The 72089-nt window shown below is 41.6% G+C and overlaps 2 pseudogenes; one reads left to right on the top strand and one right to left on the bottom strand.

The window, feature by feature from the left end:
• Positions 1–14335: 14335 nt before the first annotated feature.
• Positions 14336–57372, top strand: LOC105740361 (annotated as a pseudogene).
• On the bottom strand, positions 46279–46385 carry LOC115837172 (annotated as a pseudogene).
• Positions 57373–72089: the final 14717 nt, after the last annotated feature.

Raw genomic sequence — 72089 nt, 5'->3', positions numbered from 1 at the left:
TGGCAGTGTTCCAGTTTCACCTTCCTGGGTTTTCTGTGGTAACAGTGTGGTTGGGAATATTCAACTAATCAGTGATTGGTACATAGGTCAAGAAACCAGTGAACAAGAAAAATATCTTTGTGTGTGAAGCAACTAAGGTTTGCTGTGATGTTTGCTACCAAAGTAGGACTGAGAGACACACTATCTCATAGGGTGAGGTAGAGTCAATGGATTAACACAAATAGTGAGCTTTAACAGTACCTACCACATGACAATGACTTAATTAATTGTAACTATTAGAATTATATCAGCTAACTGGGGCTCAGTCCTAATTTCTTATGGTGAGCCTGGCCTTTTTCATCATTACTGGATGGAGCCCAGAGAGAATAAAAACCATTTGCTCAGAGAAATTGTTGCTCAGAAAAATCCCCATTCCCAAACTAGGACATGGGTCCTGATCTGCAGTCTATGACTTGTTGATTGTGCCTGTACAATAGTCCATGGAAAGGGCTCATGGAAAGGGCTCTGAACAAAGGGCTGGGAGGCCCAAATTGTGTCACCTGAAGAGGTGCCCCTTAAACTGTCTGAGTTTTAGGGTCCTGAGCCAAGGTGTGCAGGGATTGAAGTAGGTGAGTTCTGAGGCCCAGGTGTGCCCAGACTATGGTTTCTAAACTGTTCCATGAGTTTCATGCAACAGATTCAGATTCTCACATCAATAGACAGCAGCACTGCTTTCATCAGTTTTCTACATTGTAGATATTTCTAAGGTTTGGTTTGATTAAGGTGAAACCATGGTGTTCAATGTTTGATAGAAGTGTGGTGTGATGGGAAGAGCATGTGAAAGCCTGAAAAACACAGATACAGATCCTGGCTGTGCTGCTTTTCAGCTATGCCTGCTCAGCTAAGACTTGTAATCACCCTGAGCTCCAAGTTATTCATCTCTAAAACCCAGTAAGTAAATTTATTTAGCAATCTATTTGAGACACTAAGTGTGACGCTGTTTTACGTAGAGTGCCCATAGAAGTCTTTCATGGAAGCATAAGATGCTATTTCAGCAAGACCCAAAGGAAGTGCAAAAATGAATAAAACTATTATTTTGGAGACATCCATTCCAGGAATGGGAAACCACAATTAGCAAGACCTTGAAATGGATGCCTATTTGGTGTCTTAAAGAAATAGCAAGGAGCTCTGTGTGACCAGGGCAGCATGGAGAGCGCACAGAGGGAAGATAGAGGAGGCGATGGGTATAAAGTGTTGACAGATCATGCACGGACAATGAATGGGGATGATTATACACAGGCATCTCAGCGTTCCAAGAATTCAATAACACAGTAAGCATTGAATACCTAGCAAGGCCCCTGTCTTCCAGAGAAGAATAGAATTAGAACAAGGGCACTGAGTGAGCAAGACTCAGGTTTGAATTGATTGCTGTTATTGGTCAAAAGGCTGCATGACTCAGTGACTATAAGCTTCGGCTTGACTTACAGGAGAGAGACACTATCAAATGCTGAACAACTTCAAACTTCAGGGCTGTAGGGGCGCCATAATCACAAGGGAAGGAGGCTCAATGTTGGCATATATAAGGTGACACAGAGACTGCTGTATTGTGGCAAGGAGCATGAATGTGGCTTGCTGCCCAAGGTGAGTTAATGATGGTATAAAAGAAGTGACTCAAAGACTGTTGCACTTTACACTTTATACTGCGTCAGGAACTTGCACATGCACTTGCTGCCCATGAGTTAGGTAAGAGGAGCCTTATGGAAATTATCTGTAGTTTGTAGCTGGAATAAATCCTTTTATATCCATTGCAATGGTTGTAGCCATGAGAATCCATGAATCATTTAGAATACATCCTCAGAACATGGAAGAAGGCCATAAAACGTGAGCTTGCTTTTCCTTTCCCAATCATAACACATAGAATGATGTCCATTGCACTGGCCTGCTGATTATGAATTCTTCTGGTCATAACACTCTGATTTTCCTTTGGGAAACCATCTCTTCCTGGCTCTTGGACCATGAGGTTTAGCTGGTGATGGTTCTAGTCAACTGGCATATACCATCTCTCTAGCCACTGTGATTGGTTCACATCACTTGGCCTATGATGGTCCAGTGATTATCAGTCCCAAGGCTATTGTCAGAATAACCGAGCTTCCAGCTGCCATCTTCCTATGAAGGGAGATCCTGCCTGAGAGGAAAACCCTCACTAAGGAGGCATGGGCGAAAGATGAAGAGAATTCCTGGTCGATCTTTGACTCCTTAGATTCATCCATACTTAAAGCTGTATCTGGCATGTTCACTTACAAGAGCTTATGAATTACTATTTTTTGATTAGGACAATAAATGGATTTTTTTTCTCTTGTGATCAAAAGAATCCTGATTTGTAATGGTTTCAGGACATTAGAAACAAGATATTTTTTTAAAAACAGTTTTATTGAGATATAATTTGCCCAAGGTCAATTTCATCTTTCTTAGGTATACATTTCAATCAGCTTTACAAATGTTTACAGCTTTGTAACCACTACTTCCTAGAACATAGACAATATTCCCATCATATCTCCCAAATCTCCCTATGATCTTTTGATGGAAATCCCTGTTCCCTAACTCCAGACACAGGCAAATGTGATTTGCTTTCTGACATTACAGTTTTGCCTTTTTCTAACATTTCACATGTAAGAAATAAATGGAATCTTTATGTTTGTACTCTTTTGCATCTGACTTCTTTTACTTAATAATGTTTTGACATCCATCCACGTTGTTGTATCAGTAAATCCATTCTTTATTATTCTGTTCTATTGGAACATGTTATTATGCTATTCTCTGTTTCTTGCTAAAATGGGCTGTTAATTGTTATCTTGTTTCTTTCTATGTAATGTGTCTTAATATTTATTTTTTTTTTGGCTGAGTTCAGCATTTTCTCTTTCTCTTTGGTGCTTTGCAGATTGGCTATGATGTACCTTGACATGGTTTGCTTGTGTTTAAACTACTTGAAGTTCATTACAGTTCTTAGACCTGTAAGTTAACATTTTTCTCCAAATTTAGTGAGTTTTGACTGTTATTTCTGTATTTCATTTTCCTTTCCTTGTCTCTTTCTCTCTTCTGGTCTTCACTTGGCCTCGGATGAATTACATGGATGTTGGGCCATTTGGTATTGTCTCAAAGATCCAAGAAGTCTTGCTAATTGATCTTTAATATTTTTCTATTTATTCTTAAGATTTAATTATTTTTCTTAAGGTGTATTCAACTTTACTACTACACATTTTTGACATCTCAATATGTTGGCGAGTCAACATAGTAAATTTTTCATTTTTGTTATTTTTGTTTTTTAACTCTAAAATTTATATTTTTGTAGTATACATTTCTCTGTTACAATTGCTTTCTTTCATAAATACCATATTTTCCTTTATTTCTTTGAACATGTTTTTTCTTTAATTATTTGTAAATATTTACAAAAGCTTCTGTAAATCCATGTCTGCTAACTTCATCATCTGGGATCAGGCAGGATCTTTTTCTATTCACTTCTACTTTCTGAATTATGGCCCACACTTTTCTGTCTTTTAAAATATCCCCTACTTTTTGATTGAAAAAAAGAACTTCATAGACAACAAAATGTAGCAACTGTAGAATATGTTTTGTTTGTCTGTAGATTGTTAAATTTTAAATTTACTTTTGTTTTAGTTGACAGTTAACCTCCCTAGACTCAAACGATGAAATCTACCTCAATTTTTTGCTATGTTTTCTCCCTGGATTTTTACCGGTCTTCCCTATACCTCTGTATTTTATCATTTAAGCAATGCCTGGAGCAGAATTTGTATTATGATTTGATGCCCCCTCCCTTTATGTGATTTCCTGTTTTTCTTTTGTTCCCCCTAGATTTCAGTTTCTCTGAAAGTCTCAATTTCTGTTCTCTAGATGGCATCATTAATTAAGACATAAAGTACTGATGACTGGTTACAATTATTATCATTGAAGATCTCCTTTAAACTTCCCATTAGGCAACAACAATAATTAGCCCCAAGGAATTTTCAAAAATAAAGCATTTAATACCAACTACATATGTAAATATCACATCATCAAACCGATTTTTGACAACTGTTGTTATATATTGTTTATCACTGTAGAGATAAAGTATGCTTGTTGTGATAACCATAAAGTATATTGGAACAGCTGCCAAGCATGTTTAAGTTTAATCTCTGTTATTAATTAAGACTAATGCTTCTCAATGACTCTGCATCCCCAAAGGCTCAGAAAATCACTCTTCCTTTCACAACCTGCTATGTGAGTTGAGAAGCTTTTCATGAATGTGCTCATTCATCTTATCACTGGAAAGAAGTAGTTGCATTTGTTCCTGTTTTATTATGGAGAGAAAGTAGAAAAACATGCAAGTAGTCCCCATTTCAAAAGTGAATTTCTGCTCTCGCTGTCCATAAGAATTAAGCACAAAGACGTTTAAAATCTTTTAGATATAGTTAATTGCTCTATTATCTTCATCTAAAGACCCATGGGAAACACAAATATGAATGAATGTCTTAAGCACTTCCATGGGAGACAGCTTTTATTTTTTTCACTTCATATTTGACAGGCCTTGTGAAGTTGACTACTTATCTTCTATGTTTTCATTTGCTTCCTCAAAAATTGAGGTTCTGCTAAAATGAATGATCATAACCATCCAGTACATCTTTTCAAATAGAACTGACTCATTGATAACAGATTTAGAACATTCAGAATAACAAAGATAAAATTAACACCACACATAGTGTTGCAAGGTATGACGGGACATTTCGAATACAGATGTTCTTGAACTTTCTAGAAAAAGTAATTCTGCCAATTCTGTTTGTTGCCTGTCACCTCCAACTCCACCCATCCCTCTTTGCTTTGCGGTCTTGGAGCTGGACCCTGTAAATATTTCTGTTTTGTTGATGCAACATTGGACTTTTCCAATGGGGGGTGCTAGAGAGACAGTGAAAGGGACAGCTGAGGAAGGGCTCTTCTTCCTGATTACAGTGTCTTCTTTCTGTTCCTGTGGCATAGCTCCCAGCAGCCTGCAGAGGCCTGGTGGTGTTCATTGTTCAGTGAGTTTCACTGGCCCACCAGTGGGTAACTCGGCTCATTAGCTGGGAACCAGCTCTGGCCCAAGACACTCAGCACACTTCCCAACCAGGCAATGGGGTACAGCCACACCAGCTCAATGAGGTCTGAATTTCAGCTTGGGAGAAAGTACGCTTTATGTTTTTTACTTCTTGGGTATGTTCCTTTAGCCCTACAGGTAGTAGCTGCTCCTTTCATTTATTATTCCTGTACAAAGAGCCTTCAAAAATTAATGGAAAGTGAATATTTATTGAAAAATTATGCATGGATTTCAAACCATTTTTTGCATCAAAATAGATTCATACTGACTTTTTATAGCACATCTGAGCAGGATTTAGTTTAAGGCAGCAAGAAAAAGAAGACATCAGTTTGAGAAAAAGCCTCTGTGAGTGCAACATGAATTCTGCAAACATTGAAGCAAAAATATCAAATTTATGGTAAAACTTGGGTATAAGAATGGTGAGATAATTGATGCTAAAAAATGTTTATAGGAATAATGCCTAAAGGAAATTAGCAGTTTACAAATGGTTAAATCATTTTAAGAATGAACAAAACAATATTGAAAATAAAGCCCACAATGGCAGACCATCCACATCAATTTGCAGGAAAAAAGTTCTTTTTGTTTGTGCCCTAATTGAAAAGGACTGATGATTAACAGCACAAACAACAGCCAACACCACAGACATCTCAAGTGGTTCAGCTTACACAATTCTCGCTGATGATTAAAGTTGAGCAAAGTTTCCAATCAGTGGATGCCAAACTTTGCCTAGATCACCCACAGACAACAGCAAAACTTTCATTCACTGGAAATTTTAAACAAGTGGGAACAAGATCCTGAAGAACTGCATTGAAGAATTGTGACAGGAGATGAAACATGGCTTTACTGGCGCTATCCTGAAGACAAAGCACGATCAAACCAATGGCCACCAAAAGGTGGAAGAGGTCCAGTCACAGCAAGTGGACTGATCAAGAGCAAAGGTCACGGCAATAGTTTTTTGAGATGCTGAAGGCATTTTGCTTGTTGACTTTCAGGAAGGCCAAAGAATGACATCTGCTTATTATGAGAGTGTTTTAAGAAAGGTTGCCAAAGCTTTGGCAGAAAAACACCCAAGTAAGCTTCAATAGAGACTCCTTCTCCGCCATCACAATACAAAGCTCCTACTCATTCCTCTCATCAAACAAGGGCAATTTTGCAGCTGAGCGTGGTGGCTCACATCTGGAATCCCAGCATTTTGGGAAACCTAGGTGGGAGGATTGCTTAAGCCCATGAAGTTTGAGACCAGCCTGAGCATCATCGAGAGATCCTGTCTCTATAAAATAATAATAATAATAATTCCTTAACTGGGTATGGTGGCGTGCATCTATAGTCCTAGCTACTTCAGAGGCTAAGGTGACAGGATTGCTTGAGCCCAGGAGTGTGAGGCTGCAATGAGCTATGATTGTGCCACTGCACTCCAAACTGGGCGACAGAGGGAGACCCTGTCTCAAAAAAAGAAAAAAATAATAATCAAAACAAAAAAAATAAGGAAAAATGGCAATCTTGCCAGTGTTTCCAGGGGAAATCATTAGGCATCTACCTTACAGTCCTGATTTGGTTTCTTCTGACTTGTTGTTTTCTAAAATTAAAAATAAATCTATATTTAAAGGAACCTATTTACCTGTTTTTCTCCAGTTCATAATGTGAAAAGACTGCATTGACATGCTAACATTTCCAGGACCCTCAGTTCTACAGGGATGGACTAAATGTCTGGCATCACCACTCACAAAAGTGTCTTCAACTTGGCGGAGTTCATGCTCAGAAATACAGTTTATATTTTTTACTTTTATCTGTTTTGTTTTTCCACAAACTTTTTGAAGTCCCCTTATATTCTGAAGAGTTTTCATCCCTTCTAATAGATAATTTTTATATTAAAAGCTTAATGTTCAAACTAGTGATGTAGTGTCTGTATCCTGACTGGAGCCCGATTGTACGAACACGTATGAACACATTCCGCAAATACATGCATTTTCCCGCTATGCATTCTTATTTATCTGTTGTATTTAAACACATTTCCCAAGGCCATTTGTAAGTTACATTTCTGATGAATCGAAGAATGATCTTTTTAAAGCTAGACTTAAGTAATGTAAATACTGGAAAAACATTCCATGATTCTGACTGATGGTTTTCATACTTCAGTGGGATTCAGAAACACCTGGGAACGTCATTTAAAATGTGGACTCCAGGGCTTCCCTCCCAGACTGATCTGGGGCAGTGGGAGTGAACAGAAGCCAGCATTTAAAAAAAGTATTTCAAGTGACTATGACATAAGTTGTCACTGGACCTCAGGCTGATGTTACTGTGAAGTCAAGTGACAACTTATGTCAGAATCACTTGAAATACTCATGACAAGTCATTCAGGTTCTTGGTATTTTGAATAAACAATTGCACAAAATGCACAAACAAAGCAATAAAAGAATGAAGCACTGAAAGCAGAGATTTACTGGAAAGTACAAAGGCAGAGATTTACGCTCTGGAGCGGGAGCAGGCTCAGGAGTCCTGGTTACAGAATTTTCTGGGGTTTAAATACCCTCTGGAAGTTTCCCACTGGTTAATTGGTTACACCCTATGTAAATAAAGGAGTGGCCGGGGACCAGTCTGATTGGTCGCAGTAGGTGACCAATCAGAGGCTGAAGTGAAGTTACAAAGTTACACCCCTATGCAAATGAAGACTAGCCTGTGACCAGTATGATTGGTTGTGGGAGGGGCCCAATCAGAGGTACTTTCCATTTCTCATCTGCAACACAGAAAGGGGGGTCGGGTTGCAAAGGGAGTAGCCTCTGATCCTTTTGTTACTGGGGCATAGAAAGGTGGGGTTTTCCTTTTGATTCAGTTCTAGGAAGTCAGCATAAATTGGCCTTAGGTTCCCTGCCTCCAAATCCTATTCTGCTTCACTGAGATATAATTAAAATCTGGATTATTAAATGACCTTCCTGCATAAATGTTTGTATTTCCACGTAATCCTTACGGTCGCCCTGTTAGGTGTCTTAGGCTCGTTTCACTGCTCTGTTGCTCAGAACAGTATCTCCTAGGCAGATGGGGTTGAGACAGAAACCTATCCCAGGATTTTTAATTCCAGATCCAATTTCTTTTTCCCACTAAACAACACTGCTTTGCTATCGTATGCCAAAACCACCTCTCTCTTCCATACAAATGACACAAATGAACTCTGTCAGGGAAACAATTCTAGTTTTGTTTTTTCCTGATTGTGAAAGTGACTAATGTTTTTGTTAAATGAGGAAAATTACAAAGAATAAAATTTTAAAATATCTATTTTCCCACTGCCTTGAGATAATCACAATTAACTTTTGACGAATTTATTTCTAGTTTCTTCTCTGCATCTATCTTTTTCTCAACAAGATGAAAGCATATTTACTATGGTTACCATTCTTAGCATGTTGCCTTTTTAAAGTATACAGCTATATTGGTATATTATCATATAATAAAATACTCAAGTTCAGTGGTTTAAAAGAGCAGTCATTTTTTTTTTTAATGAATCTTTCCTACAGATGATCCAGGTGAGTTCATCCTGGGGACTCAGCTGGGGTGGCTCATGCCACATGTCTCACATCCTTCTCTTGGGACCGCAGTTCAGCCTGTGTGTCTCTCTCAGGATGATGACAGAAGCACACGGGGGCCAACAGAAATACATGAGACTCCTACAGCTAAGTTTCAGGACAGGCGTGCTGTCTCCTCTACCTACCTGTCATGGGCCAAAGCAAGTCACTTTGGAAATTTTAAGTTTCCAAGCAAATCAACAGGGTTGAGCCAAAAGTCAGAGGGGCGGAAAGTATATCCGGCCCTGAGGAGACCAGGGCTCATTGGTGTATGCTGAGATGGAAGAACTGAGGCCATTTCAGTCTGTTGTAACAATATATTGCAAGCTTTTCTCTCGTGTTACTATACTTTTCTAAATATGATTTTAAAGACATATGATATCTCACCATTCAGCTGAAACATGCATCATTTGGCTAATCCTTCTATTGTTGGGTATTTAGAATATTTCTTTTTTTATATCATTAACAATGCTGCAGTGAATATTGTTTTAAATATTTTTGTTCATGTCTCCAGTTATTTCCTTAGGGTGATTTATTAATATGAATTACTGGATCACTTTGCATAAGCAATGTTAAGACAGTTGCTAAATATTGACAAAGTTTTCTGGAGCAAGATTGTGTTAATTGACTTTGAAATAAATAGTATAGGAAATGTTCCTTTCACTATACCCTCTCTGACATAGGATATTACTTTATAAAAAATAAGTCTTTACCAGCTCAATAGTTAAACATGGTATTCCATTTTAATGTTCATTAGTTTAATTCTGAAGATCCGAGTGTGCTTAGCCATATATATAAAAATCACCTGCGCTGTGGCTCTTGCCTGTAATCCCAGCAGTTTGGGAGGCCAAGGGGAGTGGATCACCTGAGGTCGGGAGTTCGAGACCAGCCTGACCAACATGGAGAAACCTGGTCTCTACTAAAAATACAAAAAATTAGCCAGGCGTGGTGGCGCATGCCTGTAATCTCAGCTACTCAGGAGGCTGAGGCAGGAGAGTCGCTTGAATCTGGGAGGTGGAGGTTGCGGTGAGCTGAGATCATACCATTGCACTCCAGCCTGGGCAACAAGAAAGAAACTCCATCTTAAAAAAAAAAAAAAAAAAGAATTACCTGGAGCTTCAGTATCCAGTCTGCATAGTTAACAATATTGTTCACTCATTTGTTCATTCATTCAACACCTATCAATGGGGCACCTCATCTATTCTAGGAACTGGGGATATAGAAAAGAAAAAAATAAACAGAAATCCCTGGCTCTGTATAGAAAGAAAGTAGACCCAATCTATAAATAAAAGATATAGACTGTTAGACAAGTTGCTAAGGAGTAAAATAAAGCAGAGAAGCATGAAATAATATTTTGATATGTACAGATTCATTTTTCAGGAAAGTTGTCCTGAGAAAGTCAACTAAAAATGTAAGGAAATGGTTAAAGAAGCCCTGCCAACACCTGGAGAAAGAGCAGTCCAGTAGACAGTGTGGCATGTGCCAAGGTCCTGAGGCAGGAATGTGTCTGGTGTGCTAAAGGAACAGCAGGGAGAACAGTGAGACCAAGGGGAGAAGGAGGAGATAAGTCTGAGAGTAGGAGAGACAGGGAGAGACTGTGTTGAACATGGGAGACCACATTATAGACTCCACTTCTATAAACGCTTTGACTGTGTATGTGACATGGCTTGAGAAGAAGAGGCTGATAGACATTTTAGCAGGATTACTTTGCTGTCAAGCAAAGGCCAACAAGTAATAAGGGCAAAAGCTAGGGCTACTTGGGAGTGCACTGCAGTGATTGAGGCAAAGATGACAAGGGCTTGGGTCAGGGAGGAAGCTCTGGAGGTAGAGGTGGTGAGAAGTGTTCAGATTCTTAATTCATGAAGGTAGAGATGAGATTTGTTGATGGATATCATCTTAGGTGTAAGAGAATGAGAAATCAAGATTTTTTTTTTCTTTTAGAAATAGAAAATATAGAGCTGCAATTAATGGAGACCAGAAATTTTACAGAATTGATTCGGGGAGGGTTGGAGGGACATTCATCTTTGGCAGAAGCCAGAAAACTAAAGCCCATGGACCAAGTCTTGTCCACCATGTTTCTGTAAATAAAGTTTTATTGGACTGATACGCTGTGGCTCTGCATTCCTGCTGAAATCTCATCTCAAATTGTAATCCCCACGTGTTGAGGGAAGGAGGTGACTGGATCACGGGGGTGGCTTCCCCCATGGTGTTCTCATGAGAGTGAGTGAGTTCTCATGAGATCTGATGGTTTTGTAAGTGTTTGACAGTTCCTCCTTCACTCACTCCTCTCCTCTTGCAGCCTTGTGAAAAAGGTGCCTGCTTCCCCTTTCCCCTCTGCCTTGATTGTAAGCTTCCTGAGGCCTCCGCAGTCAGGTAGAACTGTGAGTGTATTTTTTTTTTTTTTTGAGACGGAGTCTTGCTCTGTCACCCAGGCTGGAGTGCAGTGGCGCGATCTCGGCTCACTGCAAGCTCCACCTCCCAGGTTCACACCGTTCTCCTGCCTCAGCCTCCCGAGTAGCCGGGACTACAGGGGCAAGCCGCCACGCCCAGCTAATTTTTTGTATTTTTAGTAGAGACGGGTTTCACCGTGTTAGCCAGGATGGTCTCAATCTCCTGACCTTGTGATCCGCCGGCCTCGGCCTCCCAAAGTGCTGGGATTACAGGCGTGAGCCACCGTGCCCGGCCAGAACTGTGAGTCTATTAAACCTCTTTCCTTTATAATGACTCTGTCTCAGGTAATATTCTTTATAGCAGTGTGAAAACGGACTAATACATGGACCACAGCCATGTCTCTTTTTTTATGAATTGTCTATGGCTGCTTTCAGCTACAACAGAATTTAGTATTTGCAACAGAGTTTCTATGGCTTGTCAAGATATTTACTAAATAGAATAGGCACTATTGGTTCCTTTTAAACTCCTGACCTACAGTACTGACATAATTATTCAATGAACTGAGTTATTTAAAATTTAAAAATGGGGTCATTTATGAAATTAAAAAGTATCCTATGTGTAAAAATGTGGAAATAATGTTGGATGTTGCATTGTGGAAGCATTTTTTTTCAGGAAAAAATTGGATTTTGAAAATCATATTCAAACCTGCGTGTCTATATATGACTTTTTAAATGAATGGCCACAGTTCAGTTTGTGACTGTAGGTCTGTGGTTTCAAACAAAAGAAGAGCTATCTCTGTCAAGAAGGACAAATGGTTCCTTTGCCTCTCCATGGGCCTCCAGGTTCCTCTGTAAGAAGTAAACTTCCAATTTTCTCTTCAGTTCCTTGCAGTAATAGAGCCTGTCACTTTGTATTATATATTAATACCAAAGATCATTTAAAACTTCATCTGATAAAATAACCTGTGTAATTTTCTCCTCAGGTAAAAATGAGAAAAAAAAATGACCACTATATTAGATAATGGCCCCGTATTATTTGTAACTGACTCTAATCTCCTGGTGAAAATGCAGATGAAGAAAGTCAACTGCTTGTGTTTTTCTCCTGGACTAATGCAGAGTATTCGGTCCCTAGAGGCTCACGGGTCACCATGAATGACTGCACATTTTCTCAGGAAAGACGAACAGCAGGGTGCCCTATGGTCTGAGCTTTGGGGAGGGCAGGGGTGGAGCTGCCTTAGCCTCGCTCTGTGTCTAATCACGTCATGGGGGCAGCGTAGTTTGGAGCTATGATCTAGACAAAGCAGAGTTTTGATCCCAGAAAGTCATTGTATGATGCAGTCCCATCCAGGGAAAACCAAAAGTCGCCTTGCAAAAGCCACCTCATCACACTCCCTGGACCCTCCCCATGCCTTCCCTCACCAGAAGGGGCTCCCTCCCTTTGCTCAGCTCACTTTTCCTAGAATGTCACTGTTGTATTTCCCTAAAAGATTTGTGACATCTGCTTTTTGGATGGTGGGTTAACCTCATGATGTGGATGAACTTCTAGCTCAGTAGCTACTTTGTGTGATTTTACTTGAAATCCATTTTACAGTTTTAGAATGTAAAATGTCTCAGTAGATAAAGCCACATGGGGATGGCCTGGGGAATCATGAGCACATTCCTCCAGTAGAGATCAGTGGAGGGGCACAGGGCCATCCAGCCTGGCTGCAGTAGGATCAGGTTCTGTCCTGACTGAGTGGCCGCCCAGCCTAAGCATGTCTGAACACACTCAGGACTGCTGAGTAAGGTTGTGCAGGTTGTGCACTGCCCATGGACATGTTTAAGGCAATGTAATTCACATCCTAGACATTGCAGATGTATGAATTTAGTAGGACAGCTGTACAAAAGATGGCAAGAAAGTGTCTTGTTCTACCCAAATTGATATATAAGGACAATTTTGTCAGGGATGGAAAAGACACTATTTTCTAATTTGCATAGGCCCTTTAGGGACTATCTCTATGTCATTAGGGTACAGGATCTGAAAAGCCAAAGCTTCCGAGTCCCTAAAGAGCCAGAGCTCCCAAGTCCCTAAAGAGTATACAGCTTTTCTGCACTCAATACCCTTTAGGGAATGTACTATTTCCTGCAGTGGCCCAGAGCAGTCATTCATTCAACAACATTTAATGAATGTTAAATGAGCATCTAGTAGACGCCAGTCCGAGGGCTGGACTGCAGGATGGAATGGAGAGCAAAAGGAACAAAGAGTCCTGTCCCTATGATCTAACAGAAGGCTGACATGAAGCAACCAAGAACACACTTGACGATGTGAGTGCAATTCTGGCTACTGTAGTAGTGCGGTCACTACCAGGCCAGTCTGGGGTGGTATGAGAGCAGAGAGTGGGTGTAAGGGCAGGTCTGCTGGGGCTCGGGGGAAGCTCTGAACATTGAGAGGAACACTGCACCAGAGGTTGGATAGTTCAGGTCTGGTGGGGTCTTAGAAGGAAAGCTGTGAAGGCTGAGGGTCTCCCAGGGTTGAGAAGAATCATCCCAGAAGATACTACGAGTTTACACAGTGAACAAGCCCAGTGTTAAATAAAACTGAAGCATGTAGAGAGAAAACTTTAATTATCTTTCAACCTTTATGATTGGTAAAGAACAGAGACTCCTTTGGATTGTACTGTGTATTTAATAATTCTAACATTTTCCAGTATCTCTTTTTAACAGACATATAGTAGCCCTTTGACCCAACAGTGAAAGTGAGAGACCCATCACTTTCGTAAAATTAAGGCAATGGAGCTGGTTGCACCCCCATTTCTGGCCACCTCCACCAACACACACAAAGCAGGAAGGAATGACAAGATTTACTACATAACAAAGTTTTCTGAGGAGATCAGGGCAGGCTTACAAGCAGCTGCATAAATGTTTTGGGAGCACAGAGGCAGATGGCCAGCTTGGGTTATATGCTGGTTAGGATAGGCCTTCCTTGTGTTGCCAGGACATACGTGGTTCAAACTTCATGCCAGCACCACGAGAAGCAGTGCACAGACATTTTTGCTTTCGGGTTCTGATGTGGGGCAAGGCAGGGAAAGGAAAGAGTGAGGACTGACAGCTTGATAAAAGATTCAGGCTCTTTTGACATTAGTAGTAGTTTAGTGAAAACAAGGATACTTTGGCGGGCCCACTTAACCACCCAGAAAATGATATCTGCTCTTCTGTGAATATTTGGGCTTTCTAAATCCTGACAGTTCATTAAGGTCTGGGACCAAAGAATATAGGCTGGTCACTGTTGTGGTTTCTCAGGACCAAAAATGGCCCAGAGCCTGGAACTGCCCATTTATGAGGAAGCCACCAGCAGTTCTGGCTTTGAAATTCATTTCCCTAAGCACAGGGAACAAGGGATAGCTGGATTAGAGAATGATGCCCTCATCAACAGTGTCAGACGATGCACATGAAAGACCCGTGCAGGCCCTCCCCAGTTGTGGATGAGGGCACTCGTTCTGGGTCCTAAACAGCACTGTAGAACAGTGGATGATGGTGCTTACCCAGGGCAGTTTGGAATACGCAGTTGCTAGCTGCAAGGCAAGAGGGTCCTGAGAAGCTTGGGACTATCTCTGCATCATTAGGGCACAGGATGCGAAAAGCCAAAGCTCCCGAGTGCCCCTCTCATGCAAAGGTCCTTAGGAAGCTTGTGGGTTACCTGCTAAGATGGAGCTCAGTTTAGAGAGTACTGCTAACTTCTCAAGTACAAGCCAGGGCTGCCTACTGCTGCAGAGACATGGTGGGTGAACAGGAACCATTTAACGTAAGTGGGTCCCTATATATTTTACCAAGACTAAGACCTCTTCCTCTGAGGAAGAGGCAAAGTAGTATTATTACTTATAATAACTATTACCACTTGTTGAACATGTACTCGAGGCCAGGAACTGTGTTAAGCAGTTCATTAGTTCATGAATTCAAACTTTCAACCCATCTTTGCTATGGATCTACTACATGCCACACACTTAAGTACTGGGCATACAGTGGTGAACGGGAGGAGGGAGGAAGGGAGCTGGCCCTGGCCACACAAAGCTGACATTCTAGTGGAGGAGACAGACAATCATGCAGAAAAATCGATGTGATTTAAGTCTGGCAATGAGATGGGGACAGACGTCATGAAGAAAAGATAGGAAGTAGGGGAGTAGAGAGATGGCTGGGTGTGAGTGGGCTGAAGGACTCTAGAGAGAGGATCTGGGAAGACCTGTCAGAGGAAGTGGTGTTGGTGCTGAAACCTGCACAAAAGAGGGATGAGGCACGCCGAGATCTGAGGGTAGAGGGTGCCAGGCAGAGGGAACTGCAAATGTAAAGGCTCAGAAGGACAAGGATAGTGTGTGTGAGTTTACGTAGACTCTGGTATTCCATCCTGACATTACTGTAAGAATATACACCCTATTTTCAAATAATAAAATGGCATCTCACACAAGGTCACCTGGTTAGTGGTAGGCCCAGAATTCTAGGTCAAGAATGATCCTAAAGTTTGTTCCCTTTGCTACAGTGCTGTAGCGCAGGTGCAGTGTTGGGAAACAGTACGTCTTACTTTTTATTAAGAGAAATAATAATAATAATAATAGTAATAATAATAATAATTCCCCAACAGAAATATTTACCTAGAATAGAGAAGATGCAGGTTCTTGCCCTGGGAAGATTTTGTAATCTTGAACTGGCTAGACACCCTCCTGGCCTCAACTTCCTCCTCTGTGTGATGGGGATGCTGGGACCTTCCCTGCTGACCTCCCGGGGATGCTGTGACCCTCTTGACATGAAGGTGGTGTGAACGGCATGGTGGCTGTGGAACCTGAGTCTCCATTACTTTCAGGGTAGGGAGGAGAGTGGCAGGTGTCGTTAGGAGAGGAAATTGCTGGAGTCAATTATGTAGACTGGGGCTCCCGCTATGCCACACACAGGAAGGCTGGCTTCGTCTCCTGTGAAGACGCACGTCCTGAATGATGGCTCCACATTAAATGAGGCGGTGGCTGAATTCAGCCCGTCCTTGTTCCTGAGTCCACCTGCAAATTAGATGAGACAGGAACCTGTAGGCGGCTCCACGTGTGAGAAAGAACCCAGTGGAAACGACTGGGAGCCCATGGCTCTAAGTTTGAACCTGGCACTGTCAGCCTCTCTGGGCTCCCGCTTCTTGATGCGAGGAAGTCACTCCCAAGTCAGAGGCCGCTTCCAGCGTCAGACCTGGGGCTTGCCGAGGACCTGGGGTCAGGGAGGCTGTGCTCTCCCAGCTACAGGAAGCCCCATCTGACTGGTCCAGCTGTGGTCATGTGCCAGACCATGAACCAATCACTGGGGCCCAAGGAATGCCAGGTGCTGATTGGCTGCTGGCTTGGGTCCCCGAATGCATCTCAGGAGCTGTGGGTGGGGTCAGCTCCAGCTGGAAGTGGTCAGAGCGGGCTCAGGGGTCAAGTTCCCTGGACAGAAGAGAGAGAAGATTTAGGGCCAGTGTTTATCTGACCTTAGGTGTCTGAGCATAGCCAGTGTTCGTCTTCCTTGAAATTTTTAATAAGTCACTCTTTCCTCTCTTTGGGATTATGACCATTCAAAAATAATTTCCAAAATTTATCAAAACAAATAAATGTTGAAATTACATCAGCTCTGGACATCAGTGAGAACGCTGAACGTTACCATCTAAATCATTGAGTTCAGTAACTCTCTAACCTTCAGTCATGCTTCTTCTGCCTCCTGATATCAAAAGCAACTCCTTAAATTGAAGTATCAAGTAAGAGGATGGGTTTTTCCCCCTACTGGTAATAGTATTAGCTCAAGTCAAATGTCTGCACTGCTCAATGGGTGCCCCCTTTGCACAGGAAGTTACCTGAGAAGAAATCACTCAGCTGCATTTGGGTTCCTGCTCCCATGTTGGCATAAATATTCTCATTTTCATTCTGTCCCAGCAACTGGCAGAGTCACCATCCATCCCAACATTGTGGATGGCCTGGCAGGGTGTTATAAATCAGCTATCTTGGACCATCAATCCCTTTCCACCCTACTTTTTAGCCAATGGCACATCCTGGAGAAGTGCCTTTGACAGCATTGGATCAGAGAGAAGTACTTGTTGGAACAGCAAAGTTAACACTCTCATTTCTCATGAAAATGGGCTAATATTTTCTGGACTAACTTTTCAAAGGCACAAATGAAAGCTGATATGGTTTGGCTGTGTCGCCACCCACATCTCATCTTGAATTCCCACGTGTTGTGGGAGAGATCCAGTGGGAGGCAATTGTCTCTTGGCCGCAAGTTTTTACTGTGCTGTTCTCCTGATAGTGAATAAGTCTCATGAGATCTGATGGTTCTAAAAAGAGGAGTTCCCCTGCACAAGCTCTTTTTGCCTGTTGCCATCCATGTAAGATGTGACTTGCTCCTCCTTGCCTTCTGCCATGATTGTGAGGCCTCCCCAGCTGTGTAAACCTGTGAGTCCAATTAAACTTCTTTCTTTTGTAAATTACCCAGTCTCCATTATGTCTTTATTAGCAGTGTGAAATGGACTAATGCAAAACTTTGAGTCCTCCTAAGGTTTATAGACTAATAAGTATTATGACTCAGGAAAGGAAATGAGAGTTGTATTAATTTTCACTGCCCTAAAAATCCTCTATGCTCATCCTCTTCATCCCTTCCTTCTTGAAACCCCTGGCAACCACTGATCTCTTTACTGTCTCCATAGTTTTGCCTTTTCCAGAACATCTTATATTTGGAAATGTATGTTATGTAGCTTTTCCAGGCTAGCTTCTTTCACTTAGTAATATGCAGCATTTTGTCCATACTTGGAGACATGGCTTGATAGTTCATTTCCTTTTAGTGCTCATTATCATTGTCTGGATATACCAGTTTATTTGTCCCTTCACCTACCAAAGGACACCTTGATTGCTTCCAAGTTTGGGCAATTATGAATTAAGCTGCCATAAACATCCCTGTAGGTTTTTCTGTGATGTACATTTTCAGCTCCTTTGGGTAAATGCCAAGAGGCACAACTGCTGGCTTATACGATAGGAAAATGTTTAGCTTTGTAAGAAACCACAAAACTCTCTTCCAAAGTGGCTGTACCGTTTTCATTCCCACTAGCAATAAATGAGAGTTCCTATTTCCCCACATACTCACCAGTATTTGGTGTTGCCAGTGTTTTGGATTTTTGCTATTCTAATAGGTGTGAAGTGGTATCTAATTGTTGCTTTCGCTTTCATTTCCCTGATGACATGTGATGTGGAACATCTTTTCATGTGCTTATTTGACATATGTATACCCTCTCTGGTGAGGTGTCGGTTAAGATATTGGGCCCATTTTCTAATTGGGTTGTTTTCTTATCCTTGAGTTTTAATAGTTCTTTGTATAATTTGTACAATAATATTTTTTCATACAGGCATTTTGCAAATATTCTCTCCCAGTCTGTGGCTTATTATTTTATTCCCTTAACAGTGTCTTTCACAGAACAGATTTTTTAAAAAAATTTAATAAAGTCTATTTTATTAACTTTTTCTTTCTTGGATCATTCCTTTGGTGTTATATCTAAAAAGTCATAGGCAAACCCAACATTATGTTGATTTTCTTCTGTGTTACCTTCTAGGAACTTTATACTTTTGGATTTTATATTTAGGTCTGTGATTCATCTTGAGTTAATTTTAAAAAGGGTGTAAAGTCTGTGTCTGGATTCATTTTTTGCATGTGGATGCTCAGTTGTTCGAGCAACTTTTATTGAAAAGACTATCATTTTAATGGTATTTCATTTGCTTGTTTGTCATAGATCAGTTGACTATATTGATGTGTATCCATTTCTTGGGTCTCTGATCTGTTCTATTGATCTATTTGTCTACTATTTTGCCAATACCACACTATCTTGATTACTGTAGCTTTATACTAATTCTTGAGGTCAAGTACTGCCAGTTCCCCAACTTTATTCTTTTCCTTCAATATTGTGTTAACTATTTTGGGTCTTTTGCCTCTCCATATAAACTTTAGCACCAATTTGTGGATATCCTCAAAATAACTTGCTGGAATTTTGATTGGGATTACATTAAATCTACAAATCAAGTTGAGAAGAACTGACATCCTGACAATATTGAATCTTTCTGTACATGAACATGAAATATCTCTCCACTGATGTAGTTCTTTTTTTCATCAAAATTTTGCAGTTTTCCTCATAAAGATCTCATACATATCTTGTTAGATTTGTACCCAAGTATTACATTTTTGGGGGTGCTAATGCAGATAGCATTATGTTTCTAATTTCACATTCCACTTGTTCACTGCTGGTTTGTAGGAAACTTACTGAAACTTGTATATTAACCTTATATCCTGCAACGTTATTATAATTGCTTATTAGTTCCAGTATCCTTTTTTGTTCACTTTTGGTTGACTCTTTCAGATTTTCTACATAGATAATTGTGTCATCTGTAAATAAAGTTTAACTTCTTCCTTCCCAATCCGATTTCCTTTATTTCATTTTCTTTTCATACTGCGCTACCTAGAAATTCCAGTATGAAACTGAAAAGCAGTGGTGAGGGTGTGCATCCTTGCCTTGTTCCTGATCTTAGGGGGAAAGCTTCTGGTTTCTCACCATTAAGTACAATGTTAGCTATAGGTTTTATGTAAATATTCTTTATTGAGTTGAGGAAGTCCCCCTCTATTCCTAGTATAACAACAGTATTTTTGCGTTTGTTTGCAAATTATGAACGAGAGTTGAATTTTTTCATATGGCTTTTCTGCATCTGTTGCTATAAGGATGTGATATTTTTTCTTTTTTAACCTATTGTAATGTATTACATTAATTGATTTTTAATGTTGAGCTAGACATGCACACCTAGGATTAATTCCTGTTGGCTGTGATGTATAATTCTTTTTATACGTTGTGGATTTGGTTAACATTTTGTTGAGGACTTTTGCATCTATGTTTATGAGACAGATTAGTCCCCGAGTCTGTGGCCAACAGAAAATCTCAGTGGATATGACAGTGTAGCAAATCCCTAAGGTGCTCCTTGTTTGGGGGGATGCTCTCTCCTGTGTCCTGTCATTATGAAGAGGAGCCTCAGTGATGGGCCGGAGCTACTTCAGCCTCAGCTGAACAATCACAGAACACACCCATCAACAGGCTTTGACTGCACCTGCATTCCTTTCATGAAGCCAAAGGCTATTCACTTTTTTCAGAGCACTGAGTTCTCTGACTTGTAAGATGTCAAGACCTTTCTCTCCATTTCTTTGTTCTTGCTTGCTTGCTACCTTTGACTTTCCACCTGCAATTTTCAGCCTGGCTGCCTCCATGTCGCTGCCTCCATAGCTCTCTGCCTTTCTCCGTTTGCTTCTCACTGTCTCTATCCTTATGCTTTTCCTCAGTTTATTTCCCAGCTGTTCTCTCTCTATATTTCTCTCTCTCTCTCCGTCTATTTCTGAATAATTTAAGCTTATATGGTCTCTTTATATGGATATCTGCTTTCTCTCTCTCACCCTTTCTCCCTCCCTGTTGTGGGAAGTCAGGGACCCCAAATAGAGGGACTGGCTAGAGCCGTGGCAGAGGAACAAGAAGATTTCATGGACATTTATCACTTCCCAAATAATACTCTTATAATTTCTTATGCCTGTCTTAACTTTAATTTCTTAATCTTATTATCTGCATAAGCTGAAGATGTACATCACCTCAGGACCGCTATAATTGTGTTAACTGTACAAATTGATTGTAAAACATTTGTGTTTGAACAATATGAAATCAGTGCACCTTGAAAAAGAACAGAATAACAGCGATTTTTAGGGAGCAAGGGAAGGCAACCATAAGGTCTGACCACCTGCAGGGTTGGGCAAAAAGAGCCATTTTTTTCTTCTGGCAGTGAGTCTATAAATGGATGTGCAAGTAGGGAAGATATTGCTAAATTCTTTTCCTAGCTAGGAATATTAATATTAATACTCTGGGAAAGGAATGCACTCCTGGAGGGAGGTCTATAAACGGCCCCTGGGTGCATCTGTCTTATGCAGTTGAGATAAGGACTGAGATACACCCTGGTCTCCTGTAGTACCCTCAGCCTTATTAGGATTGGGAAACTCCATCCTGGTAATTTTTTGGTCAGACCAGTTCTCTGCTCTCGAACCCTGTTTTCTGTTAAGATGTTTATCAAGACAATATGTGCACCGCTGTACATAGACCCTTATCAGGAGTCTGCCTTTGCCCTTTGTCCTATTTCCTCAGAAGCATGTGATCTTGACCTTTATTCTGCTTTTTGCCCTTTGAAGCATGTGATCTTTGTGACCTACTCCCAGTTTGTACACCCTCTCCTCTTTTGAAATCCTTAATAAAAACCTGCTGGTTTTGAGGCTCGGATGGGCATCATGGTCCTACCAATATGCAATGTCACCCCTGGCGGCCCAGCTGTAAAATTCCTCTCTTTATACTCTTTCTCTTTATTTCTCAGCTGGCTGATGCTTATGGAAAATAGAAAGAATCTACGTTGAAATATTGGGAGTGGGTTCCCCGATACCTCCCTCATTCTTCATCTGTTTTTCTGCTTTGGTTTTCCTTCCATGTTGCTCTGGTTTTCCTTCCATCTTGCTCTGCTCTGCCTCTCTCTGTCTCCATCTATCCATCCATCCATCCATCTATCCATCCATGGGGCCTGACCAAAGGATTGGGAAGCAGCCAGAGCCTGCAGCTAAGACTCTCACTGCTCACTGCAGTCACCAAGGCACCAGCCAATTCACAGCAAAACCCCACAAAAAAGTTTATTCATGTTTAAATAAGGCATTAACGTGGACTTGAGTTTCAACAGTTCTACGCTTTTCCTCTGGAGTATTTTTCTCAATGTGGCTATCTAATCAGTTTTAGGTTTTAATTGAACAGCGGTCATTTGCTTGCTGGTTCTGTGGCAACTTGAAGCTTTATTAAATTTTAATTTAGCCAAGATGTATATAAGTAGACTTATTTAAGATAACAAAATAACAGTTGTAGTTAAGCAGAGCTTTGCTGAAGTGGTCATTGTAAGGCACAAGGAAGGAGTTAGAGAAAATGCTTCTATAATTGTGATTTACTGTCAGGGCTTGGACATGTAAATCAACAGGGTCACCAGAATCAGGAGAAGGAAAGGGCACAAGAATGCAGAGAACACAGGCCAAAATGTAATCTCTTATGTTCATCCCCCAACCCCCAACACACATACACACAATCTTCACTGAAACAGAGGGCAGGCTGATTTCAAAACCAGGCGTTCTCGTTCCCAGAGCCCATACATGTGGCCTGTTTACTGTTCTGTTTTTCACACACCAGATATCATCCTGGGTTTTCAGCACAGAGCTGTCTCATGCCCTTATGGAGTGTAGAGTCTATTGTGTCTAAATGGTAAATATCATAAACATAAAAGTTATTATATAATTACAATTTTGGTAACAACCATGCAGGGAAATACCTTGAAACCTAGTAATAGGAGTGTCTTAACTCACACCAAGAGCAGACAGACATGTCGTTTTCCTGAGCAGTGGACATACATGCAGAGATTTGAAGGATGAAAGCACAGCCAGGGGTGTTTAGGTGGAGGGCTCTGCATGTGAAAGCTCAGAAGACAGAATTTAGATTGTGCTATTGGAAGAACTAAGAAGACTGCAGTGATGGACAGAGAGAAGGGAGCAAGACAGAGCTAGAGAGGTGGGCTGAGGATGGATCACTCCATGTCAGCAGGTTTGGATTTTACCTTATGAGAAGCTGAATGTTTTTAACTTGTTTTCAGCTAAAATAAATAATCTGAATTATATATCTATATATATATATAGATATATATATATGTATGTATGTATATATGTAAATATTTAAAAGAACGTCTTGGTTGTAAGGGGACACAGAGAAATCAGTTGTCCACGTGAGAGATTATGGCTTAATGTGGGAGTTGGTAGAGTGGATGAAGGATGTAGATAGATTTGAGATAAATTATCATGATAAAAACTACAGAACCCCCAAGAGACCATCAGAGGAAGAAAGAAACTAACCACTTTGTGTGTAGAAGTACCTGGGTTTGGAGGGAGATCTCTGGGGGTTCCGGAGGTGTCAAGGAGATGGGGTGTGGCGGTCAGCTTGGGTGTGCCGAGGTTTGTAATGTTCGACTCGTGCTCTTCTGTTGTTTCTGCTGTTGTCTTTCCTAATTTAAAATCACAATGAAGTCTATGTTCACTATGTTAATAAGTCCAGAATATAGGTAGTCACTTCCCAAATGATTGTTGAGCCAAGATTTGAAAATACTGAAAGGAACTCGTGTGCTATGTGTGAGTCTGTGAGATGGAGGGTAGAGGGAGGTGGAGTAAGGGAGAGGCATTGAGGTGAGGGAGAGGGAGAATGACCCTGCACCTGGGTACTGAGAAGACATTCCAACCAACCATCAGGTTTGATTATCTCAGTCTGGGATGGAATGCCATCCGATTGTTTGGAACCTTCCATTTTGTGTGTGCTTCATGGCTTCATCCATTCGGACAACTGTCTAAATTAAGGAATGAGAATGAAGACAGTAGGGAGCTTGGTAGACACCCCTCTCCCCCTCGCCCCAGTGGTGGACACCCCTCTCCCCCTCGCCCCATTTGCTGATCTGAGCCCTCTCCTCTCCTGTTTAGGACACTGAGGTTTTGAACACCACCATTCTTACTAGAAAGCCTGTTTCGGTTCCTGTCAAAGTCGTGAGGGTCCAGGAGGATGGTTCTGTGGTCGATGTGTCTGAGTCTGTGGAATGCAAGTCTGCTGATGAAGACGTCATTAAGGTAAGGGGGGATTTATCTACAGATGTCCTAAGTGTTCAGAGCTTTTTGTCACCCCTTCTTTTTTCTCCAAGGTGTCATTCTGACTGAGTATCACATGCTCTAAAGGGCTGGAGGCCAGAATGACCTCATGAAGGAGGAAAAGACTGAATACAGAGTCTCCCTGGAATCAGCAGGCAGCTGCAGCAAGCGATGCTGCTTCCCTCTCCCTTGAAAGGGGAATCCCTGACCCTTAATCTCCAGCAAAAAGAATTCCCTCCCTCCCTTCTACATTCCTTCCTTCCCTCACTCACCATATGCATGAAACTCAATGACTATTAAAAAACATTCATCCATGTGACAACTAACCTAATATAATATTATCCACTGGTAATCCTTATATTAGGTTAATCACAGTTGAGGAAATTGAGTCATGGGACATTTCTGCTGTTTTTTTAATTATTATTATTCCAATTAGCTGGATTTATGGTCCTAAATTCAGCCAGAAATCAGCCCATTTTTGTTTTCTTCTTCTTTGCAGGTGTCTGAACAACCCAAATTCATGTTCCCACCTATTTTCTTTTTTTTTCTAACAGAGACCTCATGGAGAAAGGATTTAAAATTTTAGAATCATCTTTTCTCCTTTAAGTTGCTAAGAGAACCTCCAGGTTCAATCTATTCATTCATTTTAGACAAATACAATAATGCTGAGCTAAGTCCTTCATGCCATTCCACTGGATCCTGTTTAGAGGTTCACTGAAACTTGGTTTCAGTCTTAAGAACTTCATGGTAGGCAGAAAAGCCTTTAGGGTATTCTCCCATGGTAGAGCAGATCTGAGAGCAGTTGATTTGTTCATGTTTTAGATCACAGCTTGGTGAAGGCTTCCAGGGAGGCTGTGCCTTAAGCCAGATATGGTTTCCATAAAGAAACAATGCTGTTTCTGTGAAGTATAATTTTTAAAATAATAATGATAATAATCCTGAGGAAACCCAAATTTTATACAGTCTGTTTCCTGGGCTTGGGAAGTTAATTCTTCCTGAGACAGAAGGTGAAATAGCTTAACAACTTTATGCAGCCCTGTGCTGCAGCTCCTGGCAGTTCTGGGGCTCCTGGCAGGTTTAATTAAACAAATCAAGGGCCTTAAATATTTGGAGTTTAAAAAGGTCTGAGCCAAGTCACAGGCAATCATCTGCTCAGGAGCAAAATAAAATTGATGACTCATTTTTCTCAGTTGCCTCTGACAATATTCATTATTTAGCATTGCCATAGCGTTATTACCAAAGGAGCCAAGAATTGTGGTGTTTAGAGAAAGACTGTATCTACAGGCTGATGCTACTATGGACCAAACAAATGACTTGCCTCTGCAGGTCCCCTCCAGAGAGTCTGGTGTGGAGCCCCACATGGTAGAGAACTCAATCTCTTGCCCTCGAGATTCCACCCTAAAGGAGGCAAATCCAAGCTCTTGGAGAGTTGGATTCCATTATGCACTGTACTTAATTGTCTCCATTCTACAGAAACATACTGAATGCCCTCTCCCCAACCTGACAGATACGTCACTTTGGAGAACAGGAGTTATGTGCTGCATGGTCACTGTTGTAGCTACGTGAATATGGGAATTTCTTGGCAGAAACTGAAGCTTGATCTCCAGGAGAACATACTGAGTTTGCAAATCACCAAACTTGGAGGCTGCTTCATCACCATTCTAGGTCCAGGTTCTGTTCAAATCCTGGCCTGTATAAATTGAGGGGACTTAATTAATCAGATGTATTGCAGTTTTCCAAGTTGTACTGCCCATATTAATGATGCATGTTGCCAGGACTCTTTGAGGAATGGACTCATCCTCAAAGCTGTGCTTTCCTTAGTGTTGACCTTGTGATATGCCAGGTCATTGAGGACAGTGTGAACCCTCAGTAGCACCTTTTGGAGCACTCCCCAGTCTGTGGAATTTTCACTCTCATGTCAGTTCAGGAAATGCTGAACAATCCCCAAGGAAGATACTCCACGGATAGCAAGGACCTTATGGAGCTTCTGCAAGAAAAGTGTGGACTGAGGAAATTCTGTGGATTGGGATACAGCAAAGGGAGAAAGTGTGAATTTGGAAAAATGAAAACTGTGGTGATATGAAGAGAATATCAGCATTTGTGAACTCAAAAGTATCTGAGACAGATCTCAATCAATTTAGAAAGTTTATTTTGCCAAAGTTAAGGATGCGCCCAGTGCCTGATGTTGGCGAGGTACAGCTTGCTTTTATGCTTTTTAGGGAGGCATAATACATCAATCCATACCTAGAAGATGTACATTGGTTGGATCTGGAAAGGCAGGACAATGGCAACTCGAAGTCAAGGGAGGGGGGCCAAGTTATAGGTAGACTTTAAAATGTTCTAATTGGCAATTGGTTGAAAGAGTTAAGTTACTATCTAAAGACCTGAAATCAACAGAAAGGAATGTCTGGTTACTATGATAGAGGAGTCAAAGATTTGTCATGAAGATGAAGCCTGCAGGTAGCAAGCTTCAGAAAGAATAGATTGTAAATGTTTCTTATCAGACTTAAGGTTTGTGTTGATGTTAATGCTGTTCAGCTTTTCCTGGATTCCAAAAGGGAGGAGGGTATCACGATGCATGTCTGACCTGCTTCCCTTCATGGCCTGAACCAACTTTGGGATGCCCTTGGCTGAGGAGAGGGGTCCATTCAGATGATTTCCGGGCCTTAGGATTTTATTTTTGGCTTGCACTTTTTTTTTTTTGAGAAGGAGTCTTGCTCTGTCACCATGCTGGAGTGCAGTGGTGCGATCTGGGCTCACTGCAACCTCTGCCTCCTGGGTTCAAGTGATTCTCCTGCCTCAGCCTCCTGAGTAGCTGGGACCACAGCCACGTGTCACCACGTGTATTTTTAATAGAGAGGGGGTTTCACCATGTTGGCCATATTCTTTCTGAAGCTTGCTACCTGCAGGCATCATCTGTATGATAAATCTTTGGACCCTCTACTCCTTATCATAGTAACCCCGGCATTCCTTTCTGTTGATTTCAGGTTTTCAGCATTAACACCTCCATCTCTTGAACTAGTGATCTGCCCACCTCGGACTCCCAAAGTGCTGGGATTATAGGCGTGAGCCACCGCACTGGGCCTTGGCTTGCAGTTTTGATCTCAGGATTGGTACGACTTTGGAGAAGACAGAGGATGCAATTGTTAAAGAGTCCAGAATCTGGGAGAATAAAATAATTTTCAGAGACTGGAACCTCAACCTAGTCTGGCAAGTGGAAGAAGGATAAAAAGTCCTACTTTTAGTTTAAGAAAGTTTTCATTAATTTTAAAATATGCAGCATAAGAGCAGCATCTGTGTGAAAAAATCTTGGCATCTTTATAAATAGTAAGATCCAATGAATCAAATGAAGAGGCTGCCATGAGGCTGATGTGATCTTCATCAGCATTAATCAGAGCGTGGTCCCAGCACAGGCAACGCTGCTGTACTCCATGCCAGATCTGGTCCAGAAGGGTGTATGTGTGTGTTTGACTTTTTAAAATTTGAATCCACTTCCAGCATGCAAACATTGTTAATTTCACGTCTGGATTCTGAGCTCCTCTTGAAACACCATGTGGTTAGGTTGTCCTGGGCCCATACTCCTGCCTGTCAACATCATCTGGAGTGGACCCGTTGTCTACAGAAGCTCTCCACTCCCCACCACTCGAGCTCACTGTAATCTCCACCACTCCCTCTCGCCTTCCACACTGAGGGTGAGGGGCACTTGTCATTTCTTGTCACATTTGTGCCACTGGCTTTCTGACAGTAGATTTCAGAGCGATGTGAGATATTTCTTTTACACTGGTCTCCATAAAAAATGAGCAACAGATGATAGCCCTCACTCTGTCACTCCAACAGAGAATTCTTTCTAGGTCATAAGCAGAACAATGGGAAGTCAGATTGTGTTCTGCTGAAGAGTGTCCATGGGCTGAAGGCTTTTGAAATCAAATCACAGTAGAATTGCCTGAAGGAAGTGAGAGTGTATAGCCTGATGCCGAGAAGAAAAGGCCTGGGGGTAAGGTACAGAGGGAGAACTGACAGCTCTTTTTAAGTCTTTCAAGGGCTGTCATGTGGAAGATGGAGTAGGTTTGTCCTTTTTATATTCCAACAAGGGAAGTTAAAAAGGAACCATTTTTAGCTTACTTTAAGGAAAAAGAATGCAGAGCCACTGAATTCTTTGGTTAAGCTTTCAGACAGATAATGTTGGTCCAAATCCTGGTTCTATCTTCTATGTATTTGATCTTGGGAAAAATTACTTAAATTTCCCCAAGCCCAGTTTCCTCATTTGTAAAATGGGAATGACAATGCTGAGGCGCAGAGCTACCCTTTCTAGCGATCTGTTCTAATGACAGTCCACAAAGCAGAACTGACATTCATCCAAGAAATCCTTGAAAATGTTTTGGAGAACACCTAGGCTTTTAGAGGTTCCCAGGCCAATTGGTTTTTGTCTTTGCTTTAATTTCTTCTTGTATTTGACCCATGTGCAAATTTTATGGGGCAGTATATGGTCCTCACCATACACTGGTTTTACAGGCAGTATTGAATGGAGTCATAGATAAGAAAGATTTGGAAGACAATGAAGGTAAGTTAAATTTTTCCCTCTCTATTTTATTCTTCTCTCCTTCATGTCTTCTGATAATAAACTATTGTCAGGTGGAAATCTACAGAAAGTCTGAGCGCTGATAAATGAATTATCATTAATTAGTTTAAATGTCGTATAATGCAATACTAGTGAAATTTGGGGGAGAATGAAATGATGCTTATAAAAGGGTCCCACAGTGCTTGACCTCCACTACATCAGTAAATATTACATATACATCTATGTTACATCCATATCCATATCTTCGTCTCTATCTTCTAACCTCTACTTGACTGTAGGACCCATGGAGTCTGGGCTATGTCCCTTTACTAATCACGTGTCCCCTGTGCTTGCACAGTGCCTGGTATATACATGGTGCTCAATCAGTATTTTGAACATAGGAATGAATGAATCCAGAGGTGAAATAAATCCTAAGAGTGGCTGTCCAATCTTTGTTGGACTATCCTGAATGGATTTAACATCACTGAAAATCTTCAAAAAGAGGCAGAAGGGCTTATGTGTCAAACAGATTTGGCAATGGGTGGAGACTTGGACCTGAGTTCTAAGATCCTATGAATCAAGTCTTCCCTTGATCTTACTGAGTGATTTTAATCTAGATATACTGATTGAACATATATAATGCATAGGAAAGTGTACAAAATGTTGTGCGAGTCACAAAGATGGAATGGATATGGCTTCTGCCATTGGGAGCTTATACTCTAATGAATATTGATAGCTAACACTGATTAAACAGTGAATATTGATAGCTAACACTTATTATGTGCCAGCTACTACAAGTGTTGATCCATTTAATTCTCATAACAGTCCTTTGAGGTAGAAAATACCACCTTTCACAGTCCATAGATAAGGAGATGTAGATGGAGGTGTAGATGGTTTAATTAAAGTCATCTAAGGTCACTCAGCTAGTGAGTGTAGCAATCATATATTCAATCTGAAAAGACTGGCTCCAGAGCCTGTAATCTTAACCATGGAGCATTATTGAGCTGTTATTCCTTGTAGTTGCGCAGAACATGCTTAGGGAAGGTTCTTATGAGCTAGTATCAAAATGCCATCCCTATAGTCCCCATCAGAGGAATCAGTTGGTAGTGGACTTTTTCTAAAGTATTTGTAAAATACTTTGTTAAAAAAATAGCAGGAAGACATGTTTTCCTAGCTTTCTCATTTCTTTGTACATCTTCACAGGGAGGACAGAAAATGTGGTTTTTAGAGTAAGATTCTCTTGTAATCTTTGAGGATCTGTCTTTCTAATATGTGGGCTTCTGTTTTTATTGGATTTGGTAATTGTATTTTTGTCAATGAATTATGGTTCCCAGAACCCCAGAAGTCCGTCATGCATCATCAACAGGAGATGAGCATCTTTATTCTTGGAAAGAAAAAAAAACGTAGAATCATGCTGATCTCAAAGATGGTGCCCTCCTTTTTATCCCTGCAGTAATTCAGTTTCTCAGCTTCCAGCGTCAGCTGGACTAGCAATGAGGAGATGCTAGAGGGCTAGTAAAAGGACATTAGCGTGCAAAAGCCTTCCTATCCCCAGGGAAACATCTTGTTTTCAAACTTAGCCTTCCAGTGGTTAAGGCAGAATGTCTTCTGATGGATGAGCTCTCAAGGAAATCTAAGGTTCTCCTGCTGCTTGTTTGGCAATGTGTGGAAAGCTGGTTACTAAATAGAACCCAATGTCACCTCTGGTGAAGATCAGCAGTTTTGATAGAGCAGCTGCATTTCTGGAGCTAATTTTCAGCAGCTACAAAAGGGCTCTGAGATGAGGTTTCCTAAAGTTTTTGAATTTTCAGATTAAACTATGGAAGGAAATATATTTTGTGGAATTAGTCCTTTAGAGAGGGACATTTGAACTGCAGTCATTGAGCTAAAGGAATCATTATTCAGGTGGAGCAGAATAGGACAGGTGTGATAGGTAGTGAGCTCTGGCAGGGATAACTTGAATTCCCTCACTAGCTATTTGTGGGCATTCTGTTTGCCTGTTTGCAAATAACAGAAATCCAAATATAACTTGCTTGAGCCACTGAAGAAAAGTGTATTGGGCAAGTAACTAGAAGAGGTCATAATGACTTTAAGTTGGATCCAAATGCTCCTTAGGATTTGGTTACTCTCCATCTCTTATTTCTGATATCCCCATATGTTGTCTTTATTCTCAGATGGATTATTTCTATATAGTCACCCGCAGCAGCTAAGAGGTTTACATCATTTCACATTCAGGTTCACAAAAAGGAAGATTCTGTTCTCTAGTGCTTCCAACAATATTTCCAGGTTTAAAGAACACTAGGTCTCCTGCACACGACCATTTTTGATCTGGTAGATGTGTGGCCATATAATAGAATACGTGGATTGACCATGCCTGGGTCATGTACCCACCTCTGCAGCTGGAGGTGGGATTGGCTTAACTTGAAGCACATGGTCAAGGAGTGAGGATTGATTCCACAGGAAAATTTTCATTTCCCATGAGATACTCCCTGTACTGTCAAAACACTAGAACCTACTTAAGTCTCAAAATAAGACGAGGTTTTACTCATGGTTTTCCCATGCTCATGCTATTCCCTGCATTGGGAATCCTGTTCCCACTCCTGCACTTGGATACTTCCCAGTCACCCTGAGACTTGGCTAAAGTGCTCTGTGTTCTGTGCAGCCACCTTCCTGTTGCTCTCCCTGCCAAGGAATCTTACCTCTGTGTTTCCATTGTCCTGTACAGGCATATTAGGGACTCAGCACTTTGTATGTCTTTGTGGGTGTTGATGCATGTGCCCCTTGGAGGTAGGTACCATGCCTTGTAAATATTTCTATCCCCATGGTATATTCAAATACAGTAATAGCAACAAGGACAACACTGTCATTACAACACACAGTGGTACTGTGTCAGACACTGTTCTACTTTGTAAAAATACATTACAGCATTCAATCTGTACAGCCTTCCATGAAGTAGATGCAGTAGATGTATTATCCCATTTTTCAGCTCAGAAAACTGAAGCACAGAAAGGATTTTAATTGTGTGTATTCAGTGTGTTTTGAGTAAACATTAGTCTATTGCATGTCCAAATTCACAGTACCTAAAAATGGACACAAAGTTCCTTCTTACTGCTATCTCATTTAAAAACAGATGTTTCTGGAAATGTAGATTTTATGCAAGATTTTTGACTTGAAAATCTCATTCAATTGAATAACATTTGCGTGTTTAGTAATGTATAGGGAACTGGTTACCTTTTTAGTTGGAAAGGGCCTATGAATACATTCTGCCTGGGGACTGTCAGTCTGATCTACCCCAAAAGTTGTGCACTGTAGGATCAGGTAAACAAAATAGAAGCTAGAGGCTCAGCCACAGGCAAGGGTGGAATTGAGAGTGTTCCTGAAGAATCCACAGGTATTGATGAAGTGAAAGAAATGGGTTCAGAACAGACTCTTTGCATTGGCTTATCTGGAAAAGGTCCTTGTCTGCTGTGGGCTTCCAAAGAAACCCTCTGACTGATTTGAATTTTATTTGGAAGAACATATAGAAAAACTTGAAAGAAGTTTCAGGCTATTTCTTCTTTTTCCTTTAGCAATGATTGGCAAAAATTCCTACAAAAAACACTGTCATTCTATTTCTGTGCATAGATTTCTTTCCTTTGCTCATCACTAGGAGCCAGACAGCCAAGAATAAGTTGTCAGGCAGTTTGGATGTTATTGCTTAATTTTGTCCTTTATGCTGGTAATTTGGACTTTTATTGTTCCATTCTAATTAGATATGTGCCATGTTTTTCCTGTTGGCCAGGAAAAGATATTGCTGTATTCTCAACCTTTTGTTCCTGTCAGCTTCACTATGATTCCAATATTAATTAGATTGTTTGTTAATTTCTGTCTTTGGCATCTCTAATTAAGAACTAACACTCTGGAATTGTTTCCACATAATTCAGGGAAACCTGGGAATGAGCCAGTGTAAACCTGCATGCCTCCCAGCTCCACCTGCCCAGTAAACAAGGCCACGTGCTTCCTTCCCTGCTCCCCTGGAAGCCTTTCATCTGCTCTTTCCTCAAGGCCCTAGAGTCTTGTGTTTCCCAGAGCCATATTTGTTTTGTGTATATTAGGAGAGATGGGGACTCTCACTGATATTTTGGGGCTTGGCTCACACTTTAAACTCCTGCCATGCAGCTTTGATGGTGGGCAGAGAACATCAATTCCCTTTACCATAAAGAAGAACTGCTTTGTGGAATTGGGACTTATTAATGAGTCAGAGCAGCAGAGATAAGACATACGTGGCTCTCAATCCTAGCATGTGCCCATGGCAGACATCACTAATCAATACTGGCACTCCTTCCTACTAAACCCTAGATTCCCTCCCAAGCAGAGCTCCCTTGAGCCACAACTATGAATTGACTTGCCTTGGCCAGTGAGATGAACCTATTTCCTATTTCTAATAGACCTTCTCACAGCCAGCGGAAGTTTTTAATAAGGATTGAGGCATGATGTCAATGAGGCAAAGGTATGTATGAGGAAGTCTGATATACTGGAGGAAAACAAAGAGAACTCTTTTCTGTTATGATTCTGGAACAAGTGATAGGGAAGTCTTTGTATTTGCTTTTCCCCTTTTCTCGTCTCAAAGATAAAAACTCAGCTACTGATTTTTACACTTTGATTTCACAATTCACAGCATTCTTTTTATAAAAGTTTCTTTTCTAAAATAAATTTTCATAAGTAGTTTACAACAAGTTTGGAAAACACACACCCTGGTTTCTACCCTGAGAATATGCTTATCCTGCCAAAGTGTTTACCTTTTCTTTGACTAATTTATGTGCAAACCCTGAGCACCTAAACTTGTGGCTCCAGCACCTGTGCCAATGGCACCTAATTAACAGCAGGTTCAGAGAGTGCAGCTAGAGCTGGAGCAGGGAGCTGGGCTGCACCGTACGCTAGGCTTTTACCAGATAAACACCCCCAATCCCTTCTGGGGCACCTTTTGATGAATATGAAATGCCTGGATCTTTTCCTAATCTAACAAGTGTTGGTGGCACTTTTTAGATCTCCCAATGTCATGAGATAAAGTGCTAAAATGAAAACAGCTCATAAATAAGCATATAATAGATGCTATACTGTGTAATAATCTTGGGCCTAAGTTGCAGGTGTACAATTGATAGGGAGAAAAATTTTCGTAGCACTTGTTTATAAAGGTGGAATCAAACCTTGTTTTGTGTGATTTGGACGAGGCTTCTTCTCAAAGGCAAAAATAATCAGAATTTTTGTTTTCTTCGTATAGGAGGCCCAGCAAGCAGATTTGAGAGATTGTGCTCTGTACTTGTGCAATCTAATTGTGTCCTGTTAGAAAGGAGATGTCCTGGGAAACTCAAATTAAGGTGAGCAGCAGCCTCTTCTTGTAGTTCAGGTGGACAGAACACAGCCGCTGAGGCCTGGCGTCTTGTAAGCACTGTGCAAACCCTGCTCTCCTGCCAATCACTGTATTTTACAGCGTTTGGCACAATTCTGTGTCCTTCACTCAGCTGGGCCTCCTCCAGGGCATAAGCTCTCTGATTCCCTCTGTGTCCCCAGAGTCCTGCCCAGATCCCACCACATAACATCACTGGCCCTGAGCCAGGCCTGAGATTTAGCCTCAGGCTCCGTAAACTCTGTGCCCTTTAAAATGGTGACTTGTCGTTTCTGGACTAAGTCTCTTCAGAGTGGGCACAGATCAGATCTCTGAGGTCTCGTTCAGCACCAGGACGTTAAGATTCTATGATGGAGGTGTGTGTTGAATGAGATGGGAAGGGAAGCTGTGCAGTGGTCCCCATTCTGCCCACCCTGCCCTCGAGGTCCACACTTGCTGGGAGGCCTGGACATTTCATCAGTTATAGGATGAGTGCTGGGCAAACCACCATGGAGAGATGAAGAAATGGCACATCCAAGCCATGGTCCAGCCACGGAGGCCAGATCAATATATGTGAATAAGAATTGATCAAAAGGAGTACAGCCAAGTGCACAGCATCACAATCACACCTCAAAAGGCTGGACTAGGAAGGTCTTTTGGAAGTGGGGGCTGAGGGTGACTTCTAGTGCAGGTGAGAGAAGGGAGGGGCTCACGGGGCCTGCCAATTGCCAGCTGTATGATCCTGGACAACCTACTTCATCTCATTTACTCTGAACCATTCTTGCATGTCTACAGTGTTCCAGGCCCCGTCCATGACCCTGGGCTTCAGAAAGTCAGATAAGGCAACAATCTTGTCTTCCAAGGACATGCATTACAGTCCAGAAAGGGCAGAGAAGTGTTAACGAATCGGTCTTAGCGTGTGAAGCTACAAAAACAGCTCAAGGTTCCTCAAGCCTCAGGGTCCATGGATTTATTCACCTTTTACTCTCTGTGATAATTATCTGACTTTGCACATGTATTATTTATAGTAGTCTAAAGAATATGTAAACAACTTTTACCATGGACACTACCCCAGACAGTGCTGCTTTATTTGAACAGTCACATGTGAAGTCATGTTCACTGTCATCCTGGGGTGCACATGGACTGGGGCTGAGTCCCATAGAATTTAACTCCTAAAAATTCAACTGTATGCTTTGAGCCCAAATTCATGCACATATGTGAGATGAATATATGGATATATGGATATAAATTCATATATAATTAAATATGTTAATTCATATGTGATATATATAATGTATGGTAAATATATGTAATATATGGTATATATAACTAAATAAAATATTAATTCACATATACATAATTCATAGATACATATATTAGAAACTATGACTATTATAGTGGGTAGACAAGCGAATGGTGGTAGTGATGGGTTTAATTGCCTCATCTTTTCAAGAAGAAAGCAAGGAATCCATTGAGAACCGAGAAAAGCCCTACACTTGGGATGTGTTAGTGGAGCCGTGGATGTTAAGTACAACAGCAACCTCTGTCATTGTATATTCCCTTTCCTTGCTCTATTTTTTTTTCTGACCCATCTTACTGCCTGACATTATATTTCATATCTATATATCTGTTTAGTTTGTCTGTCTCCACCTTTAGATCACCAGTTTCATAAAGACAGGGATTATGTTGTTCATTGCCCTATTTCCAGGGCCTAGAACACTTCTTGGGTCTGAGCTGACATTAAGTAAATACTTATTTAATGAATGAATGATTTATTCTTAGTTTATAGACAAGGCCTCTGAGGCAGAGAAAGTTTAAATTATCTCAAAATGTACTGGACTCTGAGCTTGGTCTCTAAATCCTCTAAATGAAAGAAAGGGCAATGTGAGAGCTGGAAAATGTGGGTACCCTCAGGTTCACAGATGTGGAATATGAGTCCCAGACATTGGAGACTGACTTATTCACACCTGGTGAGGGGATGAGTTGAGATAAGGACTCAGGTTTCTGCCACTCCCAGTTCCATCTCCCTAGACTTGAGGACTGATTGTCAAACTCAGCCCTAACTAATCCATGCCTAGTGTTTAATGGCAGAAGGCACATCAAGGTTGCCTGGGACCAGAGTTAGAGGGAGCTATGTACTGAAAACAGGCATGGCATCTTTTGGGGGTGACAGGGGTGTTCTCTCTGGGGGTGTGATGGTTTCATTGGTGGACATTGTCAAAATCATGAGATTGTACGATTTAGATGGATGCAGTTTATGAAACATCAATTATACATAAATGAGGTTGATCAAAAGCCTTGATGTGTGCATTTAGGTCATGCCCTTTCATGGTCAGCCTCTCATCCGCTACAGGCACGGTCATGTCTTTTCCTTGAGTGGGCTGCTCTAAGGTTATAACACAGGGTGCTGAGAAACCCTCTGGCACAGAAGACCCGAGTACAAATCACTGCTCTGCCCTTTAGCAGCTCTGATCTCTGGACAAGTGTCTTCCCCAAGGCCTTGGTCTCCCCATCTGTAATACAGAGACAGAGCAATTAACATTCATAGTGTTTGCAGGATTTAATGGGTATAACTCTATGCAAAGTTTTATAAACAATACATGGTACATAGTAAGTATGTAATACATGATAGCTATTGTTGTAATAATGATTATTATCATATTTCTAGAAAGTGTAAAAACTCAGGAAAAAATGAACAATTTTGAGTACCTCTGCACGTGACACAATGCTAGAGTTACTGAAAAAAGAGGTCTTGATCCAGACCCAAAGAAAGGGCTCTGGAATCTTGTGCAGAAAAGAATTCAAGGTGAGTCACAGAGTGCAGTACTGAAAGCTACTTAATTACAGAGTAAGGCATCCCCTGAAAGCAAGGAGAGGGATGCCCTGTCTTTAAGTTTTTCTTATGTAGGGGTCTTCTCTATGTAAAGACTAAGCTAAGTTCTGATTACATGAGGGTGATCAGAAAGCGTGACAAAAATTATTATCCTATTGATTTAAAGAAAACTATCCTTGACATTTTAGTGTGTGAGTACATCAAAGCATAACTATAATTCTCTTGAAAGCATACATTCTTATGGGTGTTGGGACATCTGGATTCTCCATTGTTGTAGGAGTGTGTCCTTATAGGTATCTTCAGGCTGTTTCCTCAGCTATAAATATCTTATGACCATGGGTCTTGACTGGCAAGGAGTGCGTCCTGTTAGACTCAGGTGGAGGTGATTTTAAAATGGTGTCACTGTGGCTCTCCGAGGCTCCTGCTTCACTAACACTAGGACTTTGCTAAACTCTGTAATTAGTGATAAATATTTGATCCTGATGACCAACTAATTACCAACTTTTTAGGCAGTGTAGATACTTTTTTCTCTTTTCCTAAATTAGAAAGTCTGCTTTTTAGTGTGTTTGTGAGAGACATACCATCTGATTCTGTAGCTTTTCTCTCTTCTACCTTAGTAGCACATTTCTTAGGTCAAAAGCAGGGTGATGGGATTGAATTGTAATGTGTGGTTAGGTTTCCATCCATGCAGACAGATTGGTCAATACAGTGAGAAACTCAGTGAGTGCTATACAGACAGATTCAATTTTTGCTTCTCTCCTAAATAGAAAACAAAGCAAGGGATGTTTCTCATGGGATCCTCAGAGGAAACCCATTTTCATTCTAAGAATCTTTTTCTCCCCCCTCAATTACCCAAGAGTAATGTTTGGCAAAAGTGTTAGTTTAGTAGTGAAAATATTATGCTCTAAAGACAACTTTTCATAAATGATATGTATAGGCCATCTTGCAAATGTTAAAAATTAAAATGGCATAAAATGTCTGTTTTCCATTTCCAAGTTCATGTTTTCCTTAATTCTTCTCATAACAGAATTTGCAGCATTTGATTCTCCTATTTTCTCTTACAGCTCAAGAGAACCTAGAAGGTAGCAGAATGGCTGTTTGATTCTAATCTTTACCCTGGTGTGTCTTTCTGTCCCCTCCTATACCTCACCCCCACCCAACACACACACACACACACCCTCACTCTGTGACATCATGTACAGAGGCCAAATCACCACTGGGAATCCAAGATTTCACATTTACCAGATTTTAGACCCCAGACTTCTTTTGCCTTTGGTTCTTAAGTTTCTTCTCCTGGTCTGTGTCTTCTCTCATAATATATAAAATCACTTTCATTTTTCTTAATGCTATTACCGTGATAGCCCTGTGTGAGTCGCCTTCTTTACCTTCTTACATGTACACACATTACTGGTGGTGGTGTACAGAAATGATTGGGTCCCAGAGGAAACAGCTGTGACATATTCATTCACACACTCAGCATCTATTTATTGAACACTTTCTGTGTGCCCAGCACTGTCCTATTAGCAGAGACAGTAGGGAAGAGGAGATATGTCCATGGTCTCAAGCAGATTACTTTCAGGTGGGGAAGAGAGCTAAGAAACAACCAGGAGGGTTCCGAGAGTGGTAATTACTGTGAAGAAGTTCATCATATAACAGAGCAATCTGGTGTGATTAATACAGTGTAAGTGACATGATATAAGCAATACGAAGAGTCTAAGTAATGCAGCAATGTTGTAAATATAGTGTACACAGTAGCACACACAGCAAATTAGATACAGGAAAATAGTGTAATAGAGACAGAGAGTGACCAGAGGAGGGTGCCAAGTTTAAATTGGAAATGGCTCAAGGAATGTATTCTGAGGAGTGGCATTTGAGATGAGGTCCTGTGTCATTTATAATCCTTTTGGTGGCAAGTAACAAAACCACATAGATCCAGACGGCTTTACTAACAAGAAGGGCGTCTCAAAGTGGGGAGGTTCCAGGCAACTGGTCCAGCAGCCCCTCCAGGTCATCAAGTCCCGAGTTCCACCGTCTTTCTGTCCATCTGAACTCGCAGGGTCAGCCTGGCCCATTTTGGGCTACCTCAGGGCTCTGGGATCCCTGGGGCAGTTCCTGTCGTCATTTCCTATGTGACAACATCCTGTAGGAGGAAGAGGCACCACTTCCCATGAGTCTTTTTGACCAAGTAGGCCTTTCCCAGAAGCTCTGCCATGGACTTCTCACAGCTCATTGGCCAGAGTAATAGCACATGCTTTCCCCTAAATCAATCACTGGCAAGGAGGATGGGGGTTTAATTACTGAGTTAGAGGGGCACGTGGTGAATGGAGGGTTATCTGAAGAAAACCTTATTACTATTAAAAGAGAGTGTGAGAGTGTGTGTGTGTGTGTGTGTTTATGAGAGAGAGTTGGGCAGAGGGGCTGGTGTGTGGTCACATGGCTACTAAGAAACACTTTTTTTTTTAAGAGAATGCATATCCCATAAAAAATAACTCAAATAATAGTCACACAGAATTGCCAAATCCTCTCACTTAGTTACATTTTTCACTTATTTTTCCACGTGGGCTATCTCTTGTTCCTGAAAGTTGAGGCAAATTTAAGTCTGCATGTGCTCTGAAAGAATGCTGAGGGCCACTGCAATGTGATTTCATTTCTTATGTACAGAAAGGGACTCAAGATTTCTAAAGCTGATATGTTCCTGACAATCAGATGTGATTCAAAATGATTTGACGTAAAATTGGTGGTGGGGGCGGGGAACGAGAGGGAGTATATTATGGTCAAATGAGAATTTCCCACAAATGCAGGAATGTGGAGGTCTTCTCTACAGGAGATAGGATCAGGAAGTCCTTGTAGTAGGGGACAACCACCAGAACAATGGAGAAGGTGAGGGAAGAACTTCCTAATGCATCCATTGCAGGCTTCTTGTTTGTAGCAAGCCTGGCTATTTTCATGGAGGTCCGCATACCACATGCAAAGAACACATCAAGTCCAGGCAGATTTGGGAAGCTTCTCTGAGGAAGGGACTCACGCTTAGATAGGAAGAAAGAATAAATGTTGAGCGAATAAAACAACCAAGGCAGTCATGGAAGCGTCTGTTCCAGGAAGAGGGAATCACATGATCAGAGGCCCTGAGGTTAATGGTTATGGCACAGCCCCTAGAGATACTAAAAGTACCTCCGTGGGGCTGGATCATTGAGTGACCAAAAGAAGGTGGGAGAGGAGATTTGGAAATAGATAGGGCTAATAATGGAGACTGAGTCAGAGATCCTGAAAGCCAAGGGAAACTATGAAAAGGCTGTAAGCAGGAGACGATTAGATCATATTTGCATACACAACCTCAGGAAGAGTAGGGCAGTGTGGGAAGAGGGGATGTGAAGAGAGCAGTTTTGAAGCTGTGGCAAATGTCCAGGTGGGAAGTGATGGAGGTCTGGGCTAGTATAATAGCAGCGAAGAGAAATTAGTAGGCACAAAAGACACCTAGGAGTAAAACCAAGAGAACTTGAAGTGTTGCATGTGGGTGGTGAAGAACATGGGTGGAATTAAAGAAGACATCGTGATGTTCAATTTGTTCTGCTGGATAAAAGGCAATGTTAGTTATTGAGATGGAAGACTGTGCTGTGAGGGAGATAGATCGTGAGCTTGATTTTGTACGTTTGGCAGCTAAGAAACTATTGAGCCTTTCATCTGATGATGTCAAGAGGCACGTGCATCTGGAGCTCAGAAGGGAGGCCTGAGCTGTAAATAGATACTCGGGTGAGGAAGAGAAACATCAAGAACAGTCCCAGTTTGTAGCTTGCAAAAGAGGCTGCATGGTGGCACCACTTGCTGAGATGGAGAACTCAGCCAGCAACCAGTCTGACGTTGCACCTGTCAACGATGTGTGTGATCTTGAGCCAGCTATGCCGCCTTGCTGGCTTCAGTTTCTTCATCTGTAAAATGACATTGTGGGCCCTTTACAGTTTTGTGAATCTGTGGTGAATTGATGGCTTATTTTGCATCCTCCTTCCTCTTTCCTTCTAGACACATAAATGCATTTTCCTGATGGTCCAGGAGAGAAAGTCAGCAATATTTTAATAGCTTATCTGGAAGATGTGAAGTGAAATGGGGGCTTAAATTGCCTAATACTTAACCTGCCTACTTACGCACGTTAAGGAGGCTAATCCTAAGTCCCGAATAAAGAGAACGTAATGAAATACCACATTCTCACTTCCTTTCTGCAAGATTACAGTTTAATGGGGGCAAAATATTGATATTTCCAGTGCATTTTGTGAATATTTTCCTGTCAAGATTTTAATTTAGTGCAAAGCTCTCATGATTAACAAAAAAGTGATCCCCTTTATGGGTTGAATAAAGTGATTTTTTGGTAACACATGGCCACCTTTTATATATTTTCCAATATGGTACAAGAAGTTTTGTTTGATTAACAGTAGGTTGAGCAGACCTGTTAAAGAACACACACACACGTGCAAACACATATGTGGCAACAAAGCTTATATTACTTTATTAAATTATATGTATGGTTTTACTTGTCAGTATTTTGTAATACCAAATAGTTTTCTTGGTAAGAGAAATACTTTTTAGTATTTGTCACTAATGAGTGCCTACAAATTGCCTTTTGTACAAGTCCTGTTCTTCCGGTTATCTTGGTGTCTTCTAAATCAGAACTGTTGTGTCTCATGAACTTTCACTATTTTCAGTTTTTGCTGGTGCTTTTCCTGTTGATGTATCTCAAGGTTCTACCTCCTCCCCAAAGGTTTCTAGCAACTGTGAATCCATTTTGTGAATGGGAAGGAAATGAGGCATGTGGTGAACTTCACCTCCAGCACCTTCCCTCTCAGTATGAGGTCACTATCTGGATGCCGAAACTCCCTTGGCAGATTGAGATCGGGAACACTGAGTGAGCTACACCAAGGGCTGGAGAATTTTAGTGGCCTCCAACAGAAGCTGAGAAACCAGAGAGAAGACTGTGGATCTGATGCTCCTGGGACTCAGAACCTTTAGAACTCTTTATAAATGGATAGAACTGGCTCTCAGGGGCTCAGACCCCAGGACAGCATCATCCACAATAGTTAACAATGGTCTGGGCTTGGTCAGATGGATCTGACTTGCATACTTACTAGCACTTTGATGTGAGAAAATTTAAATGGGAAGAATAATCGTGTCTATCTCATAGGATAGTTATTCAGTTTAAGTAAAATAATGCAATACTTAGATGCACTGAGCATAAAACCTGGCCTTTAGGCAATAGCTATAGTTACTTTTATTCTAATTTTCCTTTTCTTTCCTGTGTTATTCATTTTCAGCTATTTGTGGATGCCGACCAAGGTCCATAGACTTCAGTACATTGGGTGAGGGTGTGGAGTCTGGAGTCAGACTGCCTGGTGTTACTCCTGACTCTGACCCTTCTACCTGCATGACTCCAGACATGTTGTTTAACTTCTCTGTTTCTCAGTTTCCTCACCTACAAATTGAGGATGAGAATTATACTTCATAGTTGTCCAGAGAATTCAATGAAATATATCTGCAAAGCACTTAAAATCATACCTGGCAAAGAGTAGGCACTAAAAAATTATTGAAAATTTCTAGAAATTACTATTGTATTATTGCAAGTATGCTAAAATACTGAATCAAATATATTCCTGATGTATCATAGATCAAACATAGCACAGGTTTTTTCCAGCTTACCTGGTAGTCCACAGTAGGCATTCCTGAGTACGAGGTAACTCTCCTCCATGGCTGCAGAGCCCCAGAGGCCCCAAGAGCCTTCCATCCTGAGGCTCTGCCATCATCTTGGGCTTTATTGTTGTCTGGGTCTAACTGGAGGATGGTAAAGAGAGCATGGAGGAGGCAAAACTACTTCTTAAAACCTTTTGGTCCAGAGGCAGCTTGAATTACATGAATTATTTTTATATTTCTCCAATTCTATTGGTTAAAATGTCTCATGTGACTATGTCTACATGCACGGGGTACTAGGGAATGTAAGTCAAAGCAAGGCGGCACATTTGGCAAAGGAGGCCCATTTAAAAACAAACAATAAACAAAAAAGCACTCAAATTATAGGTAGATGATGATACCTATGACAGAACAGCTACCTCTCCACCAAAATCATTCTTCCTCTTCCTCGTCTTGGGTAAGAACAAGGAGAAGAAAAAGAAGGTGATGAAGATGGAGGAGGAGGAAGGGAAAGAGTAAGAAGGGGGGAATGAGAAGAAAGGAGAAAGAGGAGGAGACAGAAGAGGAACTAACTGATGGTGTCATTAGAGACCTTTTGAGACTTCATTGGCCACTGAGAACAAGGTGGCACTTGAGGGTTATAGGGCCTATCAGCCTCAAGCAGGTTATTTATATCATGCTTTGGCTTCTTTCCAGATCACCAGTGTGTGTTTAAGTGATGTTTTCTTTTTCTTGCAGAGGACAGAAGCCCAAAACTAACCTGTGTGGTCAAAAACATCTAGCTGTTTCTTGTAGCAGATTGTGCCGGTAAGCATCACTGAAGAGTAATTTCAGGGGCTGGTGAAAAGATTAGATAAAACACTGATTACAGGATGACAGGTTTTCTCTGTTCAACAATCTTTGAATTATTCAGAAAACTTTGCTTCCAGGGTGGTATATTAATAACACACCTAAGCAAATATTTTGTTGCTTAAGCTGAGAGGCATTTTCTCCTTGAAGGGAAAGCTTCTGAAGATGGTAGTAGATTAACATACCCAAATATCTTGACATCCTCAATAGGAAGAAAGTCAAATTAAGTTTCCTGATCTAAAAAGTCCAGGAAATTAAATTCTCTGTATGTTCTATTTCTGAAGTGCTGCAGAAACTGCTCAAGATGGAAGGATAGCAGAGAAGAAAAACATTGCTCAATGTTTAAAACTTATTTTATTTTTTGAAAAAAGAAACATAGCTTAGTCCAAAGTCAAACAACATAAAAAGTATACATTGAAAAGTTTATCCTCACCCTATCTACTTCCATCAGTTTCCTTCCAATTCTATCTGTAGTATTTTTTCATTTTTCTTCTTGTTTCTTTTTAAATAAAATAAAATAAAATAATAATGCACATTATTATACCTTTTCCTTCTTCATTCTTGCATTGAATGGAGTACGCTGTATACACCATGCTGCACTTATTTGGTTTTTTCATTCCGCAATAAATCCCAGAGGCTTTCCATGCCACGGCCTAGAAAGCAACCTCATTATTTCACAGCCACTGTGTGTTCCAGGGTGGGCTTGTTCCTTAGGTGTTCCTGAGCATTTTATTCCACTTTTCCCGTTAAAAGCTTGCTCTCTCTTTACCCCATTCAAAGCAAAACACAGTCATGTAACTGAGATGTGGTCCACCCTTCACCGTTTCCAAATTGCTCTGATTTGATGCTTAGATAGTAGCTTTGTGAAGCTGAGAATGAATACCCTCTATTCCAGTTGCAAGGCCTGAGGCTCAGAGGAATCCTACCATGCCTGAGGTCTCTGCAGCCAGTAGCAGAGACAACTACAGAGCTCCCCTAACCTCCCCACACCACCATCATGCCTCTGCTTTCAGGGACATCACAGGAAGGGCCCAAGTAGCTGGTGGTCCCTCTGTTGGCAGCTTCTTCAATCCCCCCTCACACGCAAGGAACTTGAACTGAGATATCATCCATGCTGTTTAATTCCTGGATGGTTTTGAGTAGGAGACCAGGCCTTTCACAAATTGGATTCTACTTGCTTTGGTTCAAGATTCTATTAACAATGGAATGGGCAGGAAACCACATTGCAAGGTCAGCTCTTCAGGTTAAAAAGAGTGAGTTTACCAATATTCAGCCTTCCAAGAAAAAGGGAGAATAGAAGTGAGGAACCCATTAAACACACATGAAATTATAACTATTATTATGTTTTAATATTTTTGTAATGTCTCCCTCCCATTTTCTAAAGTATAAGCTGCCCAGGCACAGAGGACAAATCTGTTTCACTCACTACTCCTTCCCCAGAGCATAGAACCTGGCCTGGCACTCAGTAGGGCTCATGGAAAATATATATTGATCAGTTCATGATAAAGAGGAGGAAGCAAAGTTCTTTGGGCCTTCAAGAAGAATGTTTGCTGGATCCGGGTGGCAGGCAGCCCACAGAGGCTGGGAGTGCCCTGCACATATCTGGGGCTGGGAGGACAGCGCAGGTCTCCATCACCCTCTCTTGGGACTGCCTGTGTCCATGCACCTCTTTTCGTATTCCCGTTGCTTGTACATTGCAGCCAGAGCCCTGAAGCTGTGCTTCCTCCCTGGGCTGGGCCATGGTAGGTGGGGAATGGGTTGTATGAGAGTTTGTGCTCCACATCTTTCATCTCTCTCTGTTGCCATCTATACCTGGTACCTGAAAAATGGCATGCCTTTCCTGGGTTAGAAGAAGTAATTGAAAATAATTTTTCGTTGCTAGTTACTGAACAGGAAGCCTCTAAGTCCATTAACCAATCAGAGAGGGAAGTCTGGTTTGTATGAATGAAGCTTTTGCCTCTAAAGGCAAAGGAACCACCAAGAATGGCACATTTGGAGGAAGATTGTGCACACTTTGCTTTTTAAGATGCATGTCACACTGCAAAAATATCACAACAATGCAAGATAGTTAAAATAGTTAAACATATTTTTAAGTGTATTTCCGCCTAGTGCTATAGGCCTTGGAGGTGCAAAGGTGAATAAAAGCGACATAGAGTTCACAGGTGTCTACAGAGTTAGGGTACAAAACAAAGATATGATATTGAATATGATATGTCTTAAAATAGACCTCTGATACGATTTGACTGTGTCCCCACCCAAATCTCATCTTGAATTGTAGCTCTCATAATTCCCACATGTTGTGGGAGGGATCCAGTGGGAGGTAATTGAATCATAGGGGTGGGTCTTTCCTGTGCTGTTCTCATGATAGTGGAGAAGTCTCATGAGATCTGGTAGTTTTATAAAGGGGAGATCTGGTCTCATGAGATCTGGTTTTATAAAGGGGAGTTCCCCTATGCAAGATCTCTTGCTTGCTGCCATGTAAGATGTGACTTTGCTCTTCCTTCACCTTCCGCCATGATTGTGAGGACTCTCTGGCCACACAACCATGGAACTGTGAGTCAATTAAACCTCTTTTCTTTGTCTTTATTAGCAGAATGAGAACAGACTAATCCAACCTGTTTTACTTCCATTTATATGGCAGCTCTAAAACTTCATTTATCCACATACCACTTTCAAGATACTTCCTTTTTCAAATACCACCTTTATTATTGTTCCTGTTAAGCTCTTTAATCCTTATTTAAATTAGGATGCTTCATCTCACTGACACACAAAAAAATAGTACAATCCACCATGTAATAAAAAGTCACCTAAAGATGAATTTGGAAAAAATAAACTGATACTATTAAAAATCTGAGTAGATACTATGGTCTGCCTATGTCTATGAGTTTGTCTTTATTAACTAATGAAGAACAGCAAGGGTCAGAGAACTGTTGAAGACATTCCAGCACTGAAAAGAAACTTTCTTCTAATATCATTGAAAGGATTGAGATAATAATTTTTCCCTCTGTTTTTAAATGCTATGTTACTGCTACCTATAATTTTTTCATCTAAAATTATTTGTTTTACCCACTGAAATATTCACCTTGCACTTTGGGAAACCCAAATTGCTGTTACTATGCTGGTGAAAATTTTCCTGTCACTTAGAGCTGCAGCTCTAAGGAAGGAAGAAAGAAGCCATGACTGGCAACAGGAAAGACACATTTCAGATGTTTTAGCAGTAATACAAGTAAATGGTTCTCAAAGTGTGCAATAGACAAGGCTCGCCCTGAGAAAACCACCTTCGTGATCACGGTATCTCCCCTGCCAGGTAAGTGTAATTCTCAGACCTTACAGGGAGGCAGAACAGCATATTGTAAAGAAGTTGGGTTTCAAAAGTGAAACGGAGCTGGATCCCAATGTGCTAATTCGCAATTATCTGGGCCACCCGTAAGCCTCTCTGAGCCTTGGTTTCTTATGCAAAAATGAGGATGTATTTCATACCTGTTGAGAAGATGAATGGATTTAGCTATAGAAAGGAAGAGGTCACAGCAGGCGGTCTACCTGGGCGTAGACACTGCTTCTGCAGACGACCAGCTGTGTGGCCCTAGATGGGTGGCCTCTCTCTGCCATGCCTTGGTTTCCTCATCAGTAACATCAGAGAAATAATTCAACCTCACTCTTTGGAGTTCTGTGAAGCTTACATGGGTTAAACATGCATGGCTCTTGTGTGCTGCTGGGGAAGTTGATGTCAGCTCTCTTCCTTCCATGAGCACGTGGAAAAGGGCACCCAGCAGGTCTCACTCAGCACCCATGAGTTGCTCCTCTTTCTCCGCTGCCACAATCCCCAGCTACTAAACACACAGACTAGGCAGTGGCAACCAAACAAAGTATTCTCATAAAAGGACACAGGACAGCTACTTCTTGAGGGGAAGGTTCTGGAGTTGCAGAGCCAGAGAGGCTGTTTCAGGGTGGGCTCTGGACAGGTGAGTGTCAGAGCAGAGCATGTGCCAGAGTGAGAGGAAGGGCTAGATCCCTGAGGAAGGAAGAGAAAAACCAAGATAGGCAACATGAGAGACACATTTCAGATGTCTTAGCAGTAATACAAGTAGCTTAGCTCAGAGAGCAGTGATTTTTGATTAGGGCAGGATGGTGGAAGGAGAGAGTCCTCTGGCAACCTTAGGGCCATAAGCTCGGGAAGCTGCTTCTGTACAAACCAGGGGACCTGTGCCAACAAAGAGGCTTATGCGATGATGGTGCAGCAGCCCACACAATGATCATTATTGCCCCATAGTAAACATCTACCTGCCTGCTGGAAGGACTATGAGCAGAAGAGAGATGAACACCATTCCTTTAAACAGTTTATTGCAATTCTGCTATTTTTGAAGCATTAATCCTAGTTGATGGGAAAATGTTATTCTTTGAGCATTCAGTATCTCCAAATGAGCTGTTTTGAGTTATTGTCCCTTAATTAAATGAAGTTCTCAGAAAATGTACTGTTATTGTTATAATATATTTTTACCAATAAGGAAAGCAAATGGACCAAGATGATACTTTCCAAACTCCCTTTTTAATTGGCAAGTGTAATGGAATCGTAGCATAACACTTTCCTAAGCAATTCCCACAAGTGTATGCATTGAGCTGAGGGCTGGGAGAGCACTTTGTTGGGAGCCCTAAGTTAAGGGATTCATGGTGCTTATAAGGAGCAGAGATGCACGAGCCTCCTTGCCTATATTTCAGGTCTTCTTGCTGCTCTCGGACTCCATTCTGGCTGAGAAGACGGTGATTGTCCTGGATGACCGAGTCACCATCGCAGAGCTGGGAGTGCAGCTTGTGGCTGGCATGTCTCCCTCCCTGCAGCCTCACCCAGCAGAAAAAAAGGGCCATAGTCTCCACAGCCACTGCCCTGGATGTTCTTCATTCCCCACAGCAGGTGAGTGTCCCAAGGGCCCTGCATCCCTGGTCAATGGAGATGACTTCTCTCTCGGTTAGCACATCCTGCGAAAGAGCAGGAGAGCCCTCACGCCTAGGACTGGGGATTCTTGAAGCTTCTTGCTTCTTATCCAGGCTGCCCTGTCTCTGAGAAAAGTATTCAGTGGCTTAGACACATTTCCTCTTATGCGCTTTTCCACGCCGACCACATCCCCATACGCCATTTGCTTTCCCCTGGGCTTATCTGTGCCAGGCACAGCCTGCTGCTAGACCGTGACCAAAGGATCACGTGTTTTTGCTTTTGCCAAAGCAGGTGGTTTGCAATGCTTACAAATTCCATTTCAGCTACTTGAACAAGCATGGCTAATAGACACTAAATTGCTACTGTTTACAGCAATTATTGTCAACTCTGAAACTCTCTCTCATCTTTAAACTTGTACAAATCATTTTTGAAGATACCAGGGCCACTGTGCCATTCAGGCCAGCCAGCCTCATAATACATCTTCCTGTGTCCTTCCAGCCAGTGCGTGTTTTGCTTCATCAGCACCAGCGTCCTAATGAAGAGCATTCAAAGTAATATTATCTTGAACACCTGATTAGTTGCACCTGAAATTGATTCCGATAAATTGCCTGATCTTTCTAAATGTTTTTAAAAAGGTCAAAGTCAAATTCTGTTGTATGCATGCAATAAATTAATTTACACTTTCATGCATTTATTAAAGTCTATTATTTGTTCCTCATACCAGTGAGGCTACAGCACATTATTGATGCCAGTTCAAGGAATGACAAGAACTGTTCAAGATTATAAAACATAAATGTCTATTTTTCTCAGACTATATATTTAAAGAACATTTCATTATAAATCATTTTTATATTTTTGATTTGTAGGAACCTGATTATAGCATAATATTTTGGTTTCATTTTCCTTAGGAAGTAATAGTAAGTTCTTGAACTTTGTTCAGTGATGGTTTGGTGACACGTTTAGACATTTATGATTCCATGGATTTTCCATTTATTGTCTCATCATTGAATGATATGGTGGTGTCTATCCAGGTTCAAACCTTAAGCTCAAATGGTTGTGATTGCAGAGGACCCTTAAGTTAGACATGATGGTTAGTGAACCCATCAGAAGACCAAGAGGAGGAGTGTTATTACCCTGAGTAAAGAAAACTTCAAGGTCAAATTTGAACCAACTGGTGATGAGCACCAAATATTTTTGTTTTGTCTTATTTTTACACTTAGACAGTAAGCATTTTTTAATTGAAATTTTCTTAAAGAGGCAGGAATGATATCGAGAGCATAAATTGGGAATATAAAGACCACCTTAGTGGTTCCATAAAGCATGAAGGAAACCAGGAGAGACCAGTCCAGGAATGGTTCTACCAAGGCACACCTGTTGGCCAAGAGGAAAGTACCAACAAAAGCACAACCCCCCAGTCTCCTGTGGGGGTTCAGTGAGGATGGTGAGAGAAATTGTAAAATAGACACAAACCTTCTCAGAAGGCCAGAAGGTTTTGCAAAAGCCTCAGGGAAAGGTTATGGCTGAAGGCAGCCTAATTGTCTTTGAGCTAATAGCAAGGGTAAATAACAAAGGAATGTAAGGGAGTTTATCTAAATAGCTTGTTTACTCATGTGGTCCTAAGACAAACCTTTGATCATCTACAGGACTGCTCTCTCCAGGGGAGGGTAACAAGATTAATTACCCACAGGCATGTTGACTCAAAGTCTTTGTCATTAAATCTGTTCTAAATAAATGCAAACTTTGCTGGCTTATCAAGGTGATGCTGCAAACTCAGAGCAGAGCCGCTTATCAGGACTGACAGGCAAAATACCTGTGTCAGTGTACCTCTCTCATCCGTTGCTGGGTCAAGGTCTTCGGGTCGGACCCCCACAGCATCCCATGGATGGAAATAATAAGCTACTCAAAAGTGGTGGTCCAGATACCTTCACAAGTTTCTCCACTCAAGGGATGTCACCAGATCCCAGCAGTCCTGGTGACCATAAAGTAATCTCAAGGGGGCTAACGGACTTGGAGATTGGCATGCGTGCCCTGTTCTGTGTGGGGGTGCAAGGACGCTTTTACCATACAACACATACACATAAACATACATATATATAAGAGTATGTGTGTGTTTGTGTGTGCATGTGTAGCTGTGTGTAAATACTGAAAAGCTGGATAATAAACTAGTTAGTGAGATCAACAGTGACTGTCAAATGTTCTCAGATTTGATTGGTAGGGACGTTCCTGAGCATAACAGGATTACACCGAATATTTTTCTGTTCTAAATATTTTCTGCCTATTATAAATCATGGATTATATCACCTCTTTTTGGCTAGTCAGTGTAAAACTATTAGGTACTATGTCCATAATATCTAAACTGAAATGGTGGGAAAATACAAATTAATAAGTCTCGAAGTCCAGTTTTCTGGGTGTCATGCATCAGCCTGGATTTTCTGTCATTTTATGACTGAGATATCCAAATTATCAATCTTGATAAATAACCTGAGCCAAAAAATGTGTATAAAAGCCCTTCTCTTCCCACAGGAATGGAAAGTTTAAACTCCCCCTGAGAGAGGCACCAGCAAGCCTCTTGAGAGGGCACCTGGCTTGAATTCCATGGCCACTCAGAGTGAAGCTCAGAGGCTAAGTGAAAACCACATGACCTGGAAAAACTGAAAATGAGCAACCACCATCTCCAGGGTCAAGATGTGCTGTATTAGAGGCCAGAGAACAGGAATTAAGAAGCAGCTGGCACAACAAAGAACTGGCACTTAAGCACACAGGTGGGTTGCCTTTGAGAGAAAGCAAGAGGGAAACTGGAAGAAACTTCCAGAAGACAATACCTAGCAAACCCTAGAAAACACTATGTATACCAAGAAAAGGAAAAATCGATTTGGTAGCTCTTTTGTATTGCACACTGGCAAAGTTAAATTCCCAGAATATAAGTATCCTTAAAATCTAACCAGAAAGTGTGAAAATAGACAGCATCAATGCAGGGAGAAAAATTGATTTTTTTAATCTTATTTTTACACTTAGACAGTAAGCATTTTTAATTGAAATTTTCTTAAGATAATTATAGCTCTACATGCAATTTTAAGAAGTAATTCTGAGACATCCCTCCCATATGTTTTCCCAATGGTAACATCATATAAAACTTTAGTAAATATCTCATCCAAGATAATGATGCTGATACAACTTGCAAATCTTATTCAGATTTCCCCAATTTTTCTTGAACTCATTTAAGTTCTATACAGTGTTATTGCTTTTGTAGGTTTAGGTATCCAACAGCACAGTGGAGATAAGAAACTGTCCCAGCATTACAGGGATCTTTCATAGTCCATCTTATAACCACACAAACATTCCCATTTCCCCTGTTCATGGCCCGTGGAAACCACTAATCTACATATCTAAAATTTTGCCATTTCAATAATGTTATATAAGTAAAATGTGTTATGTAATTTACTTATATATGTCCTATGAGTAAATATGTTATATAAGTAATAAGCAATAGCATTATATAAGTAAAATCATACAGTATGTAACCTTTCGGCACTGGCTTTTTTCACTCAACATAATTCTCTGGAATGCACATCTTTACTATGTTGAGTCTTCTAATCCATGAACAGAAAAGTTTCTCTACTTACTTATGTATTTTATTTCTTTAACAAATATTTGGTGTTTTTCAGCACACAGATCCTGTACCTATTTTGTTAATTTTATGCCTAAATACTTTTCTTTCTTTGGAGTGATTTTAAAAGATATTGTATTTTTAAGTTAGATTTCTTCATGCTTCTTGTTAGTACATAGAAATAAAAGTGATGTCTGTGTGTTAATCTTGTATCCTGCAGCCACGGTAACTCACTCACTTACTGGTGATAGGCACTTTTTAAAAATGATTTCTTTTTTTAAATACATAGAAATCATGTTATCTGCAAATAGAGTACTTCCTCCTTTGCAATATGTATGAATTTTATTGTTTCTTGCCTTGTTTCAGTGTCTACAGCCTCCAGCAATATGTTGAATAAGACTGATAGATGTATAAATCCTTGTTGTATTTATGATTGAAGGAGGAAAGCATTAAGTGTTTCATCATTAAGTACAATGCTAGCTGTAGGATTTTTTGTAGATGGTTTTATATAAAACTGGAAGTAATTTCCCACTATTACTAACTTGCCAAGGTATATATGTATGTATTTTTAAATGGATGGATGTTGGATTTTGTCAGATGCTTTTGCTGAGTCCATCAGTATGGTTGTATGATTCGTTACTATACTACTAGCATGTTGCTATGGTGGATTACATTAATTGAATTTGAATGTTGAACTATCTTGCAGATCTGGAGTAAATTCCTTTTTGGTCATAAAATATTATTGTATTCCTATGCGGCTGGATTCAGTATAGTATGCTAATATTTTTTGTAGGATTTTTTGCATTTAAGTTCTTTTCTGGTACCATTGTGTGGTTTTGATATCAGGGTAATACCAATCTCAAAAATTAGTTGGGAAGTGTTCCTTCTTCTAATTTCTGGTAGAGATTGTATATAATTCATATCAACTTACCTCTAAATGTTGATAGAATTATTTAATGAAACTATCAGAGCCTGAAACTGTCTTTGTCAGAAGGCTTATAATTATAAATCCAATTACTTTAATGGATACAGAGCTATTCAGATTGAGTGAGGTTTGGTAGTTTTCTCAGAAGGTGATTAATTTCTTGTAAGTTGTTAAGTTTATGAACTTAAACCTCTTTATGACATTCCTTTAATATCTTCTTAGTGGCTGCAGACTTTGTAGTGATATTCCCTATTTTATTTCTATTATTGATGATTTGCATTTGTCCCTTTTTTTGTCAGTCCTGTTAGAAGTTTACTAACTTTTGGTTTTTTAAAAGAACCAGCTTTTTGTCTCAATGGACTTCCCTATTGTTTTTCTATTTTCAATTTAGTTGATTTCTGCACTTCATTATTTCCTTCCTTCTTGCTTTGAGTGCATTTTGATCTCTTTCTAGGTTCTTGAGGTATGAACTTAAGTTACTGATTTGAGACCTTTCTTCGTTTTTAATGTGAATATTTTGTGCTATACATTCTCCTCTCAGAACTGCATTACCTGAATCTCCTATATTGTGATATGCGGGTTTTCATTTTTGTTTAGATATATGCATTTTTAAATTTCCATTGACTCCCTTTTTGACCCATGGATTATTATGTGTGTTATTAAATTCCCAAATATTTGAAAATTTCCCTGCTGTCATTCTGTTATTGATTTCTCTCCTCTCCCATTCCAGTTTTTAAAAATTTGTTTAGACTATTTTCATGGAGCAAGGTGTGGTCTATCTTGATGAATATTCTGTGGGTACTTGAAAAAAAAAAGCAAAGCATTTTCTGATTTCGGCTGGAGTACAGTAAGTGTTCTTAAGCTTGACAAATTTTATTTTAAAAAGTCTGCTTTTGTGCATTTTGATAGATATTCTTTTTTACCTCTTTCAGAAAATTACCTTCCTAATGTTGGGATATTGGGATCACAGTAAAGGCTCTACCCATCAGAGAACTATCCAGGCCAATATCAACAACCACAAAGGGCTATTTTATCTGAACCTTACACAAAACTTGGAAATTTTTTATTTGTTTGTTTGTTTGTTTTGAGACAGGTTCCCGTCACCCAGGCTGGAGTGCAGTGGTGCTATCACAGCTCACTGCAGCCTCAACTTCCTGGGTTCAAGTGATCCTCCCACCTCAGCCTCCTGAATATCTGGGACTACAGGTGCGTGCCACCATGCCCGGCTAATTTTTTGTATTTTTTGTAGAGGTGGGATTTTTCCATGTTGCCAGGCTGATCTTGAACTGCTGGGCTCAGGTGGTCCTCCCACGTAGGCTTCCCAAAGTGCTAGGATTACAGATGCAAGCCAGGGTGCCCAGCCTGGACAACTGTTTTTATCCAGCCAAATCATGTTATAACGTATTTTCAGTTCTCTATTTCAGGCTTCAAATTGATATGACAAATGCTTTATAAACTCAGAAATTATATTTTCCATTAAAACCATAGCTGTAAAATGTAACACCTATCTTTTATTCTTCTGTAAAGGGACAACTTTAAATGAATGGTGAAAAAGCTATGCTAAAATATCCATTGCAGATTTGTGACAGTGTGCTATAAGAAATGCATGGACAAACTGGGGCTCGTGTTGTAATTTATGTCAAATGTAGCTTAAGTGCATTTCAAAAGCAGAGCAAAACCGAAACATTTAAATATTCAGATATCTCCCTCTAAAATATTTAAACCAATAGGGGATGAAACATTGAGTAATAATATTGTGAAATATGTGACATAAGAACTTTGTCCTAGAAAGTACCCATTTTAGGAATGTTGATGGGACCACCGGGGTCATAGTGATCTTTCTCCGCATGGCTTTCAAATTTCCTTCTCCTTTTGCTGAACATTACTTCAGAAATAAAGTGACCCCATTTTCCAGAATAAATACACCTTTTAAGCGTGAGTAACTTATTATTTTTAGCATGGAAATAAATATTGAAGTGTTCAGTTGTCTAATTATTTTACCCCCAAATATCCCCTTTTGAATTTCAGCATTTTATGGTAGGCGAGAGAAAGTAGTATCATTTCCTCACCCTTCACAAGGGTCACAGCTAACAACCCTGTAACAAAAGATAGATTAGCAAGAGAAAAGCATATTCATTTATTTAATCAAAGTTTTACATGTTACAAGAGCCTTCAGAAATGAAAAGCAGAGGACCCAGGAAAACCGCGCAGCCCTGTAGAAGCATGACTGCACAAAAAGGGGGCATGGCCTAATGGCAATCAATGGGAGACTTAGTAAGAACCACATAGCCCTGTAGAAGTATGACTGGACAAAAAGGGGGCGTGGCCTAATGGCAATCAATGGGAGACTTAGTAAGGACTTTGTGTTCAATTCTTCTAGGTCTCTCTGTGTATCCTCCCTTCCCTCCAGGAATGGACACCAGCAAATGGGCCAGGACGCCTGTCACACGAGGGCCTTATGAACTACTTTCAGGTGACGTTGGTCAGAAAATTCCTTTATGGCCAGCTTTTGCATACCCAAGTGAGGGATGGTCTGAATGACCCTCTTGTTTCTGCAGCTTTCTCAGTTCTCAAGGTGCCATATTTTGCAGTATCGTGTTCTGAGCTCTGGCGGCTTGTACAAAGTCAAATTGTACATATATCCATGTACATACACACATAGATACACATACACACACACATATATACGCACATGGAGAGACACATACATAACTATTTGTATATTTTACAATTCATCCAGATTTTTTTACATCCTTCATGCAAAATTTGCAGTAATTAAAACATTACAAAAAGGAAATGTTCATTAACAATGACAAACAACTATACTGTTTAAAAACCTTTCATCTTTTCTCCTAGCAGGCTGGGGAAAACTTCTTTCCAGATGCCTCAGAAAAAGGGCTTCTGTTTCTTACAGCGCCATCCAGGGTCAGATGGTGTTGAAAGTCAGTGCTGAAATGCATGATGCTGCAGGAGTTTGAGAGCCTTTGACCTCTGTCCACCCTTTGGTCTTGCTTGTCAATGGCTTGGTTATGTGTATGTATTTGGAACAGGGGCTTTGTACGGGGTCAAGGGCCCGGGGTGCTGAGGTTCTCAGAACAGGCAGAGCTCTGGAGACATAAGGAAACCACAGGACAGGTGGGGATTCTGTTTGGGAAGCTGATGTAGATGTTTCAGCTGAAAGTTGGGCCGTGCATCTGCCAAGTCCCTAGAGGCTCACTGTTGGAGTGTGAGTGGATTTCTTGAAACTGCCAGAGTCATGTTTGGCATCTTAGCAAATGTCACTCCTTGCTTTCAGGATGAATAGAGATGCCTCTTTGGCACTAACTTGATTTGTCATAATAAATGCCTCATACCGAGCCTGCACTTTTTTCCAGGCCTTACAAATATCATTTAATTAACTGGATAAAAACACAGGAGTTGGCTTTGTGAAATCGAGGCTGTGGAGTAGCAGGCTTTCCTGCCACTAAACTGTTGGCAGCAAAAGAGCCAAAAATGCACTCCCAGGTGCACAAACCCAGCCCCATCAGGATTACTTCTCGCACTTTGGGTAACTGTTTTTCACTAGCAGCTTCCTCCTCCTCTTTTCCTTGGGAACATGGGAGAATTGAGCTACAGAAGTCAGCGGGTTCTCCCCGGATCTCAGCGTGCATATGTACAGTTTAGTAAAACCAGTTTCAAAGAAGAAGGAAAAAAGGAAAGTTTGAAATAAGATGAAAAGAATGAATCTCTTAGATGAGTTTTGTGTAAATACAAACACAACATTGAAAATGTATTTGTACGTTGAAATTCTTAGTACCTCTTGATTTTTTTACTGTTTTATATAATTTACATAGGTCATACCAGAGTTTCGGAATTTGCTTTTAGATTTTTACGAGCAATGGAGAAAGAGAAGGAAACACTTTAACTGGTTTCAGTGTTGATAGACTATTCTTTGCCTATCACTTTTTGCATGGGAAATAATGATCAAAGTCCATTAGGGAAAATGCTCTCCCGATGGATGAAATCAATAATGTTATCAATAGACAAAACTAGGTAATATTGATGCTGTATGAGATGCCATCAATATATATGTTTTTGGCTTTAACTGTTGTTTGGAAACAGTTTTTTTAATATAAAGCATTTTTTATTTTATTTTAAGGTATAGATGAGATATAGAAAAACACAATGTATTTACTCATCTATGATCTCCATTCAAATAAATCAACTTACAGAGACAGATGCTGCTTTGGAAGTGGGGGTCCACGTGATGCTGGCTTTCCCACCCATTTGAACAGATTGTATTCCTTTGGGATAAATTAAATCATTTCTTAAACTGACACTTTCTTTCAGTTTTTTGGGCTGAAGAGCATGTGCCAGTTTGAGAGTTAAATCTCAATTTACTAATTTTATTTATAAGGTTAGAACTGAAATGAGCTTCTTCTTTGTTCTCAGTTGCTCTGAAACTAAGTCTGACTCAACAAAGGAAGCAACGCCTAGGGCAAGCGTGGGAACTCGCATGTGATGCGGTGACTGCCCTTACAAACGCTTCCTTAGAGAGGGTGCCCATCACCATCACGTTGGGATCTCTTTTATCCTTGTGGATTCCCACTTAGTACAAGCATTTTCTGTTCCTGTAACCACTGTAGGCTGATGTGGAGCACATAGCTGGCACTGATAAGCACAGGTCTCCTGGAACTCAGCCCTCTCATTTCATTTTCCCTGTTCGTGGCAGTTTCTTCTGGGCACCTCTGGAAATGTGCATGGGACCCACTGCATCTCAGTTGCATCTCAGTTGCTCTGGTGCAGTAAATCATCCCGCAGCAGCCAGCTCACATGCCAGGTTCGAATTAGTGTAAAATGACCCCATGATTGCCATCCCAGCAACTCTAACGTATCTGGGCTTTTTACGTGGCCTACAACATAAAGCAAGCTTCACTGAGTGTCTTCCTCCTTAGGGCCAGTGAAAGGCAGCCCGCAAGATACCGGCCTGTGCTATAGGGTCAAGGGCCCAGGGTGCTGAGTGCTATAAGAAAGAGTGGGTCTCATCCTGTTCTCTGTAATTTGAGGTCCTTTGTCTTTAAGCCTTTGACCAAATCACACCGGAAGAATTTCTCCAAGAATTTCTTTACAGTCCTGGGGAGCTGGAGATTTCTTATTAAAACAGAATTTGTTACATATTAAAGGGCACCCTCTGCTCCTGAATGTTAATGATCCTTCCTAAGTATTGATTGGATGGGGGCCTCAGGCTTCTGCTAACCACAAAAGATCTCCCTCTTCTGTAGTCACATATTTCATTACCAAGTCATTATCTCTAATTATAAACAATCGTCTGAGGAATATTCTTCAAAACAACCTGGGCTTTCTCAGAAAATCAATGTCTGTTTCCCTTCCCTCTCTACCAGTTCGGTGTTTGCCAATGGGCAAGTGTGTCTTTGACCATCAGTAAATCTCCCATAACAGGCCCCAGTACCTCTGCCCTCCCCCTGGAGAACAGTGACACCTCTGGCCTGGATATTCAACTTGGGAAGAGCAATTCAATAAAAAGGGAGCATCATCTTAACTGACAATCGCTGAACGTTTGGCAGAGGAATCATCCCATGACAGTGTGGGGAGGTATTATGACTATGATGGCATTTGACTTCTAAGCAGGGGTCACAGTGAGAGTGTGTCCTGGCTGCTGAAGATCATTTCACTGGCAAGACTATAAACAGTAGAGCATCATGACTGACCACCTGTGGGGGGCTGGCACTGTGCTGTACACCTGGCACAGGTGTGTTGTTCTGCTCCAACCCTCAAAGTAGATGCTAAAGGCAATAACACAATGGCAGTGGGATTTGCAGCATTTGCCTGGGGACATTAATGATGCTGCCCCTCAGCGTTGCTCAGAAGGCTCCTCCCTAGACATTCCCCCAGACCCCCTTTCAGTCTGTTTCAGCCTCTGCTTCAGTGTCTCTTCCAAAGAAACCTTCCCTGATGCTCTATCTAAAGGACCACCCACTTCCCTTCAGCTCCAGTTTTTACGCTGAGTTAATTTTCTCCATGGGGCCGTGGCCAGCTGATTTCATAGTAGATATGGGTGTATTTATTGAATTCCTCCCACTAGCCTGTGGTCAGTGGGTTCACAGCCATTGTGCCTGGAAGGGTGCCCGGCACAGAGTGGGCCTTCAGACTGTTTGCTGAATAGATCCCTGTTGCCTGTGTTAGTTTCTTAAAGAAAGAGTGGATGTCGGGTTTCCTTAAAGCAGAGTCTGAGATGGGACAGATGATTTACTGAGGTTGGAGTTTCTCAGAAGACATGTGAGTGATGCAAAAGGGAAGAGATGCAGAAGGGACGATGGAGCCTGGGAGAGAAGCAGGACAAAGATGTCGGCCTGGGTGAAGCCCAGCTGAAGCTGATCCCATGGGAGCTTCAGAGTGTGAATGCCTCCAGAGTGTGAGTGCCTCCAGAGCATGAATGCCTTCAGAGTGTGAGTGCCTCCAGAGAGTGAATGCCTCCAGAGTATGAATGCCTTCAGAGTGTGAGTGCCTCCAGAGCATGAATGCTTCAGAGTGTGAGTGCCTCCAGAGTGTGAATGCCTCCAGAGAGTGAGTGCCTCCAGAGAGTGAGTGCCTCAGAGTGTGAATACCTCCAGAGTATGAATGCCTTCAGAGTGTGAATGCCTCCAGAGTGTGAATGCCTCCAGAGTGTGAATACCTCCAGAGTATGAAGTGGCCTCCAGAGTGTGAATGCCTCCAGAGTATGAGTGCCTCCAGAGTATGAGTGCCTCCAGAGTGTGAATGCCTCCAGAGTGTGAGTGCCTCCAGAGTGTGAATGCCTCCAGAGGGGCTCAGAGTGAGTGCCTCCAGAGTGTGAATGCCTCCAGAGTGAGTGAGTGCCTCCAGAGTGTGAATGCCTCCAGAGTGTGAATGCCTCCAGAGTGTGAGTGCCTCCAGAGTGTGAATGCCTCCAGAGTAGTGAGTGCCTCAGAGTGTGATGCCTCCAGAGTGTAGTGTGAATGCCTCCAGAGTATGAGTGCCTTCAGAGTGTGAATACCTCCAGAGTGTGAATGCCTCCAGAGTGTAATGCCTCCAGAGTTGAGTGCCTCAGAGTGTGATGCTCCAGAGTGTGAATGCCTCCAGAGTTGAGTGCCTCAGAGTGTGATCCTCCAGAGTGTGAATGCCCCAGAGTGTGAATGCCTCCAGAGTGTGAATGCCTCCAGAGTGTGAGTGCTTCCAGAGTGTGAGTGCTCCAGAGTGTGAGTGCCTCCAGAGAGTGAGTGCCTCCAGATCATGAATGCCTCCAGAGTGTGAATACCTCCAGAGTATGAATGCCTCCAAAGTGTGAATGCTTCCAGAGTGTGAATGCTTCCAGACTGTGAATGCCTTCAGAATGTGAATGCTTCCAGAGTGTCAATACCTCCAGAGTGTGAATACCTCCAGAGTATGAATGCCTCCAAAGTGTGAATGCTTCCAGAGTGTGAGTGCTTCCAGACTGTGAATGCCTTCAGAGTATGAATGCCTCCAAAGTGTGAATGCTTCCAGAGTGTGAGTGCTTCCAGACTGTGAATGCCTTCAGAGTGTGAATGCTTCCAGAGTGTGAATACCTCCAGAGTGTGAATTCCTTCAGAGAGGTCTCATCTCAGGTGAGTGCTCCAGCTTCTGCATCCTAACATTGGGCAACTATTGCCTTCAGGCTACTCCTGAGGGATAGTGTAACCTCCATGGCATTTCTAAGAGGGGTGGCTGGGGTTGGCAGGAGCATTCCTCAATAGCTGGACAAGGCTGTGGCCTGTTGGCTGCACTGTGGACATCAGCAGTGGATGTGTCCGGAGACCTAAAATAGGATCTGGGTGGGAACCCAAGAGCACCCACTGGACTGATTTTCTGAGTAAACCTATTTGTTGAGCAGCTATGGTATTGGGAGAAGAGAAATGGACAGGAACTCTTAACATAAAGCTTGGAACCCCTACGGCATTATTCAGAGGGGTTTCAGAGGGTCTACTCATCTTCTGAAGTTCAACTGAAAAGCTTCCCATGCTGAGAAGTATAGCATGGCTTCCTGATTAGTAGCTCTGAATCTTCCACTGAATTCTAAAAAGGATCCACGGCCCACAAGAACGTCACTGACCTCTCTAGGCTGAAGGTTATCACCTGGTTATGCAAAGTCCTCTAAATAATTACATTTGACATGCATTTGTTGAATCACTGGTACGCCCATCTTATCACATGCTGGAGATCCATAGCATCTGTGCTCTGGATGTTGAGGCCAAGTAAGTCCTTCCATTTCACACACCATGCTGGCGGTATCATCGTGCCGCACGTTTGTGCATATTTCTAGACTTGTCTGAACATCTGAAGAAAGAAAACCATTTGGAATATATACATTAAATTATCATAATAAGAGCTGCAAGGCAGTGCCTTAATTTAATTTTTCCTGGTATGTTAAATCTTATTTTCTTCTTCATTTTGCAGTTGAGGAAATTGAGCCTTAAACATTAAAACAAACTGGCAGAGGCCACACCACGGCAGGTGACTGCTGGGATTTGAGCCCAGGCAGCCAAATGCCATGCAGCCCACTCTCCTAAACCCTATGTGCACCAAGTCATTCCTCAAACTCTGAAGAGCTATATACGCTAAAGTAGATTGGAAGGTGGTGGTAACACATTGCAAAGTGTCTCATCTTACAGACTATTTCACCATGACATTTCTTTATGGAGATTTGATTGTGCCAAGCTAGCTTCTTAAAGGCCAGGGAGAAGAGACACTTTTAAGTTGATTTATCAGGTGTGTCCACTACTGAAAACGAAGTAAAAATGAAAATAAAGCAGCTTGAAAGGCAAAGTGGTATCGGCTTGAAAGGCAAAGTGGTATCGGCCAGAAAATGAAGTCCATTTTGACAATTTCTGCCACGCACTGCTTTGGAGAACTCCTGTATTTTGTAAAGTGAGTCAATCTCCTTGTTTCGTGTCCTGGTGTAGTCTGTGAACAGCACAATTCCTATCATTCTTTCTCCTGACTGTTCCCCTTGTTATAAGGGTGGCAACGAGCACCTCCTCTGAGTCAGTTCCTTGTGAGTAATAATGTGTTCAAATGGACCAATAATAACACATGGAAAAACCAACACCAGTGTCACCATTAATTAAAAATCAAACCAACAAAATAAACCAGAACAATCTGTTTTCCTTTGAAGCAAGGGCAGTATGAGTCACTTACACAGCAGTTTCCGAGATAGAAAATGTAGTTATTACCCTCAGAAAACTGGCACGCAAACACTTAGGAAGCGCACAGTCTCATTAATTCTACGTATTGAACACACTATGTCGACGCTGAGCAAACCACAAATGCATTTTACTGCCTCCTATTAAATTTAATGTCAGAATTCTGCAGATTAGATTATGAAATACTCTTTTCCTTCTCCCTTAGGGTAAGTTTGTACATTGGGGGAGATAAATATCACAGTAGACACATCCTTGTTTCTATGCACAAACTGGTTTTAGCCATGGTGGGTTCACCTGCATCCATGGACTTCATGTCTGTCTTTCCTCAACTGAAAAAAATGTGGGTGGCCATTGCCTTCCTTGCATTCGTGCAGCACTTTTGCCTATAACCTCGATGGCAGAGATGTTTACTATACATCATCCCCTCTGCCTCAGGGGTTAATAGAGTGCCCTCCCTTGGGAAATAATGAGGTGATGGAAAGATGAAGATAGAGTTTGATGGTCGCCCTGGGGTGGATTATTTTCTGTCTTCCACAGCTGTCAGCAAACGCACCCCTGCCCCATGGACTTTGGAGGTGGTCATTCATTGACCAACAGAATGAAGGTCAAAGTAACAATGGGCTGATTACAAGTGGAGGTGTTAGAAGGCACACCTGGGGATTCTCACCTGCCATCCCCTGGAGTGTCTTTCACCAGGAAAGCTGCAGATGCCAGCGATGGCTGCTTCAGCCTGGATTCTGGAAAGAGAAGCCTCACGGAGCTGAGCTGAACCCAGCACAGTTGAGGACAGGAGAGTCCAGCCGAGCTGCAGGAGACCCACAGCCTCAAGTAAAGTGAGCAATCAATCAATCAATCAGTATTTTTGTAAGCCACTGAGATCTGGGAGGTTTTTATTCTACAGTAATGGCTGATGGGTGTGATCACTCATAATAATATAGAACTTACCACAAACTCTTTGTTCTAAGCACTTTATATCAATTGTATCATTTAATCTTAACAGTAACTACATGTGTTGAAACTATTAGTATCCACATTTTGCACATGGGGAAACTGAGGCACAGAGCATCCACATAATTGGTCCAAGGGCACCAGCTGGCATGTGGCAGCACCAGGGCTTGAATCCTGGCAGCATAAACTTGATGGGCAGGACTGGCTTATACAATGGAGCATGTGATCCTCACATCAGTCTTAGGGTGTACGTGGGACAGGTTCCCTCAATGTTGCTGAAGAGGAAACAGGTTCAGAGAATGTCAAGTCCTCAACTTTAGCATCAGAGGGTGATGTAGCACTGGGTCTCCTTTCCTCCTCCGTTACCCCTCAGTCTGTTCTCAAGGTAGCAGAAATGAGTCTGTGAAAACCGAAGTCACTTCATGTCTGCTCCTAACCCTCCACAGCTCCCATCTCATTCAGAGTAAAGACAACATCCTCACCAAGACCCACAAGGACAGCCATCACCCTCCCTCCTCCCTGCCCTGACCTCACTTGGTCCTCCTCACCTCCTGGAGGCAGTGCCTGGCTCCCTCCTTATCCCTGAAGATGGTGCATTGTTCCTTCCCTCACCTGCCAGAGGTAGTGCCTGGCTCCTCCCTCACCTCCAGGAGATAGCACATGGCTCCCTCATTCACCTCCAGGAGATAGTAAATGGCTCCTCCCTCACCTCCTAGAGACAGTACATGGCTCCTCCCTCACCTCCTAGAGATAGTACATGGCTCCTCCCTCACCTCCTAGAGATAGTACATGGCTCCTCCCTCACCTCCTGGAGACAGTACATGGCTCCTCCCTCACCTCCTAGAGACAGTACATGGCTCCTCCCTCACCTCCTGGAGGTGGTGCCTGGCCCTTAACCCACCTCCTGGAGGTGGTGCCTGGCTCCTTCCTCACAACCTGGAGGTCATTGCTCACCTCCTGACTGCAGTGTCTTGCACCACCAGTCCTCCTCGTCTCCCTCCCCGGTCTAAGCTTCTCCAGGGCACTTGTTTGATGAGCCGTTCCGCTTCCTGCTATAGATGTTTCCTGCTTTATTCTCAGTGTCTATTCTGGAGAGTCAGCTTCATGAGTGTAGATGCCCATCTCAGTCAGTGCTGTGTCCCCAGCACCTAAATGCACCTGGCACACAAGAGGGTGGACTGGAGATGAGAATCCATGTGCCCAGACTCCTGGCTCAGTTATCTTTCTATTCTGAATGGTAAATGTCCCACAGTAGTTCATGAGCTCAGGATAAGATCTGCACAGAGAAAACACATACTGATGGACTGTTACCCATATGATCTCCGTACATTCCAGTTGTTGGTTCTCAACCACCTCTACCTACCAGTCATTGTGCCAGGCATCAGCGATTTGCAAACTTTATAGGTTATTGTGGCAATGACCTACAAGCTGGTTTTATTATGGCCATTTGTAAAGGAGCCAATGGAAGTTCAAAGAGGTGAAGCCACTGGTGTAAAGCCACACAGCAGTGTAGCCAGCTTGGAAGTTGACAGAAGCTGTGTTATTATTATAGATCACGACCAGGATCCAGATGAGAAACTCCTGTTGGTGATTATATCCATTATTCTCACTCCAAACGACCCCACTTATGGAGGGACCCTCTGAGCTGAACTGGGCGCCAGAAAGTGGTAGGTGGTTGTGGGGGTAGGGGGTGAGGTATGAGTTCCACCCCTGACTGATAAAAGCGGGTAGACAGGCCCAGGATCTTCCAAACATGCAGAGCTTGTGCTTATGTCAACCCTTGATTAAGAAATAAATGTTCTCTGTTTTTTAAAAAAAATCCAAACAACAAGTATCTCAAGTTGAAAGAATAACCTAAAACCTTGACTTCATAGTAAAACATAATGTATTTGTTTTCTTTAGAGAAGATTGATGTTTTGTCAGAAAATAGAAGAAATAAAATGGGAGAAAACTGACAAATTATATAAAGGTGGCTTTAAAGCTTTTTGCAACTTCAAACTATCCACAATTTGGTGAGACTGCTGCTATAATACATGACTGTTTGGGCCAAAATGGGCATGGCTCACAAATGGAAGCTTGTTTTGCTCCCACGTTGGAGTGTGGATCCCTCAGCTGACTTTAACGATGCCAGTGTTTATTGTTATAATCTGTGGACAGGACCACACGAGGTGGCCAGAGCAAAAAGAAAAAAAAAATAACAACAACAACAACAAAAACAACAACAAAAGCCTTATTTTTTCCAAAATGCTTTTAGGAAGCTGTTTATTATGCCTCAGACTCCTAGAATCTCATGAAGGATGCAATTTCTTTGACATTGACCAACTCCACTTGCCTCTTAGAGGAAATGATGTGAGTAAAGTAACAGAAATTCACATGAAGGTATAGAACGTTGCTTCTGGGTCATCTTCAGATACATATTTGGGCAGAGAAAGGGAGGCCAGATAGTCCTGTCTGCATATGAGCTGGGTAAGTGTTGTATTTATTCATTCTTCCTCTAAACAAATATTTTTAAATAAATTTTATTGGGTACATTTGAGGTTTGCAGGTTTGCAACATGATGCTATGGAATATATACAGGGAGTAAAATCGTTTCTAGAGTGAAGTCTGTGAACATATCTCTCATCTCACAGTTAGTTTTTCTGTGACAAGAGCAACTGCATTTTACTTATTTAACAAAAACCCTAACATAATATACTGTATTAAGCTCATTAACAAACGTTTTTGAGTGCCAACTCTGGGACAGTCATTGTTTTAGATGTTGGGAGTATGTTGTTAAAATAGCACGCACGGTTCCTGCTCCCAAGGAGCTTATATAATATTATGGGTATATGTGGGATGGGGTGGGTGGGTGGGGCGGGGGGAAGGGGATGAGAATGCAAAGAACCAATGAAGGAGAATATAGCAGGTCAGGTAGGTTAAAGTATTATGGGGAAAATAACACAGAAGGCGCATAGTGAGTGCCTATTAGTGGCAACTGTATTTGAAAATATAAGCATGGGTCTCATGGATAAGCTGATGTTTGAGCTTGAACCTAAAAGAAATTAGCTCGGAGGGCTTGGGTCCTGGGGGAAAGGAATATCCCAGGGAGAGATAGCAGCGAAAGCAAAGGCCCTAATCAGACAGTGTGCCTGACCTATTTGGGGTAGAGCAATAGGGACAGCATGCACCCAATGCCTTAAACGATGACTATCCCAGAGTTAGCACCAGGGGAGCCAGTGGTGACGAGGTCAAGAGCTCTGAGTGAGGGTCTCATCGTGATGGCTTGGACCATGCTGTAAGGAACAGCTGTGATAAATGCAGTTGTGAGTGTTTCCTGCCCACTGTAGGTCCCCCTTCCTGACAGCACATGCCACGTTTGCCTACACTCATTGGCCAGAACTAGCTAATGGCTTTGTTCAAAGACAAGACCTAGAATTATGTTTCTACTGTGTGCCCAAGAAGAGGGAAATCTAAAAATATTTGGCAAGCTAGTGTAATGGCTTCCGTATCACAGATGCATACAGAAGTATTTCTTTATTGTCAGGTATAAACAATCAAAAACATTTGGAGGGCATTATCTAGAGAAATAATGTAGCAATTCCAGCTAGGTAATTTTGCAGTCAGATAATGATATTTGGCATTTCTGCAATGATTGCTGTTAACTTTGAGGCATTTTAAAGTGACCTTTCATCTATTGCCTGAATTGGCAGCAGAGAGGGTGAACTTCTTAAAGCCACTCCAAGATTAAAAATGCATCCCAAGCGATGGATGTGTGTTTCTTCCTTGTTAGGCTACCCATGTATTCACCACTTTGTATATTTCTCTGGCATTAAGCAGGCAGAAATGTTCCATTTATTCTTTCCTCTCTTCCCCTTGCCCTACTCTCTTAATATTCAGGCTCAGAAATAATAAGACTGCTGCCTTTCCTGGCATAGAGAACTAATAATGACAGATTCTTTACACATGAAAATATATCCTTAGTTATACTTTATAAATATAAGATGCTAGATGATAATGAATGTAATGTTTTAAGTATCATGCCTAATTTAATGACATATCAGTTTTTGGTAGTTCAGAAATCAACACACTTTCATTCTATTGGGTAAATACTAATCAAGTTGCAATGATATAGAGTAATGAATTAGGTCTCAGGGAAAGAAGAAATTCCCTTTGCTACCTGTGGTCTAAGCTTGTGTCATTCTTGAGGCGAACTTAGAATCCAGCCCGCCACAGCATGCCTCTTGTTACTGCTGGGTGAAAATCAAAGTGGTTGAAAACAGCCTTCTTTGGCTCAGAGGTATAGCCCAATACCAGACACAGATAATTGGGTAAACAGCCACATTTAAATATGAGCAAATAATAGAATGTAGTTCAGGATTATTCGCCATGCAAGGATTTTCTGTGTCTCGATGGGAAGTGCACGTTTCTCCTTGTGAATGGAGTCTGACCCATGAATTTATCTCTGTGTGTGTACAGATGTGCACATGTGCACACAAACACGTGCCAATTCAGTAGAATTATCAACATTTTAATCCTCATCTCAATCCCATGAAACAGGCTTTTTCATTATCTGCATGTTTAGAGGTGGAGGGAACCAGGATTTTGAAAGGCAGCTTTTCGGCTTGCCCACATTCACTCAGAGAAGGAAGGAGCTGAAATCAAATCAGATCTGTCAGCCACCAAGACATCCTGACATCTCTGCAAAGATCACAGTGTTAGAGTCGGCAGGTATCCAGACAGAAGCAGGAGAGGGGAGCCCCTGAAAAAGGGAGGTCTGGAAAATCTCATGTCCCAGGGACCACCCGAAGTAGGTATGGTAGATAAAAGCAGAGAGGAGGGGAAATACCTAGGCACAAAGAAATGTCTGTTCAGGTGCCCAGTATTCACCCACTCTGCAGTTAACCTGTCAGAACACAGCCAGATGCATGCTGATAAGAAGGAAAACAAGAAAGTCCTCAGAAAAAACCTAGCACCAAAGTCCAAATTAAAACAGAGACAGAGGCCGGGCGCGGTGGCTCACGCTTGTAATCCCAGCACTTTGGGAAGCCGAGGCGGGCGGATCACGAGGTCAGGAGATCGAGACCACAGTGAAACCCCGTCTCTACTAAAAATACAAAAAAATTAGCCGGGCGTGGTGGCGGGCGCCTGTAGTCCCAGCTACTCGGAGAGGCTGAGGCAGGAGAATGGCGTGAACCCTGGAGGCGGAGCTTGCAGTGAGCCGAGTTCATGCCACTGCACTCCAGCCTGGGCGACAGAGCGAGACTCCATCTCAAAATAAATAAATAAAAAAAAATAAATAAATAAATAAAACAGAGACAGAAATTCCAAGGCGAGAATGCAGGTGCAATTAGGTACAGATTTAACCAATATATGACCTTCCTGGGGTGGCGATCATGGGCAATGCAGCCGTTAGGTGGGATTCCTGTTTAGCATCGCCACACATGCCACACCAATTAACAGCAAGGGAGGGTCCCACCAGCCTGGGGAGGGAATGAGGTGGGGAAAAGACAGGAACTTAAGGCAGGTGCAGGGAAACTAGACGAAGAAAAGAGGCAGAAAGTTAAGACAGAGGCAGGAACTTCAAAACAGATTCCCACTGCCTGGGCATGGTGGCTTACACCTGTAATCCTAGCACTTTGGGAGGCCAAGGCGGGTGGATCACCTGAGGTCAGGAGTTCGAGACAAGCCTGGCCAACATGGTGAAACCCCATCTCTACTAAAAATACAAAAATTAGCCTGGCATGATGGTGCATGCCTGTTGTCCCAGCTACTCAGGAGGCTGAGGCAGGAGAATTGCTTGAACCCAGGAAGTGGAGGTTGCAGTGAGCCGAGATGACTGCACTCCAGCTTGGGAGAGAGAGTGAGACTGTCTCCAAAAAAAAAAAAGAAAGAAAGAACCCAACAGACATAAAACCCCAACACAGAACTCTCACGCTGCTGCTGGCACCCTCACTTCATCAGCCCGCTCTGCCATATCCTTCCAGAGTGTACTGTCTCTCTCTAAATAAGCTCTCTGCTGTCTATTTTCCTTCAATATGTTCTCTTTGTGGCTAAATCAGTCGCTTGGCAGAATGCTTTCTTCCAGGTTAGACAAGAACTGGGATATCTGCTCTCCCCGGCAATAGGACTGTTGAAATCATTCATGGCAGAAGGTACCCTCGGGAACTGTCAAGGGTGGTATTTCTTTTCCCTCCTTGCTCTACACTAGGCTCAAGTCTATGGCAGAGTTTCCCTGACAAGAGAAGCCTCCAAACTCTGTCCCATGCTGGTTCTTTAACCCAGTGCCTTATTTGGTGTGTCTCTGCACGCTCTTCCTCAGAGAATGAGATGACATAGGGAATGTTTTAGGAGCTCCAAAGCCCAGGGAGATACCATCATAAGGATGGTTTCAGCACCTTCTATTTCTCAGCAAATAGGAAAAAAATCCTAAAAGAAAAATTTGAACTGAAAATACAATATCTGAAATTAAATATTCAGTAAATGTGCTCAATAGAAGAATAGAGATGATGGAAGAAAAGTCAATGAATACGAAAGAAAATCCAGTGTGAGTTACAGGGAAAAACGGAGTTTTTAAAAAATCAATAGAGCCTCATGACCTATGGGGCAATATCAACAGTTTTGAAATGTGCATAATTGGAGTCATAGAAGGACTGAGATGTAAACTGAGCCAGAACAAAACTCCTTAAAAACTCATGGCCAAAACATCCTATATTTGTTAATAGAAATGAATTCATAGATTCCAGGAGTTTAAGTAGAATGAATTTAAAGAAAACCTCACCCAAACACATCATCTTAAAACTGCTGAATACCAAAGACAAAGAGACAATCAATCAAGAAAGTAGCCAGAGAAAATGACACATTGGATAAAGTATGATGTGACTGACAGCAGATTTCTCATCAGAAACCATGGCAGCCAGAAGACAGTGGAAAGACCCTGTTAAAGTGATGATGAGGAGGAAGCAAAACAAAAGAAAAACAGACTGAATCTCGTGGTTCATGCCTGTGGTCCCAATACCTTGGCAGGCTGAGAAAGAATGATCACTTGAGCCTGGTAGGTTGAGGCTGCAGTAAGCTATGAGTATACCACTGCACTCCAGCCTGAGAGACAGACTGAGACCCTGTCTCTAAAAACAAAAATAAAAACAAACAAAAATACCTTCAATTCAAAGTTAGACCCTCAGTGAAAGTATACTTCAGAAATAAGAAAAAAATAAAGATGTTTTCATGTAAGGGAAAATTAAGGAATTTTCATCAATAAAGCAATGCACTGTGAAAAATGCAATTAGAAATTTAAGTGGTGAGATGTCTGAATATATCCAGACATCTAACCTAGCTTGAGAATTTTCTTTTTAATCTAAAAAACTAAATGTAGGCCTTCATCATTGTATGATCTGGACACTGATTCTGCTCACAACTACCCTGAAGTGATAAACCAACGGGCGTATTTGGGTTCTGCTTTCTGTTTGTAGCAGAGAGTTACTGAGCAGGTATGTGAGTTGACATATAGGATAAACAGGATAGCAATAAGTATAATACAACAGCAGTGTTTTTTGAGCATCTTGTGTGTGCTGGACCCTTGGCTGCATACGTAGTGTGCAATCTTTACAGCAGCCCTTTGGTAAGTGCCGTTATTGACTCTCTGTTACAGAAGAGGGTGCTGGAGGTGCAGAGAGATGATAGCTAGCATGGCACCACTTTGCAAAGGCAGTGGGAGATTAGGACTCCAAATCGGATCTAGCCCTTGAGGCTGTAGAACTTCTACATGAGGTTATAGAGGAAAAAAAAAAAAAAAGAACTTCCCCCCTCCCCAAATACACTGAAATCCCCTGAAAGGGATGCACATTTGGGTACACTGCTTCTGAACACCTTTAGCTTGGCCAGGTGCAAATCCCTATTTTTAGACCTCAAAATTAAAAGGTAATTATTCAGAGCAGTAGTTGGTCAACTACAGCCTATGGATAAATCCAGTTTGCTGTTTTGCTATTTGCTAATAAAGTCTTTGTGGAGCTGAACCACTTGCATTCGTTCGTGGCTGCTTACATTCTACAGCAGCAGAGGTAGGGAATTGTAACAGACACCCTGCAGCCCACAAGTCTAAACTTACTCCATGGATCTTTGCAAAAACTGTTTGTGGAGCCCTCGCTTACAGAAATCCAAAGCAATGTACAGCAAAACTGAAGACTGTGGAAACTCTGTCTCCCTCTCTCGGACTGTTTTCTCCCAAGGCATCTATGCTTTGTGGAACAATCTAATACTGCAAAATATTTTATTTTATGTTTTTCAGTGGAAGAAAGTGATGTACAGAGACCTACGCTTCCTTTCTGCCTGTCTCCACAGTTGTCCATTTTATTGGTAGAACTGCATACTTAGTACTGTGAGTAAATGAGGATTCTTTGAAGAAGTGCAGGGCTTCTGTTCCTCCGTGCTGCGGCCAGCGCACGCCTGCCCTATTCATCTTCATCATGGCTGCACCTGTGTTGAGGAATGCCCATAGACCAGTGCTGCCCATGCAGGGAGCCCAGAGGCTGCAGTTTCTCAGTTCACCTCATGCCTTCAGAGTGACATGAGGCATTGAAGTAAGTGAGCATTGAATCTGAGGGCTCAGGAGTCACCTTCTACCTTGCTGCATTGGTGACATGCTAGATGGCCTCTGGTAAGTCAGTTAAATTCTTTGGGCCTCCTCTGAAAATCGGACCCAATGAGGCCAACACTTCCTGTTTCATAGGATTACGTGGGGCTCACATGCCACTCAAGAACAAACTTTGGAATATGAGGCAAGAGATACACAAACAAGCATGTCCATTACTCAGGCAAAGGCAAGGCTTAGTCCTATGAGACAGTGGGGCACGTTCTCATAAGATTCCTGCGAAATTTGTAGGCTCTTGGGGCCACAGGAAAACAATTTCAATCGAAGAGAGAAAGAAGAATGAGACCAGGATGTGGCCATGTGTGATCTCAGCTACAGAGCATCCTGCCCAAGAAGCCTTGGCACAACCCACGTGACGTCATGCCCCAGAGTTAAAGAAACTAGTAACTCACTGCAATTCTTGAGTTTATAAGATGACAGACAAAAAAGAAACAACATGTGGAGATGTTGAAACTCCCTCTGCTTATGAGATAAAAAGAACTGGCTGAAATTGGTTGGAACCAATGTGGCCAAATAAAGTCTGCACAGAACAGGCTTGCTGATGTCACAGCCTGAATTTCGACCCCATGTTTCATACTAACTTCCCCCGAATTTGCACATGAGACCCATGAGGAGGTATGAAGAGATAACTGTGTGAGGCTGAGGACTTTCCAGACCTCCCTTTTCCTTCTACCAACTACCTACTAATCCCAGAATCCACCCCTAAACCTTTTCTAATAAAATTACTGCCTTAAAGCCAGGACAGGAAGACAGATTTGAGCTGTACTTCTGTCCCCTTGTTGGTTGATGTACAATAAAAAGCCTTTA

The sequence above is a fragment of the Nomascus leucogenys genome, chromosome 10, assembly GCF_006542625.1.
Source record: "Nomascus leucogenys isolate Asia chromosome 10, Asia_NLE_v1, whole genome shotgun sequence".
Classification (NCBI taxonomy): Eukaryota; Metazoa; Chordata; class Mammalia; order Primates; family Hylobatidae; genus Nomascus; species Nomascus leucogenys.
Note: the sequence above shows the minus strand (reverse complement) of the source record. Positions and strands in the feature narration are given on the sequence as shown.